Source organism: Phaethon aethereus, assembly GCF_964289735.1.
Source record: "Phaethon aethereus genome assembly, chromosome: 6".
In the NCBI taxonomy this organism is placed as follows: Eukaryota; Metazoa; Chordata; class Aves; order Phaethontiformes; family Phaethontidae; genus Phaethon; species Phaethon aethereus.
The window spans coordinates 29862907-29934995 of record NC_138580.1 but is presented as its reverse complement, the minus strand read 5'-3'; the positions used below and the strand labels follow the sequence as shown (position 1 = coordinate 29934995).

General features: G+C 45.2%; 2 protein-coding genes across 3 annotated transcripts; one reads left to right on the top strand and one right to left on the bottom strand.

Moving 5' to 3' along the window:
- Positions 1 to 17510: 17510 nt before the first annotated feature.
- On the top strand, positions 17511 to 19241 carry FZD5 (frizzled class receptor 5; the record flags this gene model as incomplete). The annotated part of the gene is made up of 1 exon (XM_082001818.1): positions 17511 to 19241. One exon carries the CDS (start codon positions 17511 to 17513, stop codon positions 19239 to 19241), a length of 1731 nt encoding a protein of 576 aa, XP_081857944.1.
- A 7913-nt stretch (positions 19242 to 27154) lies between these two features.
- Positions 27155 to 59983, bottom strand: CCNYL1 (cyclin Y like 1; the record flags this gene model as incomplete). 2 transcript variants are annotated; one of them, XM_082001297.1, is made up of 10 exons in its annotated part: positions 27155 to 27271; positions 30136 to 30298; positions 34823 to 34989; positions 36983 to 37102; positions 39710 to 39761; positions 40456 to 40491; positions 41998 to 42098; positions 43617 to 43651; positions 47035 to 47109; positions 59755 to 59983. In XM_082001297.1, the coding sequence occupies 10 exons, from the start codon at positions 59981 to 59983 to the stop codon at positions 27155 to 27157; spliced, it is 1095 nt and encodes a 364-aa protein (XP_081857423.1). The 2 variants fall into 2 exon arrangements, with proteins under 2 accessions (XP_081857423.1, XP_081857424.1); XM_082001298.1 differs by lacking the exons at positions 39710 to 39761; positions 41998 to 42098.
- Positions 59984 to 72089: the final 12106 nt, after the last annotated feature.

The window sequence follows — 72089 nt, the reverse complement described above, 5'->3', positions numbered from 1 at the left end:
AGAATGCCAATTTCATCCAAATTCCTTAGGGTGACCATTAATTCAAATCACAAAGAGGCCACTTGTGGGCAGCATCAGTGAAAAGTAGAAAGCTATCAGCTGTTTAGGACCAAAGTGTATTAGGCCTCATCTGTGTGCACAAGTGTCAGTGTCTCAGTTATTCATTCACGTCTAATCCATGCATTAAACCAATATCAATCCTTGAATACAGAATGTTGTTTTGGGGGAAAAAGGATTTATTTTAGTTTTGCTTATGCACTTGTCTACAAAGTTGGTCTTGCCTAAACTAACGTGTGCTTTCAGACTGATTTTTAATGCCATTGATACCTGTGATACCAGGTTAGCTTATACCAGTCCCTTCTATACTTGAGCTAAGCAAAAGTAAGAATTCATGAGCAAAATGTGTGTTTGAAGGGTTTCAAGTGATAAAGGCATCTTCCAAATCAACTTTAGTTCCATCAAGGCAGTTAGAGGCTGGGGGAGGCTGGGTGTGAGCAGCAGAGTGTGGTGGCTGGTGCTGTCCCTGGCAGCCTGGGCTTTCCTTCCCACTGGAGCATCAGCTCACCTGCAGCACTTGCAATGGATTTTAGCACCACTGGCAGTGCACCCTGAGTTTTTGGAAAATCATTACATGTTGTGTGCTACTCTGTTAATTTACTGGCAACTTCATTCTGTGTATGTTTTGTTGTTCTTGTGTTTGTTTTGGGTTTTTTTACTTTTGACAAGGATTTTTTTAAAATATCTGCAACTACTAGGCAATAGCCTTAATTTATTATTGATGTGTAATAATGTTATAATTTAAATTCAGTGAGTTGAATTGCTTGTTGACACTTGAGCAGGGTTTATTTGGGTTTACTTGTGACAGCATCAGAGCACCAGTCCCTCGTGTATAAAGGCAATTCTCAATAAACACTAAAAAAAAGTTACTCGTGCTTTTTAATTTGCCTTTTGGTGGGTACTGCACCATGGATAGGACAAGTTTTGAAAGAGTGCTAGTTTCCTTAAAAATGCTATTCTGCTGGTGAAAATCTTCCAAATCTAAGCAAATTACAATATTTACTGTTCCTGGGTCTGAGCCAGATCTCTGAAAATACTGTCAATGACTGCATCAGGCTTTGTGGGTTTGTATTCCCAGTGAAATCTCTTGTATTTTTTGAAAGGCACAAACGCCTGGATTTTTTGATGGCACTGACACCCAACAGCTCCCAGGGCAGCTTATTGGGAGTTGTTGTTGTTGGGCACCTTTGGATACAGAGCTCCTGGGGCACACAGGAGGCACAGGGAGGCAGCTCCCCACTGCGTGGCTGTCACATGGAACTCTGCCAGAAGGGTCCAGGATAAGGGCCTTGAATCATAAGTAAGGGAGGCATCTCCCAGCTGGACTGAAGGGACTACCGAAGGGCTGGGAGGGCAGGATTTTGCCCATGTTGTAAGGGCTCTCCAGCTGATGGATGTAGGAGCAGGCATGATTCCTGCTTTTGTGGGCTACTTCTTCCAGCACACCAGCTGAGGAGCTTCAGCAGCTCCTTGGAGCTGTGGATTTGGTGACTGTAGGGATTGCAGCGCTGAGCCATGGCGGAGCTCATGGGCCTAAACCCACTGCCTGAGGGTCTCTAGAGAAATCCACACCTAGCCTCGTGCTCTTGTGGCCTTCAAGGAGAAGGATACATCCCTTCACTCACTTCCCTCCTGTCCGTCCTCAGAAAGACCAGAAGTCCACCAGGAATGTCAATCCTTTCTCCTGCAGGAACCTTTGGACTTCGTCCCTGTGATGAAACCGGCTACAAGCAAGGAGTTAATGTTTGACTGGGACCACACAGGCTGCACGAGAAAACCATGTGCAAGACCTTCTCTTCCTCCTTATTTGCTTTACAAGGTGAGCAAATTCTGTTATGACGTTTCCTTCCCCTTTCACTGCCACCTGCCCTCCTTATTTCACCCTGTAAGAGATGGTGGGGAAAAAGCATCAACACATAGCAGAGACCATGGGATCTAGGGAGCCCTGGGAAGAGCAATATGGCTGGGTTTTTTTGCTCCTCCTGTGGCTGTTTTTACACATCTGCTTCTCTCCTCTTTGCCCCTTCCCAGCCTCTCTGTTGTGCTCTGTTACAGTGTATGAACTGTCACTGAAACGAGCTGCTGAAGGGACATATTCCAATAGCTGTCATGGGCAACCTGGGGCTGGAGTTTCAAGCAACATTTCTTTTGGTTTCAGTCAGGAGCTGAAGTGGTGGGATTTTTCTTCCTGTTGTACATTGTACATGAAAGCTGTGCCCTTGAGTGAAGTGTAATTCTGTCAGTAAAACCTTTACATCGGCAGCCCTGTTCTTAACTCCTGCACACACGCCCCCAAAAAACATGCTTTTTGGGTTGTTCTGTTAATGATTTTTGTTAATTTATCAGCTAGCCTTTAATGCAGCAGGCCACAGAAAATACCAGTCAGACTGTGAATTGCAGTGTCCCCTCCAGGACCCTTGGGAAACAGTAGCAAAGTGGCATTTGTTTTTGATGCTGAGCAAGGAGGGCAGACTGGCACCCACAGAGTGTCCACCCACCTTGTTCTTTTCATGATTGATACTCCTCATGCTGGTGGGACAAGTCAGTGTTTTATAACCATGTAAGCCTATGTGTTTGGGAATATTAGGTCACGGGCAAATCTTATAACCCCTTAGGGCCAACAGCCAGTCCTTTGGATTTTGTTCTCTCGTGTTCTTGTTGCATGTTAAACGCTTTACAATAGGTTTAGCCAGGAGAGTTGATCATCTCCTATGGCCAAGTCCCATGAGTGGTTTTATGGTTCATATCACCTGAGCATGCCAAGCCAAGCTCCAGCTCTTCTCTTAAAAGTTAGGACAGTTCATTTTTAAAAAGTTACTCTTCTAGGTTTTACACCAAAATTAACAGTATTTGGTTTAATACAGGAAGTTGACTGGTTTTCTAAAAGGTGGCAGAACTGGAATGCAGTTCTTCAGTTCTTCTTCTGGGAATAAGTGACAGTGTCCTCAAGTTTATTAAGTCCTGAGGACAGTGTCTAAAATAAATGAAATGGTATGAGCTCCTTGTCCAGAACTGTGCTCCAGGCTCAAGGAAACTTTTTTGTTCTTTCAACTTTTCCATAACGTGTATGATACAATCCTGATTACAGTACAGTAATAGTTTAACCCAAATGGAGCTAGCTTCCTCCTTCTTTCCTTAGGGACAGAGAGGGACCTTCCACGTCTGAGGCTTACTGTACCTTTTCAGTGAAAGGCACACTGAAGACAAACAAAAATATTCTGGGAGTGTGTGTACATAGCTCTGGACTGTCTTTTTAAAATAGTTCTTGTTTAACTAAATACTGTCCAAAATAGTGATCCCATCCAGAGGCCTGAGTATTACCACTATGAGAAGGTGGTGAAAAGCAGCTCAGATAATCAGGTGTCACAAGGAAAACCAGACAAAGTCTGCAGGGCAAGCAGGAGTAAATTCCAACAATTTTAAGCATAGACAAATATAAAACCTGGCATTAGGCTGTAAATATGCTAAAAAGTCAGTCTGCTTTTTATAGTAAATGTCTTTTGATTTTCTATAATTGAGTTCAAGGCATTAGCCTCAGATATCAAAAATGAAGTTGTGAGGCTCATCTGGAAAGCAAGAGACGTCAGATAAGAGCTTATGTTAAAGGCTGTGTTAAGGGCTGAACTTTCATTGACTTGAAAGTTCCCAGGTGTTTATCATGTAGGTACAATATGATGTATCTACAGGTGAATAAGAAGGAATTGTTAGGAAAGTTAAGTCTTGTTTAAAAATAAGAAAGTGCCAGTTACTGAATCGTTGTAAGAAAGTAATAGATATAATTGGTGTGCATGGAGCGGTTCAGTCCAAAGTGCTTTCATAGCACTAAAGAGTATAAATTAATCTCATTTGTGAGTGACACTGCAGGCAGGTACCTAAAGTGCTGTGACTAAGTCATGAAACATGATGAGTGTCTCTCCACTGAATTATGCCTTGCCCTGCAAGTAATCCCACTGATTTCTGAGAGCAGGAGGTACAGACTCCCACGGGAGCAAGGTTAGGGTGGAAAAACTGAGACCCCAGCACCATTCTGTCATCAGACATCAGCATGCAATTGTTTGTGACACTGGTGGATGTTGTTTGTTGTGTACGTATTGCAAAATGTCCTGTTCTGGCTTGGACTCCACACTTCTGAAGAGCACTCGTCTCTGATTTAACAGGCAGCATGATTGATCCTTTAAGCAGATACAAGCTCTACTGACTCCAATGAAAGCTACAGCTTGTGAAAGAACCAGAGCTGGACTCTTGGTGTTCAGAGACGTGAGCTGTAGCAGTATCTGTACAAAATTGGCAGATTCCTTATAAAATGAATGGGCACCTAGCACAGAGTTAGTCCTGGGCAATGTTAGGTAAAAGAGGGCGAAAGTATAATAAAATATGGGTCTCTACTGTAGGTATTTACACAGTATTGACATTGTTAGCTGTTCTTAGAGATTTATGTCAAGTGTTACTGTGCTGTCATAAAACAATAAAGTACTTCTGTGAAGGGCTTAGGGCAAAGGGGAGGCAGAGAAGTCTCACTATATAAGGCCCTCCTCCAGCACCCGTGGTAATCCATGGGAATGTTTCCATAGCTGTCAGCAGGAGCTGTGTGGAGGCCTGCTAGGGGAAGGCGAGCAGAAGGGGCACGTTTACTATGTTCAGAGCAAGTAACTAGGGATTTTGTCTCAGGGAGGGTGTTGCCACCACCAAATTTTAGGAGCCTAATGCAGCTGACAAGTCTACCTTGCAATCAGTGGAGAGAGATGAGGGTTCCTCCAGGGAGCAGGGATGTATCTGAACTGAATTGTCCTCTGGTGTTTCATAGAAACGCTGACAAGGACCCATAAAAGCTGAGAGATGACATTAAGAAAAATCCTGTGATCAGTGTGGCTGTGAGGTGAAAAGGGCAAGAGTCCAGTGTCCCAGGGTTTCTACACAGCGTACCCTGGACTCTGCACACTTTCAGTTCTAGGCTGTTGTAGCTCCACATCTCACGTTGGGCTCACAGTAGGCTTCCCCTCGACATTTTGGCTGCAGGACCAGACTTTTCAGCTGAACTCAGTGTTTATATATAGTGGACCAAACTGAAATGCCAGTCCCAATCAGTCAGAGCACCAGGGAGTTTAGATCCAGGCACAGCGCCTGCCTGTCCATGGGTCTGCAGCTCCAGTTTGTCTTCCCTGCTCATTGTCTCTGCTCTTCATGAGGTTATGGCAAGATTTCTTCTCCAAGCCATGTCAATACATGGGAAGGTGTTAGTCTTCCTGCAGAAAAGTATTGCTCTTCCACTAGAGGTGGTTTCTATGTAGTTGTTCCCTGGTTAGATGCTACTGCATGGGAAGGTGTTTTCCTGCATCTTTCCAGATGCAGAAGGTAATTCTTTTCCATCAAAGCATTTAGCAGAATTGTTCCCCACTATAGCAGTCCCACAGCTGTCCTGCAGGGCATGGGAGAGTTACCTGCTTCCTGACACTGCTCTAGACAATGCTTCTCCAAAATCAGCCAGCTTCAAAAAAGAGAAGCATCTCTGCTCTATGTTTCAGAGCCCTTCATAAACCCAACTGTTGCTGCCAGCCTGGCTTGCCTTGCTTCCCCTGTCAGGAATGAGAGTGCTCCACATGTGCTGATTTTCACTATTCTCTGAGGGAGCTGATATGGGCTGTTTGGAAAACAGATGGGTAGGTGTTGAGCACTTCAGCATCCGACCCCACGTCTCTCAACTGTCTGAATTAATTTGAGCCTAGGCAACCGGATGAGTCTTCTATACTCCTTTCTCAGAAGCATTGCCCATGCTGTTTCCTGTGCCAGATTTTGTCTTAAAAGCTAATGAGTAGAGCTGAAATCTGTCCCTCACTCATCGGATACATCAGCCTCCAAACTCCAGGGCTGACTTCCCACTGGGGCAGCTCTCAGAGTCCACAGGCTCACTCCAGCCAAATCTCAGGGTGAGACCATGTTGGTCCCTTTGTCTGAGTCCTGGGAGGTGTCACAGTGGCAATAAACAGCCTCAGTCCCATAGCACCTGATGTCCCTTTCATTCCTCCAGTCCTCAGCTCAGATGGTGTTGAAGGTGTGGCCCAGGTGCATTCCCCTACTCCCAGGCTAGCACCACAGGCTCCACAGGACCACCACCTACCCCAGCAGAGAACCACAGGACACCCTGTCCTTGCATCCCACTGTCCTGGTGCAAAAAAAAGAGGATTTTAATCTCAGTTCAGTAAGAGGTGAGCACTCTCACTCACATGTGTACCCAGAGCAGAGTGCTGCAGCACCAGCATCCCCTTGGCTTTGTGTATGATTTTTTCCCATGAATATCTCAGTGGTGTCCTCATCACATGAGCTCTTTAGCTTCTGGGTTGGTGAGACAGCCTGGGAGACTGAGATGACCCTTTTAGTTTGCACATCTCTTCCTCTGCATAGCTACCCGTTAAAATGATTCGCTTTACCCTTCTCTGTAGGAATCTGGGGGGGACCTTGGAGCAAACTGCTTGGGACTGGCAGGGATGTGCACGCGGGAGAGATGCGGAGCAGAGCGTGTTTCTCGTTCCTCACACTCCTTCTCTTCTTTCTATTGACCTGCCTCACTGATTGGAAAAGACCCATGTCCCCGTCCCCCGGCCCCCTCTTCCTCCCCAGCCGCACAATTGTCACCGCCAATTAGTGCATTGTTAGGGCACACAATGGCACTGTGGCCACTGGAATGGGCCGCTTTTGTGCGTCTCCAGTCGGCCGTAGGGGCAGTCAAGATTCATTTAGGGCCTTACACAACATGGACAGAAAATACTATCAGAAAAGCAAAAGGGGGAGAGAAAAAGGGAGAGAGAGAGGTAGCAAGGGGAGGGGGGGCGAAGTCTGCTATTCAGGGGTTAGCCCAGCTGCATGAAAGGCCCAAGAAGCAGTGCCACATTGAAGACGCCCCTTGGAACACAAAGAGGAACCAGGGCTTAATAGTAATTAGTGGGCAAACTGCAAAGAGCGCTGTGGCTCTCCAGTGAATTGTTCCTGCACTTAACTGCCACTGCTTGCCCCTTCCCCCTTCCCTCCGTATCCGGCCGAGAGGGGAGCAGCTCGGGGATGGGAATTGGCAGCCCTCCTTTACCCACCACGCTCTGGGGAGGCCTCATCTAGCTCTTCTTTGTGGCAGGTAAATTGGATTTCATTCTCTAAAGCTAGTAGCCAATTACAGGAGGTACTTTGCAGCCAGAGCAGGCCACAGGGGTATGGTTTTGGGATCAGCACTGTGCCTGTGTCAAGGACCTTTAAAGCAGCCCTGTCCCTTTTTGCAGCCTGGCATGACACACCTTGCAGCTGGGCTGTTTGTCCATGCCTATCCCTCTTCCCCCAGCAGAGCCCTGGATGTCACTGCTGCTGTTCTCTTCTGCTTCCGTTGTTTCCCTCTTTGCTCATAAAATAATCACCTGTACTGGTTTTTACGATTTGTTTAGGAGAAGGCCTGATAGCAGCTCTGTCAGCTTAGCAGTGGTGAGGAATCTGCTCAGGCTGAGGACCAAACCCTGCTCTCCCTTCTCCATGAAAGTCTGTACAGTGCAAGCAGCACTTTGCATCCACCCCTTTCCTCTCGTTTCTGTACCAGCTCTCAGTCACTCTAAGACCTTCATTGATACATGCAGAATTTCTTAAAGCACATTTTAAAAGGCCCAGCCCAGGTTGGGTTTAGTCTTGTGTGCAGCTGAATATATTTAATCTCTACTTCTGTAGGGATCAGCTTGTTGCTGTTATCAGTCTCAGCTCACCCCCTGAACTGCTTGTACTAAGTTTCGTCAGGAGCTTATGTGTCCAACAGTTAGCTGTGTCTCAGGAATATGCCAAGTTAAAAGATCCGTAAGCCGGTTTGACCTCACATAAATGTTCTTAAGTACTGAAGAGAAATTCAGAGTATCCTAGCTCAAATGGAAAGTACACAGAGACAAAAAGTTATGAATCATTCCTTTTATATTGTTAGGGAATCTAAATAAAATCTAGGGAAGAAAGCTGCAGGGCCTTGTGATTTGTCTGTTGGCCCTTCTCAGCTAATGGATGTGTGTTTCTGCTATCCTTGGATACAGGGGTGCTGGAATCTCAAACACAACCCCACAAACTTAAACTGGGTTCAGCTCAGTATAAATTAGACCAGACACCAACTGACCGAATGTAGTAGTCTCTGCTGGAAATGTTTCCAAACTGCAGCAAGTGAAAGTGATACACACATGTACAGTTCTGACCCACTGTCTTTCTTCTTTTTTCTGGTAGAGACTGAAAATACCTTCTCATTTCCTCTGTTAGCTACAGGTACAACACGCTCCTCTCTCTAAGATACACGAGCAAGCTTAGGAAATGCAGTTGCTGCTCCAGTACCAGTCTTGTTTCCATGACCTGGAGGCCACAGACACTCTGTATGTCTATACAAAATAGGTTTGATTGTATTAGAACAGCGAAAATAAGATTCACAACCAAGACTTTTGGTATGTCCAAATCCCATCACGGTTTCACACAAGGTTCAGGGTAGCACAGCGGGCATCAAGGACTCAGCTGGCATTGCTGGGATGGCTCCCACAATGCAAACATGATCAGGGAGCTCACAGTGTACGTGTCTCACAGATAGAGCTGGTTGAAGGCACTGTCTCGTAACACAGAACGTGTCTGTCTCTCACCAGCCACAACACGTCCTCTCTCTGCTAATTAGCAACATCCCTGGCAGAGTCTCAGCTGAAAGGATTACACTGTCTTCTCACCTTGCCCTCTCCCTTCCTCCCCCAAAGAGGGATGTTTAGTCCTGCTGGGATGCAGCCTGGCTGGTCCAGGTAAAGAATCGGCCTTGTTCCCCTCCAGACTGCCCCTCTACCAGAAAGGGATTTTTGTCTCCAGGACAATCAGTCTGGCTCTGACTGAGCGGACGCGCAGCCTTGCATCCCTGCAGCGTAGCGCCGGAGGTTGTCAGCCTAATGTGCTCTAGTGGAACGGAAACAGAGCGCAGTGTCTGCAGCAGGAGCCAGAATGGTCTTTTTCCAGCTCAGGACTGAAGGGTTTATTTCCCAGCTCTGTGTGGCCGTAAGGGCAAATCACAGAACTTTTCTATCTGCAAAAGCAGGCAGAATTAGCTGTCCTTTCTCCCATTTTTTGTGTTCCTTGGCTGCTCAGCCTGAGCGCTGTTTGTACTGCAGGAACATTCAGCACCTAGCACAGTGAGGGGCAAGTAATGAAGCTGCGTGGTGGAAGCTTGCACAGTCATTTCTCCCAGTGCACCCAGTGGGGTCCTGTCTGCTTCATGACAGTGTTACTGTTGGGGGTCTGGCAGTGCCAGCCTGTGGGAGGCACGGAGAAGGGCTCACCTGCTCCCTTGTCCCACATAGAGGAACAGTGAATTTCACCAGCCTAAGGGAAATACATACAGAGAGTGAATTCAACTACAGGTGGACAGACTTTTCTGAGCAAAAAGCTGAACCAAGCTACTCTACCATTTTCATGCCGTAAGGAAGATGCTGGCCTGCGTGAACCCCATCTTTGCAGCTGTTGTGCTACAGTTTTTGTCAGCTTGTTGCTTACATAAAATCAGTTTTATTGTATGAGTTTGGTAAAAAGAGCCTGTAAGAGGAATACACAACCTGGTCATCGAAGATTTTTGGCACCCTGTGCTAACACTTATGGAAGGATTGAAAATATTTTGGAGAACTTTCTTGCATCACCAGGACGTATCCCAAGCAGGGTAACATTGTTGTGTGCTTGATGGTGCTGCACATGGCAGTGAGGTACAGGATTTAGAGAATGGATTCCTTCTTTTGCCCAGCAAATCTCTTTATGTGCTCCAATTCTGTAACGCTAGAATACTAAATGCTAACGCTGTTGCTGTTTAGGACTGAGTTCTGTGGATCACTTGCATGTGTTAATTCTTCACATCTAACTAAGGGCTGAATGTGAAGGTTGCTAGCAACATCCTTTCTGAAATCACTTCGACCTGTGTATTACATTATCCCAAGAATGACTTGCAGAAGGAAGTAATCAAAATATGTATAGCTCCAGATAGTGCTAATGGCCTTTTCATCTGTTTCTCTCTCGTTTTACTTGTGTGTCCAATAAACGTTGATTATGCAGGGATTTCAATCTGTATTTCAACATAATTTGGTTCATTCAATGTGAATGACATGACTCACTAAACCTTAGCTCCAAATATTCCTCCAGCCCCCTGTCAAGCACTTCAAGGATGTCAAAAGCAGATATGGAGAATCTGAAGTGCCTGGTCTTAGCAAGAATGCCTAAAAGGTCAGGGAAAGGACATTGTTTCAGGAGGTCTCTGGCCTTGATACTTACTGGTACATGAGTGTGTCTCACATATGAACTTTGTCTGTCTAGGGTACTATAAATGAGTATGCACACAGCATAAAGCTTTCAGTGTTGTGTGATTTTTGATTGCCTCTGATCTTGAGTGGGCAATGTGGCATGTCATAAAGGAGTCAAATTTCCAGAGGACAGGTCTGTAACAATTTCTGGAAATAATGATCCCTTAAGGTTGCCTCAAAAGGGTCCAGAATCACTGCATCTGGAAAATCTTGATCACAGCGCCTTGAGACATTAGTGAAGAAATACAGTCAAAATGGCTTATGTGTTTGAAACCTATTTTGATTGTACGAAACTTCATATTTTCAGGAAAGGCCGGACTGAACTCGAACTATTCTGAACACAGACTGAAGTTGCTCCTAACAGCAACAGTTGTTATCATATGTTTTTCACCAATTCATAGAATTTAAGGCCAGGAGAGACCACCCATAACAGCAGATGTTCATACCGATAGCAGTTTCTTTGAAAAGTGACAGTTCAGCATAGACAGAAAGTTTCTTGGAAACATTTCTGTTTTGACTGACCAACCTTCTCTGAAAGCCAGGCAGGACGTAAGGGACAAGTGCTCACGGGGCCGATTCCTGGCTGAATTCTGCCCGGTTTCCCAGCAAGCTCCTGGCATCCCAGGATTTCCATGTCCCCCACTCCAGGATCTCTCCTGTCCTGTGCTTCCAAGGCCTCCCCAGCCAAGGAGCTTCTAGGATTTCTCCACGTTGTGACAGGAAACCTCCTAGCTTTTCCTGATGCTGCGGGATTTCTCAGAAACATGGGCAGCTTGCCCTGTTTGGCACAAACTGGTGTGTTTTACATTGTTTTTTAATGTTGGAATTTTCCACAAAACAGAAATTTCGAGTTTCAGCCAGCTTCAGTCCAGGCTGCTTGAGTGTTTTCTCCAGAGGATTTTGCACACTGGCCATTCCAAACTTGCATCCTAACTCTGGAGTATTTGCCACAACATTTTCAGCCAGAGGTTCCTCTAATCTGTCTCCCTCTTCGCTGGATTAGAAAACTGCTTAGTACTTTTGTCCTTGGAAATAAAGTATTGCAACTGTAACAGATATTATTTTAATTTTGGTGTAAAACAAGAAAATAGAAACAAGTTTCCAAAGGTTGTGACCTGAGGCAGATCAGGGGTAGCATTGTGCCGAAGCTGAACTGCTTTGAGCAGTTTCACCGTGAAGGTCTCTCACAGCAAAGGGGAGGGCAGAAGAAGGAAATGCCTATTTAGAGATGGCATTGATCAAAACAACATTGGTCTGAAGATGAAGCAAGCAGTAATTAGGCTGTATCATTTTTATTTCATAGAGGCATTGATAACTCCCATGTATGAGTTGGGGTTTTGTTTTACTCATGTGGTCAGAGTCAAAGCTGGTGTAAGCCAGCACTGATCTTTGCTGGGCAGTGAAACTGTGCTCCTTCATGCCTGACGAGGAGCCTGGCCAGGGGTTAGGCTTCTCAAATCTGCAAATCTGCACCAGTGTTCAGAAGCCAACACTTGTATTTTCCCATGCTGGCTCCCAGTAGGTTACAGGGAAGTGGTGATGGTCCTACCTCACATGCACATAGAGTGTTAGATATGCCATGGTGGAAACCACAGCGTCATGGCTGTTAAGGTCACCTTTGCTGGACATTCAGATCAGAGAGGGCAAAACTCGGATGGTTCGTGGAAAATGCCCTGCTCTTTCAGCTGGGAAATGGCCTGAGCTGCTCAGACCATTAGAGCGGCGAGCACTGGCCCCTTGGTCACGAAAAAAATCTCAGATTTCATGCTTCAAGGTTGCTCATTTGGCAGCTTTCCTGAGAGCTCAATTCACTTACAGCTATAAGCGTACAAATGTATGTGGTGCAATCACCCTGCTTGGAACTCCCAGCGGAGCAAGGTATTTAACTCTGAAAAATACTTGGAGTAACTTCTTTGCAATGTATAGAGCAGCAAGCATTTCAGAAACAATCTGTGTATTTAAACAGTCATTACTGCCTTCTGGGTAAATAACACATGTTTTTAAAATGGTCTCTATATACAATAGACACTAACACAATAAATCCTAATTGCTCTGAAGGACCCATTAGGCTCTATCAGGTCAATACATGGTGAAGGTTTTTTGAAAGTCACTCACCCTGTTGTTACATAAGCCACAATTTGAAAGTCCATAAATAAGTATTTGCCCAATGAAGAGTGAAGGCTTTGCCAGGGCCATACTAATTTATCATGTCAACTTCACTATGGGAACTGTTTTCTTTTCAAGGGCCCATGTAAAACAAAAAAAAAAAGAAAAAAGAAAAAAGCACAATGTGATGTGTTTCAAAAACTACACATCTGAAAATTTTCAGGCTGCAATATGCCCCCCAAGAAAATAAAACGTAAAGTTCGCTGCCGCCTTCTTATTTCAGCATTGTGTGAATCACAGCAAGGAAATTTAAAGATCAGCCATCGCTGTGGCACCGGTGGCCGGGCTGTGGCATGGCAGGGACCCTTCCTCATCCCCACCAACCTTCCTGCACCTTTGGGCCAGGGCCTTGATCCTGCCTCTGCCTTCTGCTTGGTGTGGTGGTGGCACCTCAGGACAGGAATACCCCTTCGGTGTACCAACCGTGCCTTGTAGAAGGGGTCCCTGTCCCCGGGGAGACCAACAGAAACTAATTATGTATGTTTTATGTCCACTTATGTGTACAAATATTGTTAAGTAATAATTGATGAGTCTGGCAAGATGCGTTTCAAATGCAGCCACTGTCCTGATTTTACTTTAGTCTTACTTATCTGAACTTCTGGTAGCATTTTACAAACTGCAGCACTTGTATCAGGTGTTGCTAAAGTCTGTGTCGCTGTTAGAAATCAAATTTTGCATTAATTCACTCAGAAGTTGTCTAGTTCCGTGTAGCTTTTTGAATATGACTACAGTTTGGCATGGTTTTGTTTTCCTGCAATATGTTAAGGGGTATATATATGTACATATATATATATACACATATACATGTATATATAAAAACTAACAGTATTGATGTAGGTGAGGATTTTCAAGGGAATTTCAACAAGGCACCCATGGTGAAAAGCATTCAAGTAATTTAAATCTGAATTCCTGTTCCCAGCCCACAGCTTTTAAATCATTCGGGCACGTGAGAAAATGTTTGCCCCCGCTGCTGTTGCACTTCGGTAGGATTCGGATGCCAGGGTCCCTCTGCAAATGCCAGCTGCGATTCTCATTCTGCTCTGCCTGGTCACGAAGGGCTAAGAGCTGCCCTGTCTCCCTACCTGCCAAGTCCCTCCTGCCTGCGGGGCAGCAAGGACCTCAGTCTCTTATTTTGGAGCCCCCCTCCAGGCCCAGTTAGGCGAGGTCAGTCTTGGTTCTGGGGTTTGCAGTGCTGGCAGCCCACAGCCTTGTGCCTCTCCGGTGGGAACGCAAACGCTTGCCACAGGTGGAAGCAGAAGCATGCCTGTCTTGGTGCAGCGTGCAACTGTGTCCTGTGCACAGGGGAAACATCGATCTCCTTTTGTACCAGTACACGGTACTGCTGTGCTGGAGCTGGCTGGAGGCTGCATCATGATGCCAAACATGATGGCTGTCCGTCCCTGCACTCGTGGCAGGCAGTGAGGCACAGCCTTGCCAGTCCTGTGCTGCTGCAAACCACGCTGTGATCCCCAGCAACCCCTCGCTCAAGCAATTTGTTATCAGGGGTCACTGCTGATTTGAGCAGTGCCTTGAGCTAGCACAGCCTCCAGCTGGGGTGACTGGCAGGCTGCCTGCCAGCACCAGGAGCCCATAGTCACCTGTGCTGTGCCCCCACCGCTCCCTTCCTGGGCGCTGGAGACTTGTCAGCAGTGCAGACAAAACCGGGATTTGCTGCTCCAAGCAAGAAGGGTCGAGGGCCAGGGCCAGTGTGCTGGTCCTACAACAAGAGGGGCAGGAGGTTCCTGCCCTGCTTTGGTACAGGCAAAGCCAAGAGTGAGATCAGTGCTCCCTGGCTTTGTCCCTGCCCAGAGCCTGGGCTGAAAAGCTCTTTGCAAATGTCTGCGGAGTTCTCTAACAAGGGCAAGGGCAATAGCTAGTCTTTACAAAGGAAGCTCACTTAGTCCTTTCTAAAGTCTTTTAAAAGTCACAGTATCCTTCACAAAGGCAGTTTGTCCAGGTAAACAGTGTAGGCTGACAATACAGCAGTGAAAGAGCCAAATACAGAAATATTTACCACCTTTTTTACTTTCTGCTTCTACCAGGAACTGCTGCATCCCAGCTGAAAATGCCTCAAGGGATAGAAGGTACGTCCGTTGAGGACACATATATTGTCAGCCCATGCCTGTATCCTCTGGGCTGGAGCCATCAGCAGGGACTAGCTGGACTCCCAAGCAGACCTGTCTAGCATGGTGGAGCTTCATGAACACCTCTGCACACGGATTAAAGGTAAAATGATTTCCTATCATTTGTAGAGTTTTTTTAACAGCAGCAACAAATTCTTAGGGGCGGGAAACACTTTCTTTTCTGTCTCCAGGGTTTGGCATGGTAGGTTTTGTGCAGGCACAGCTTCTGTCACTAATAGGACTGGATGCACATAAAGCACTGTACTCTCATACTGTACTGTAGAGATGAATAACAAGCCTAACAACTGTACTTGCACTTACACCGTATTTAATCCTGTTCTGGTTACTCTGCTATGTATTCATAAAAAACAAAAAGGAAACAGAAGCACAGAGCAAGCCAACAGATGTCTACCTGGCTCTTAATTGTATTTTATGTGTCCCCAGTGTAGCAAATACAGCATTATTTACAGCCAGACTCTAAGAATTAGATACATCTGGAGGAGTGGCAAAACCTGAACCAGGCTACAAGAGTTGATAGATTAATTGAAATGAAGAGCTGCCCCATTTTCCCCTTCTTATCTTCTCTCTTCCCTTCCCACCTATGTACCTGTTCCCCATTGTGTGTCGAATCAAATCAAGATAGCGCCCAAGGGAACACTTATAAAAATGAAAAATACCAGCAAAAAAGAAAATTTCTGCTCTTGTGGAGCTTCATCAGCATTTTCTAATTGTACAGCAGTGATGATTGATAATAAAAAGGCTGCCCTCTGCTCTCAGCTATAATTTGGGTAATCAACTGAAAGCCATAATGAAACTGTCTGTGATTGCTTTCTGCTGGGCTGCTAGTTCACAGAAACTCATTGTTGGGGAGAATTGAAAGTTATGACTCCTCCAACAGGGATATGCCACTGTGTTCCAAAGGGACGCGTGACTTGCAATTCTTGTCCGTATAGCTTTATTACAGGCAAAACTTACAGTGTAAAGCAAAGCAGTATAGGGACTTGAGCTTTTTTTTGCCTTTTTTTGAAAATAGTTGTTAAGCATCAAGGTTGACGGTGCCAAATGATATGCACGCCTAGGCTGGGTGGACTTGTAGACACAGAGGATTTCAGAGGTGATAATGAGGTCTCTGGCCTTAAAATCCCTGAGGACTTTGGTGTGTGATAGCAGCAGTCGGTGCTCTGCCCATAGGCACAAGAGCCCCTGGCCACAGAGTGATAGGCAAGCCAGATTTTACCTCTGGGAGGAAGGCAGGAGCTGAGTCATGCTTTGAGTCTTTGCTTTCTGGGTCTGGATGCAGCTGGGGGAATTTTAGGTGCATGAGATTTTGGGTGCTGGTGTTGCACAGCACCAGGCCTGAATGTGAGCTGTCCCTGTCTGTGACGTGCTGTGGGTATGTCTTGACTAGCAGATCTCGTGCTTGATGCAAGTATTTCGGTCCAAATTGCCCTTCCATCCACATCCACTGAGGACAAGTGAGGAGCTCCTGTGCAAGGGCCTGGGAGCAGCCTTCCTCCCTGGCCAGCATAAGGGTGCTGCCACAGTGGGTGCCACTTGTGACTCCCAAATCTGGCTTCTGAAGCAGGTCTGTTCCCCTTTGTGCCCTGGACCTGCTGTGGGCTTCAGGAGTGGTGGAAGCCGCTGAAAACCGGGCTGGTATTTTAGGTGTTTGCTAGTGCACACATTCCAATTCCTTATGTCAGGCAGCTGAGCGTGATCCCCGCGTTGTCTCCGGCAGGAGCTTGCATCTCCCGGAGCGGTGGGAAGGGAGCTCTGCCCCGGGCAGAGCCTCCCGAAAGCGCTGGCTTCGTTCGCTCGCACGGCGCTCCGAGGCCTGCCGCCTGCCCGGGGGGAGAGTGGATCGCGGAACGCCTCCAGGTGCAGCGGGAGCCCAGGCCGGGAGTGTGGCAGCGCCTGCACGCTGCCAGCGCGGCGGGCGCAGGCAGGGCCGGTTTCCCCTCCCGCGGAGGCTCAGCTTTCGGGGAGGCGGGAGCGCTGCTGGGCGAGGCAGCCGGGGAGCGGGCAGCGGCAGATGCTGCCGGGACCCGTGTACGCGGGCTGATGTACGACCCCCGGGCCCCCCCACGCCTTTCCCCGTTACGGCGGGGTGAGGTCCCGGCCGCTTCCCGCGGGGAGGGGCTGAAGGGTCCGAAGAGGAGGGGGCGAAGCGGCCCCCGGCCTGCGTTGCTCTTCGCGCCGGCGGGCGAAGCCGGGCCGGGTCGGGCCGGCGCAGCGCTGGGGCTGGCGGCGTCGCCGGTTCCCGCGGGGGTGGGCGGGGGGGTCCCGGGCCTCGGGAGGGGCCCAGTGGGCAAGAGGGGAAGGAGTTAGGATCCCTGCAGCGGGCAAGGAGCCGGGGGGCGGATGCGGAGCGGTCAGTGGTTGGGCGGCACCGTCACCCTCTTGCTTCGCCACCGACCCCCGGGACGCTGCCGCCGGCCGGGCCGGGGCCGCCGCGGGCCTCCGAGCGCCGGCGGGCGGGGGTCCGCCAAGGACGCCTGCAACAGCCGGAGCCAGGCGGGGGGCCGGGGCAGAGCGGTCTCCCGGCGGGGCGCCTCGCTTCGCCGCCACGGGACTCGGTGCCCCGGGCGGAGGCTGACCGTGGGAGCCCCGAGGGGGCGGGGCCAGAGACGGGGGCTGGACTATGGGCGTTCCCGAGGCGGGGCTAGGGGCGGGGGGCGTGCCGCGGGGCGGGGCGCGGGCGCGGCGCGGCGCGGGGGTGCCCGCCCGCCCCAGAGCGCAGGTGGCGGCGGCGGCGGCGGTGGTGCTGGCGGTCCCGGCGGGGCCCCGCTCCCGGCGCGGCGGCGGCGGCAGGTGCCCGGGGAATGCGGCGGCGGTAGGACGCGCGGCGGCGATGGGCGGCCGGGGGCTGCCGGTGCCGCTGCTGCTGGGGCTGCCGCTGCTGCTGGGGCTGCCGGCGGCGGGGCGCGCCGCCTCCAAGGCGCTGGTGTGCCAGGAGATCACGGTGCCGATGTGCAAGGGCATCGGCTACAACCTCACCTACATGCCCAACCAGTTCAACCACGACACGCAGGACGAGGCCGGGCTGGAGGTGCACCAGTTCTGGCCGCTGGTGGAGATCCAGTGCTCCCCGGACCTGCGCTTCTTCCTCTGCAGCATGTACACCCCCATCTGCCTGCCTGACTACACCAAGCCGCTGCCCCCGTGCCGCTCCGTCTGCGAGCGGGCCAAGGCCGGCTGCTCGCCTATCATGCAGCAGTACGGCTTTGCCTGGCCTGAGAGGATGAGCTGCGACAGCCTGCCAGTGCTGGGGGACACTGAGGTGCTCTGCATGGGATACAACCGCTCGGAAGCCACCACCCTGCCGCCTTTCTTCGGGAAGCCCACACGCCCCGCCAAGGATGTGGCCAAAAACCTGACGCCGCTTGGCGGGCAGCGCCCCTCAGGGCTGGACTGCGGCCGGACTTGCAAGTGCAAAGCGCCTCTGATCCCCATCTCCAAGGAGTCCCATCCGCTGTACAACCGCATCAGGACTGGGCAGGTACCCAACTGCGCCATCCCCTGCTACCAGCCCTACTTTACCCAGGATGAGAAGACCTTTGCCACTTTCTGGATTGGCCTCTGGTCCATCCTCTGCTTCCTCTCCACCTCCACCACTGTGGCCACCTTCCTCATCGACATGGAGCGCTTCAAGTACCCTGAGCGCCCCATCATCTTCCTCTCTGCTTGCTACCTCTTCGTCTCCGTGGGCTACATCGTGCGGCTGGTGGCAGGGCACGCTAACGTGGCTTGCAATCTGGAGCACCACCACATCCACTATGAGACCACAGGCCCTGCCCTGTGCACTGTGGTTTTCCTTCTCCTCTACTTCTTTGGCATGGCCAGTTCCATCTGGTGGGTCATCCTGTCCCTCACCTGGTTCCTGGCAGCTGGCATGAAGTGGGGCAACGAGGCCATTGCTAGCTATGCACAGTACTTCCACCTGGCCGCCTGGCTCATCCCCAGCGCCAAATCCATTGCTGTGCTGGCACTCAGCTCTGTGGACGGTGACCCAGTGGCTGGGGTTTGCTACGTGGGCAACCAGAGCCTAGAGAACCTGCGGGGCTTCGTGCTGGCGCCACTGGTGGTTTATCTCTTCACTGGCAGCCTCTTCTTGCTGGCTGGCTTCATCTCACTCTTTCGCATCCGCAGTGTGATCAAGCAGGGTGGCACCAAGACCGACAAGCTGGAGAAGCTGATGATCCGTATTGGCATCTTCACTGTGCTCTACACTGTGCCCGCCACCATCGTCATTGCCTGCTACATATATGAGCAGCATAACCGGGAGGCGTGGGAGCAGGCGCAGAACTGCTCCTGCCCGGGGGACCCCCACCGCCCCAAACCCGACTATGCCATCTTCATGCTCAAGTACTTCATGTGCCTTGTGGTGGGCATCACTTCTGGTGTCTGGATCTGGTCCGGCAAGACGCTCGAGTCCTGGAGGCGATTCACAGCCCGCTGCTGCCGGGCCAGGAAGCCCACGGGCGCCTCTGTGTACAGCGAGGCCAGCCCAGCGCTGGCGGGCAGGACGGTGCTGCCCAGCATGGCTTCCTACCACAAGCAGGTCCCGCTGTCCCACGTGTGACCAGAGGGAGCCTCGGTGACCCCAGCCGCAGGGAGGAGAGGGTTGCAAAGACCCTGGGCCACAGAAGAGAGGGGGTGGCAGCTGGGCCACCCCCGGCGTCCTCAGCCCCACCGTGGTGGAGCTGCCTGGGACTGAGTGTGTGCGCCAGCAGGGCACGGAGCAGCCATGGCCCAGGGCAGGGCAGGTAGAGGTGCTGCCAGCGATGTGGGGGCAGAGGGACAGGGAGGCCTGGAGCCTGGCGACACCATGTATGCCCCATTTGGGGTCCCACGCCTTGTTTGGTGTCCTGGAGTGCTGCTGCTTGTGGGTCGGTCAGGTGGTAGGTAGCCCTTGAGCACTGATGTGTCCCATGACGAGCCTCTGGGCAGGTCTTGCCGGTGCTGCGGTGAAGGGGGGAGCTGCAGCAGGCGGGGTGGGTGGTGGCCCCCGACCTGGGGTGGTGTGCTGGCACTGGCACCGAGCCGCTCACCAGAGCCCGGGTGGACGTGAGGGGGCCGGGGAGAGCTGGCAGAGGGGGCTGCCTCCCTGCCGTGCTGCACCCGGGCCCCCCAGGCAGAGGGGCACGGTGCCTTTAGGGCCCCTACAGCCCCTGGACATAGCTACATGTTGCAGAGGAGAGAGCTGGGGGCCCTGGTGCGATGCTGCCATGGGCCCCGCTCGGGCAGCAGCACGCTGAGCGGGAGAGGGAGGGAGCTGTGCAGGCTGGGGGGCTTCGCGGGTGGTGGCGGTGCAGGCGGAATGGGCTGTGGAAAGGAACTGCCACCTGGCCCTCGAGGCTGGCAGGGACAGGGTCCCAACTGTCTGCAGTGCAGGCGGGGTCCAGGCAACCCCCCAGGTCCCTCCTCCCCGAGGCGAGCGTGTGCCAGCTCTTCCTGGGCAGGGGCCTCTGGGCCAGGCAGGGGCTGGTGCCGGTGGGGCTCAGCTCTGCGGCACCGACCGCCAGCTTTGACCTGTTGCTCTGCAATGGGCAGCCAGCTCCACCGCCCCTGGAGCAACTCGCCCCAGAGAGCCGAGGAGCTGCGTGGGTGACGAGGCTGCCGTCCCAGCACAGGGTTCACATCACTGGCTCGAGCACTGAGAGCAGCCTCCTCCTGAGCTGCCATGTGCTCTGGGAAGGGGTTGGTGCTGCTCCATGCCTCTTGCCTCTGCAACAGGGTGAGCTTCTCGCGTCTCCCTCATGCTGTGAGGTTACCTGGGGTGAGGTAGGCAGCCCCGGCACCCTGCCCACCAGCCTGCCGGCTGTGGCACACAGCACAGCAGCTGAGCATGGCACAACCCACCCTAAAAGGGTGGTTGTGCTTCTGCTGCAGGTAGTGTGTGCGGGGGGGGGTTGGTTTCTGAGCCAGGCACCAGTCTGTCTCTTCTGGGGAGCAGCTGGGTTTTCCAGCCAGCCAGCTGCAACACTTCTTGCTGCTTTTTTCAAAGCTGTGCTTCTGTTGGTCACAGTACCGGATTCGAGACTGAGCAGTTGATTTAGGAAACTCAGCAGAGTGCTCATACTCCCTTTCCTCCTGCTTCCCAAGCCTTTTTCACTTCCCCAGGTCAGGCAGCAGCAGAGCACTGACGGAACCGGTGCCTGGCATTAGGTGATGGTGACAGCTGGGTTTCGAAAAGTAGAATGATGGCGGGGGGGCCCTATTGTCAACTTCACCGAACACAGCAAAGGCGAGGGGCTCTGGCTGCAGCATGGAATGGGGCACAGCTGGCCACAGGTGGCTGCCTCTGACTTCAGCCTGCTTGTGAAAGCACCCAATTTTTAATTTTTTTTTTCCCTGCCTTAAGTGGTGATCACATATGTAACTGCCCAGACATTACTCAAGTCCTTTTTGCCCCCTTCAAGCATGGCACCATGACCCAGCTGCTCAAGCACTGGAGAATAACTGCTGGCTTTGCTCCTGCAGGACTGCAAGGATCTGAGGTTGTTCTCAACACCCTTGGACCACTTCAGTCAAGAAGGTTTCCACCTCATTTTAAAACCAAAGCCTGGGAAGTGAGGGGACGCTTGAGTGGCACATCTACTGATAGAGGTACTGCCAAAGTATCACGAGTGTCTCTGGGGCATTCTGGCCAGAGGAGCCAGTGGTGCAGGGACTGAGGGCTCGGCAGGAACTGCTCAGCCACACATATCTGCACTCTTGTGACAGAGGGCTCGCTCCCTCCAGCGTGTTGCAGTACTTCATCGTGGACAAAATTGCACCATGTTGTGTTACAAACTGTAAATAGTTGTATTATAGCCTGGTTTGTACATACAGGAGCCGCGGTGACCTTTGATACGGGTTTGGGACAGGTGTGTTCTTGGCAGTGAGGCAGGTCAGGCGCAGAGACGCTGTGGGTAGTCTCGTGTTGTAATCCAAGGCATTAAATGACTCCAACCTGCTCCAATCTGCGCCTTGCTGGACTCTTCTCTCTCTCTAGTGCCTTTTGTAGATACAGCTAAACACACATCATGCAATACAATGAACAAAACCATGTCAAAGGTGGTGTTTCGTTGTTTTTGTTTTTTTCAAAGTGCAACTGACTGTAAAGATAAAAAAAAAAATCCAAGATTAGCTACAAACCGTTGCCTATTGAAAAATGCAAGAGCATTTTCAGCTTTGATCTAACGGTAGGTTAATACAATCAACTTGCATTTGAGCCTGGCTTCTCAGCAGCAAGTGGCAGGAGGGGGAGAGGAGCCGTTGCCATGTGCCCTGTATGCTGTAGCCAATTTACATGTTGGTTTTTGCCTCTTCCATTACTGATGCTGTTCAGTGTTGTTTAAATAACTAACTGTACTATATTTTGTGAAAAGCTGAAGAAATTTTATTCAAAGAGAAGTATTGAGATCAGTTGTTTATAAGCACAAAAAAAAAGTGTGTCTTGTTTTCTTTGCTTCTGCTAGAGTATTAATAGCCATAACAACTTAACTGTGGGGGGGACGAGGAGGCATGTGCTGGAGGCCTGTGCAGGGCTCTTGTCACTAGGGATCATGGGGGACTGGTGAGGCAACTACACTTGCGTGGTGCAGGAATAGCATGTTCTGTGTGCGCGAACCCCATGCAGCGCTGCCCTCGTCACGGGGATGTCATGCATCCCTGCCGTCACTGCTAGCATGCGGTGGTGGCCCACCACGGTGCTGTCTGTCCCAGCCTGGATGCAGAAGCCTGGCTCTGCACTGAAACGGGTTTAATCCTTGGGCTGCCGTGCTGGCTGGCTGTGCTGCTGGCTGGTGCCCGTGACCTCTCTGACAGCGTATTTCCTTCACAGGCCAAGGTCACACCTCGCTGGTAGAAGAGGGTTAACTATCAACTTTTATTGGCATTCTGCTGTTTGCACTGTATCAGTCCCTCACCCTGCGCTGAGATCAGGCCCTGAAGAGGTGCCCTTTGATACTCTTCAGGCCAAGCAGATGACAGCTCTTAGTCAAGCGGGATGCTGCATGCTGATGTGAGCGTCCATGTTGCCATGTTGCCATCTGCTGTGCACGCATCTTGGGAGGAGCTCTTTAGGAAGGGCAGCAAGGGGTTAAAGCTGGCTCCGTGGTGACTAATGGTGCAGGACTCTGCTATCTAGTTAGGTGTGTAGGCACACACCAAGTCCCACTAGATAGGATCTCTTACCTGGAAGCAGCATTCCAGCACCCAGCGATAAACCTGACAGCCGCACAGACTGACTCACCCGATTCCTCAGTGCCGAGTGATCTGCTCCCCCCCCCAGCTCAAGTACAGGCAAAACACTCTGTCAGGGGCTGATCCTATCGTGCGCAGGGCAGCTGTTTTGGGGTGTGGAGGGGACGTGCCCCATCTCAGCACAAGGTTCTTTCTGAGGAGCTGTGGACACTCGCTGCCTGCCTTCGGAAGTAACTCCAGCACCTTGCTGACAGCCTTGTTGTCATCCTCACCTCCCAGGAAGCTGCCGTGTCCTCAGCTCCTCAGTAAATAGGAGTTTGGCAGAGCTGTCATCCACTGCCTACCTCGAGCCTGTTTCGGAGCAAGGGAAAGGCCGTTACTGCAGGCAGCCTATTTGCAAATTGCCTGCAGGACTCTTCCTGTGAGCACACATGTGGTCATGCACAGCCTATCTTAATGCTTGTGCTGCTGCATCACTCCCATGCTTTCCATGTCCCATTTAGTCAACTTACTTAGGCCATCCTCAAGGCAGCCACCACTGGCTTCCACTGGCAATCACTGTGCTGCAAATGCAGCACAATTTCAGGCTGGGTGGCATAGGGAATGACAGTGTCTGACAGCACAGGGACCATGGGGCTTTTCAAATAGGTTTTAATATCCCAGAGCAGAAAGCCAAAATGGTTGTTTCACCTAAAAAAAAAATGCCTTGTCCATAAAGGCAGCTTGAGCCTTTTCTAATCGTAGGACAAACAAGCCCACGTTCAGCCAGTTAAATGCTCTTTCCCTAGCTAGTCAGCTGAGGGGGTGGTGCCCTACGGTCACATTGGCAGCACCCTGTAATTCACTGTATATTGTCAAAACAACATATTTGGTGCAAGTGTAGTTTTCCCAGGTAACATTATGGAAAGTCAGTCCCACATAATGGTACCGCACCATTGTGCTGTGGGAAATACCAGTGCAGGACACGGGCAGCAGCTGGCCCCATGCTGAACTCCAAACACACCAGCTCAACCCTCTATGCAAGCTCTTGCCTCAATTGCTCTTCTGTCCTCTTTCGCTTGCTCAGGTTGTACTTGACGCCTATACTCTTATCCAGAAGCAATGGTCTTGACATTTATTCCAGCCCTGAAGTGCCTGTCCTCTTAACTGCCAAACCCACACTGAAGTAGTTCTTATAAAATTCCCTTAGAAACAAAATACACAGTCCCTGTACACAGCGGGAAAGGGCTGCTGAAGCCCAAGGGCATCAACACACCCCAACTTCCTGCCCCTGCAGACCGCTAACACACAGTGCTTGTGCCATTCGTGGTGCTCACATTATTCTTGCTAAGCCGTAACACAGCTATTGTCTCTGCAAACAGCATTTACTGCCAGAGGGGCAGTGCTGCGCTGGAACTGAATGCAGGCAGAGGTCACCTCCATAGAGATTAAATAGTATTCAACTGTTGGGTTAACAGAAACAAGGTACATTGATCCTGTCGCTGGCTGCTGTTCCCTAGGAGCAGCAGTAGGTAACAATCTCTGCAACTCCAGTATTCTAACTACAATTGTAGTTTTTCTTCTGCCCGAGTGCTGCCAACCTATGAAGAACAGTGAAAGTTACAGGATATCTTATCTCCCCTCCCCCAGTTCATCTTCCAGCAGAACCACTCAAATGGAATCCCTTCAAAAGGGAGCTGTATGGCTTGCTTTTTATTGTTTACCTAAGAAATCCACTAGCCATGTTTTCCAGAAGCTAACTCATTACGGGAACCAGAACATGAAGGTGAATTGCTTATTTTTTCCTCCCTTAAGGAGGGATCTTGCTGATCAAAATCCTATTGACAATATGCTCTGGGCTATGCTACAGTAAAACTAAAGCCAGTTGAGGTTCCAGGCAAAATTAAGTTTGGAGCAGCAGTCTCCTGCAGGATATATTGCAGAGGCAGCCACCAGCTCAAGTTGTCATTCACAGGCCACCCAGATCAGCAGGAAGAGCCGCCACCTCATTCCGCAAAAGAGGGTACACGGCTGTGCTGGGTTTCTGCTGAGCACTCACAGCGAATAGCTGCATTTGCAGAACCCATGTGCTAGCCCACAGCAAAGCACATCCAGACAGATCCCACAAAGCTGAAGGCACCTGGCCATGCTAAAGAAAGAAAAGCTCCTTAGCAATTAGGTCACAAGTCAATCCAGGACTTCCAATTGTAGCTTCCAATTTAGTGCTCCTCCAGGGAGGACTTAAAAAACATCGCATCACCTCAAGAGACTGGCCCCACTTAGAGGCCATTTAAGTGCAAAGGAACTGTTGGTGCGTAGTTATGTGAGCAGCTGGAGTCAACCTCTAAATCCAAACGACTTGTAGCAATAGCCAGGCAGCAACACAAGACTCCACCATGCCTTCAGCTGAAGCAGGCTGCAGGGGCCCTGCCCACACTGCTGGCCAAGCCACTCACGGTTGCCCAATGACCTCTGCTGCCAGCTCCCCAGACATTCACAAAAATGAAAGCAAGGGGCTGGTACAGGCAATGGAGGGTCCTTAATGCACACCACTGGGCTTTTTCTTTTTTCATAGTTGAGAGAAGCCGCACAGCACCAAGTACTTTTGAGGGGGAATGAAATCAGGCAGCTGTACAGAACACACAATTCACCTTTAATTAAAATAGAGTTTATTAGCTTTTCTTTTAATACAAACATGAGAAAGGAAAACCACCTGAAGATGTAGCGTTATTTTCAAAATTGAATCGTGATCAATACCTGAAGTGCCAAGTTCCATGGATTTGGGAGCCAGGGGCTGGCATATTTGCATACCGTAAAAGGCTGTATGCGTCACTTCAACAGTCGCAAGCAGCCAGACTGATGATTACACTCAGACAGCCCCACTCGCAAAGGCATATGGACTTGCTGTTCAGCATAAGTTTCTGGGCCTTGGCTGGAAGAGGAAGTGCACAAAACCCGTGCCATTCGGAGGGAGATCTGCTCCTAGGACAAAGCGCCTAGAATCTATTTGGATCCAAGAAGGGAAGATACTACAAAGACTTGCAACAGGAAGAGTCTAATAATACTTATCCTGTTTAGAGTTCAGTTTCAGAGCCTGAAAGTAAGCTCCATTCCAAAGTCTCAGAAAGAGCAAAACCCAAGCCTCTAGAGCAGTTGCACAAGATAAAATTCACTTTGCAAGGAAAAAAAATTAAAATTAAAATGGGATTTATAGAAAGTATTTTGATAATTCCCAATTGAACACATATTTTTCAGTCTACCTCATTAGGTAGTCCAGGATTCTCAAACTCATTGCTGTTTCATTATGAATGTAAATCCCTCCCAGGAAACAAAAACCCAAGGAGAGCCAGATGGATGCACAATATCAGCTTTAGGAACTCCACTGTATATAGCACAAGAGACCTGCAGTAGAACTCAGAGAAGCAGTGCTGCACACACGCCATTTACCACTGGATTGCTACACTGTTTGGGATGGTGATGATGTTTCCAGACCAACTTTCTCATTCAATGCCTCAGAAAAATATACAGATTGCGTCTCTTCCAGAGCAATGTAAATATTAGAAAATGACAGAAGCACCATAATTCACAAGAAATGCAGCATGGACCCTATACATTTTAACAATACATAAAGCCGTATCTCTGCCCCCAGTCAAAACATTCCAAGTTTTTTAACAATTGCTACTGGAGTCAAGTTGTGGGTGCAGAGTTGGAATTCCTTCCTGCTGGGCAGCTTCTTGGTTATGAACAGATCACCAATAATAGCAGCTTTTAGTAGCCAAACCAGGGAAAAGCCGTCAACATGTGTCTATGCTACTGTTTTCAGCTCCAGAGTGGCTTTATACTTTAAGAGTCCCATGTTTTGTTTTGTTTTTTGTTAACACTGCATCAACCTGAAATACAAATGCAGCAAGACTATGGATATAGGGAGACTTATGACTCCCTGTCATAGGGGAGGGGAGGGAAGAACATTGTAACTATCATCATGTGGTTAGTGTTTAAATTCTAAAACTTAAAACTACTTCTTATTAAAAACCTCAAGAGTTCACAGCTATAGGCCTACATAGTAAGCAAACATCTGTGGGGGAGAGGAGAGAAGTTTGTTTTTGCACCTCTGGATACATTAGAAGGAGGAGAGAGTTGATTTGGCTGGGTCTTGTCTTTTTGCACCAGGTATGCTCCTCAAGCTCTGGGCTCCCTTGGCTAGTTTACCCTCCTCTTCCTCCTCTTGCTGGAAGACACCATCACCGCTGGCTTGTGTGCATGGAGTGGTGGTATTCCTCCGATTCATATGGATGCTGGTTCATGGTGCTGCACCTTTCTCTCTCCTCAGGAGAGGATGGCATTAGAACGGCGGATACCAACTAAGTTATCAGCACTGAAAGATCGTCTCATAGCAGCTTTTGACAAGTCTTTGTATTTGTCTTCACACAGCCGGGAGATAGCCTGGACACCATGTTCAGATACAAAACAAAAAGTACACATTAGGAAAGTTTGAACATTTCAAGGAAGCTTTTACAAAGGTAATACCAACAGAGCAGGCACTCTGTAGCAGTGACGCTGCTAACTTTTCTACCTAGAATGAGAGTAGATAAGAACTACTTTAGAGGGAAAATATTAAAGGGGTCTGTCCCCATGCTAACAAGAACACTATCCATCAGAAAGTTAAGACATAAAGAAGGTGAGTGGTTTCCATATCCAAGTATCTTCATTCTTTTATCAGTCTCACTGTCTAAGGGAAAACTTGGATCTATTTTAGACTTAAAAGTTTGTGGAAGTTACATTCAAAATTGCACCTAGTAGCTAGGTCTGGTGCACACAGCAGGACAAAACATTTATTTTAATAGTACAAAACCGCACACGGCCATTTCTATGGGAGAAAAGGTTCAAAGTGAAAAGGTTTCTGCACTCCATCAGGCACCTTGCTCTTGGCCACTCAGTGCAAGTGAGCCTAGGGAATGAAGTTCTACTAGGACGTCCGTTTTGCCTTTACTTTCTCTACACCCTCTCCCCCAACATGCTCTTCCTGGGATCACTCACAGGTTCCTGAAGAAGTCCAAGAAGGGAGGGCAGCCCCTTGCTCAATGGCATGGAAGTAGCCATGGCACTTTAATACACCTATTAAGTATCAGCACATGTGGGCAACTTAGTATTTAACTGCTTTTTCAGCCATTTATTGGCTTACCTCTGCTCTGCTTATCTAGCTAGTCAAGCAGCCTTTATTCTTGTACAGCTATTTTAGTAACAAGCCTAATTATTTAAATCCTAATAACACATGATTGTCCAGAAAACAGTGTCCTCCCCTGCAAGGCCTGTTTCTGATTGGAGCCTTCAGGCATTATCAATACAAATAAATGAGGATACCTGTAATAAAAGACTGAACTGAATTTCAGTCCTGAACATTTACTCCCATTAATAATTTACCACCTATCACCAGATGAACTTTTGCAGTCCTGCAATCAGCTACAGACCTACACCTTCCCTTTAAGGCAGCACCAATTCACCACAGCCCAGTGTTCTGGAAGTTCAAAAGGTGAAAAGCACTCTGAACATGAATAAACTTCTAAGTGTATTCTAAAATAATTATTTACATTTATTTCTGCCGACCTTCTGGAGGTATGCATTTGGCTTAGGAGTGGCATTCTTTGAGACACTGGCTGCATGAGCTCCCGGTGCAAGACCAGACAGACTCTCCATCCTGTTTTAATGCTAGCACATCAATCATAAAGCAACCTGCGTTGACATATTTAGCCTCAGTCGCCCATATGGTGTAAATCAGTTTTCAATCCCTGGAATACTAATTCACTGCTTCATACAGGCTCCTATCAACCACTCCTGTGCTTTGAACTGAAAGGTAGAATTAAAAATTTTAGCAAATGGTTTAAATATTTATCACATTTTAGAATTAAAACCCAAAATGTCCTATATACATGCATCAGTAAGCGGATTATGGCAAATCACATACTATACTGAAAATTACTTTTGTTTTAAACACCAAGCCCCCAAACACTAGCAAAGAAGAAACAAAACAGCCTCAGAATCATCCACTTATGTCTGGGCACTGAGCAGTTCAGTAAACAATTTCCTGTGGAATATGAACTGCCCTACAATCACATTTACAATTAGTGACAGTGTTAGCTTAAAGTGCAAGTAATGAGGGTGAGACAAAGCAGAAGAGCTGCATTGTTTAACTTTAAATAGAGAAATTTGTAGGCATATCATACCTATCATTCCAAAGGACCAGGAGGGATCACACGTATTCCTAAAGTTCAGCCACTTCTGGGACGAAATAAAAAAACCTGGCACTTGGCAGAATTATTGGGGGTGGACAACAGAACAATATAAGCCAAGAATACCGTAGCACACCCCTCTTTGGAAGGGGCTATGGTATCAGTGTACACAGGGCCTGCAATAATGCCTTTGTTGAAGGGTCAACAAAACAACACACGGAGTCATCAATTAAACCTGGACAGATGAAAGGCTGCATTGATCCAACAAGAAATTTTGCCTGGGAACCCAGGTAATTTAGATATTTTCAAAATGTCTTACATATCTCCAACAACTAGGAAGACTGACTCTGCAAAAGTTCAATTTTTTTTAAAGTAAGCCTTCATACCAAAGAAGGCTGCGAGGACTCACAGAAGGGCAGCCTTTCCCGTCGAGTGGAAAGGGCCAGCAATCTGTATTTACACTCCTCTGGACATTCTGAAGGACTCCTAAGCAGCGGCTATTCCAAAAGTTTATCTTAGAGCAACATTTCTTTGGAAAGGTGAGGTTTTAAAAGTTGTGAAAAGAAACTTATTATTATTTCTGCAGCTGTCCCCAGACAAATGGTTTATTAAACCATGAGAGCAGTAAGAGTGCTCCCTCTAAATCTAAAAGCAGCTGTGCAGTGGGATGCAGTGGGAAACCTTCAGCTGGTAGTATTTAGAAAGGTCTGAATGTGACAGTCTCTAGGTGCTTGGAATACAGACTGTGACCAGGGAAGGACAGACAATCCATTACATATGACACTAATCCTTTCAATCTTAAGTAGCCTAGCTGAGCTATGGTTCCCAAAATAACATCCATTTTATTTTGTGATCTGCTAGACTTCCATAATCTCTGTCCCTTCCTTTCCTCAGAATACTAGCTTAGCCTAGACATGGTTTTAGAAGTGCTAACTGTAGTTATAAAGGGGTTAAATTAACCTGTAATACACTAATCTAAAAGCTGTTTAGTTTTTCTAACCACCACTTAACATGATTAGCAACAGATGCTCTTACTACACATACAGACAGTCCCTTGCTTAGCCAATCTCAGACCATTACCTCCAGCTTCTGTGCTCTCTCTTTACTGAGAGGCTCCAGCAGAAAGCTCAGGTTGTTGTCATCTGCTAGGGAGCGAAGATCGAAGTAGTATTTGGCGTAAACACTGGCAGGAACATTGATATTAAACTGCAGTAGCTCCAAGAAGTGTCTTTCCATCTCGTTCCTAGGAGGCATAAGGGACAGAAGACAAAGGCAAAAAAGACTGTTTTAGCTGTCTGAAAACACTGAAGAGACCTCAACCTTGTTTTTAAAACAAGCAACTTTGAAATAGTTGTTGAGAGCTCTGCATTGTGAGTTTTGAGAGACAGGTCATTCACTAGTGCTCAAAACAAGGTGCAGCTTTTGAGTCCTGGCACCTCCGGCATGGAGAGAAAGGTAATGCCCTGTCGTGCACTCGCTCGGCTGACCAGGGAGGTTCATTCTTCGGAGTTCCATTAGTGCAGCTGTACAATTCATGCGCCATTCTCACTCTCATACGGCCCCACACTATAGTGATCAGATGAAAGGAATGATGTATGCTGTTTATTAGCTCTGAAGAACTTGCAGACATTTTCACCAGGCTGATAACAGGAAGGGGGTTTATTGAAGTAGAGGCGGACTAACAAAAGGAGTAGGCAGATCACCACGGCAACAAATGGATCTATGAAGAGCTGCTGCTATTATCTCACAGAAAAAAAGCCTCTTGAAGCAACATGGATTCATCTCCAGTAAATAAATAAATAAGCAGCATTGGGTGGGAGAAGGAATTTTCCCCTCAATAGCATTAGGCAGGATAACAAAGTACTGTGTCAAAGGGCACTGTCCAGTTTTTACTCTCTTGTCTATTTTCATCGGGCAAAATATTTGAGGGAAAGTGGGGAGAGCACCATGACATGAAAAAGGCTGCTTCAGCTGCTGTACCGTGGTCAGCTAAATCAGAGATGTTCTACAGAGGAAAAGCAATGTTTTACAAATTAACCTAAAATAAACTGGTAGTACCCAAACCAAGCAATTCAGTTCAACACTAACTTAACGACTGTTCCTACTAGTAGCAGACCTGTCTCAACAGAATTTAGCAGCTGTATAGGCCAACTGTGAATACACCAGAAGATAAGCTGCACAAATTCAGTGCCAAGGCTGTTCCTGCTTTTTGGGAGCTTTTGAAATGGATGTTTTACCTATCAGAGGTGGAGGGAATAAATCAAGGAAACATGGAGGTTGTGTCCTGTATTGGATGGCAGGTCTCAATATGAATAGCAGCTTTGTCCTTGTTTCTAGCATAGTGGACTTGAGTATCATTGAACCTAGTGCCAAAATTAATTTCCTGTTCATATGGTCATAAGCCTATAGAAATGTAAATCAGATAATGTTTTGATGATCAGCTGATCAGAGCTTGATTTACCCTGTGAATAAATGCTCTTCACTGCCCCTTTTGTACTTGCTACGCTAATACATTTTAATTGTGTAAAAATACAATTCTTCATTGGATTAACAAGTCTATTAACAGTGGTTTAAAACCTGGGAAAGGATAATGCCCATGTGTTTTCTGTGCCTTATTTACAAATATATGTAGCCAAAAGAATGAACAGCATGTGTCCCCTTACAAGCAATCACAGCAAGATGAGCAGCTGCACAGTTAATTTTTCCGTGATTATGGATTCACTCCCATCAAAGCAAGCAAGTTTTGACAAAGGATGACTTCCAAATATCAATTTCCTTTGATTTTTTTCTCCATTAGAAATAAGTAAAACAAAACAAAAACCCCATCCCCCCAAACCAAAAAGAAAACACTCTTTCAGTAAAAATCCCACCTTTGCTTTGGTCAAAGAAGAAAGAGCTTGTGATAGGAAAAATTATATGAACACTTCACCTATGCTGAGTAGGAAGAGGCTAAAGCCAATGAACTCATCTGCCAGTTGCAAGGGCTGGATCACGTATCCTTTAACAAACTTCAGCCTGCTAGCAGTTTCTGCGGGAGCCACGCACCTCACACTGCTAACAGAGTTGGGAGGTGGGGCTGCCAAACAGGGCTCTCTAAGCAGTCAGGAGAGTGTATGGTGGGGATGAGATGCACCTATGCGGCCTTCAGAAGAGGTGCCTGGCTCATACACGTACACACATGCGCACACACACAGATTTGCAAACTGGGTGAACTAAACCAGATATAAACCCTTTTGCCAGTTCCAGAGTGGTAAAACTCCCATGCTTGGCTTGTAGTGGCTCAACAAGAGTATGCATCAGGTCAGTGAGATTGTTCCAGATGTGAATTTTCCTCTTGGCTCTACACAGGAAGTTGACAAACAAAACTTGCCACCAGTCCTTGTAGATAGGCCTTTACTGCACAGGAACGGCTCCCCTAAGGAGCGATACCTGGTACAGTCCTGCCAAGCGGCCTTTAGCTGGGGAGCTGCTGGGGTTTTGGCAGCATCACCGGCCACCTCCAACATTAGAATGCATCCATGCCTGAAATCCTTTGCCAGGTGCTTTCTCTCAGTAATGCTTGTATTCAGAATACCCAATACTCACCATCAAGTGACTAGTTTAAAAAATATTGTAACTACTAAAAGCTGACAATTAACTGTAATATCAACTATTAGTGAAAGTAGACTTACAAACTTAAAACTCAATTTTGCTGAGTATTTCAAGCGGTTTATATATTTAAGCAGTCCTGATTATGGTGATGTTATCCAACCTAGGAGCAGTGAAGTCTGCCAAGTTGCAGCAGTGTGGGGCCTGGGACGGACACCCCTGGGCCACTGTCAGAAAGGGGTTGTACAGTTTCTGCCCATACCTAAATTCAAAGGTATAATAAGTAATTTCAAATGAGATGGGATTACAAAAATCTCATCTTCAAATTGGAGGAAAAAATAAGCCTAAATTCAGCCTATTTTCCTTACCACCATCACTGCTTTGAAAATATAAGTAGTGACAATTTCAGGAGACGCAGCATCAACAATAGAGAATAAATATCCTGCTTGTTACAGATATTTTCAGTGCTATCAATTTGATTTGTCCCAAATAGGGCTAGAAGACGACATCAAAAAGAGGAAGACGTATACTCCAGCACTCCTAGCATCACTGACCCCACTTCAGCCATCTCAGAGTTATTTGCAGCAACGCTTCAAGTATGTTCCTCAGATAGATGAGCACTCTGAGCCAGGTTGAGTGAAGATGTACATTGTATAAAATCACTAATGATGCTTTCCTGAAAGCATCTTTTGGAGACAAAGAACTCCCAGGCAAGGGGTATGTATAAAACAAGGTACTATGTTTGCTGTTGCTGTTTGTGATCTGAAATAACTTGAATAAGAAAAACTGTTCTGGTGCAGATAACTCTCCCATTTTTAGAAATGCTGCCCCCCATCTAAAAGGAAGAAAACTGGATATTCCTCCTCCTAAAGAGTCCCAGATAAATAATTACCTACTGTATTTTAAACATTAGCTTTAGGCTGCATCCAGAGACAAGAGCTTGAGGCAAGAACAGACTCTCTCGCACAGGCAGCCTTCCAGTGCTGTGTGCAAACCTCTGCCACCTCAGTCTGCTCCTCTACTAGAACTGCCTGTCAGTCAGTACTAACTGACTGTTACATAGGCCTTGACACACGCTCAACTCCAGCACAGCAGTGCTGTGTCACCCAAACACACATAAAACATGTCACAAAGTTTATGAAGTCCACGAAGCCCGATCCTAAGCTAGCCTTCTAGCATTTCTACCACTGTGATAATAAGGGACATACGGAAACAAACTGGCAAATAGAATTAAAACAACAATGTTGACATATCAAAGCTCTCAGAGATAGAACTTTGCGAGAAGGAGTTTAACAGAAAATCTGATAGGCCAAATCCACTCCACATAAACACACTTCCAGCCCGCAGTATGAGCCTGGAGCCACAAAGACAAACATCTCTGAAAAGGCAGAAATTGAAGGGCTTAAAGCTGAGTGCACCAAGAAAAGACAGGAGATTCAAAATTTCTGAAAAACTGAAATCTCCATCTGAGACAAGAATGTATACAAGGAACAGCCTTACATAAACAAGCAGTAGTAAGAATGAGGATTTTGTTCTCAGTACTGTAGGCAAGTCTAAGAACTCACCCAAAGAGGATGAGCTGTAGCAGTAGCTGGGTGTAACACATGCAACCACAGGTACCAACACAAATGACACCTGTCTGCCAGCAGCAGCGGCTAGGAATTCAGACCTTGAGATATTTAGGCCTTAGCTGGATACAAGAGCGGAGACAGAAGTCACAAGTTATGGCTTACTTTGCAATTTTTCAAATTCTAAAACAGAAAAGGCAGGGAACAAATTTAGCTCTCTTTTTTCTTCCCCAAAAGACTTTTGATAAGACTATAAATTAGGCACTTTAGAGTTACACCAATGCAAAAAATTAGCAGAAACAAGCAGCCAGTCCCATGGTTCATCACTGGGGGAAAGGCGGCAAAGAAAACTAACTTCGAACTGACTCGCTCAAGTCATTAGAAATATTAAGACAGGTTTGTCTCAAAGTAGGGTTATTCAAAATTTCCTAGGCTCAAAAAACAATGAGGCCAGGCAGCAGATACACATCATGTACATGTATCATAGCACCAGACACAGGCAATTTTTCAGTATGATCACAAAAACTGCCATTCCAAAAAAAAAAAACAAACCCAAACCCAAAACCCCAAAAAACCCCACCACTGCAGAGTAGCCAAACCTTGCTACTTACATGTCCTCAACAGTAATGTCCTTCAATATTTGGCAATAATCCACATTCCACACAGCCTGATCATCCCAGACTTTGGAAGCCAGCAGAATAGCTCCTAGAACTATCCTCTTCCAGTTACTAGGGCATATGTCAATCTCTGCATAGGTTAAAAGCCTTTCCAAATAAACCTATAAAAAGAAACAAAACAAAACAGTTTTATGTGTGGAACTAAGATCTGGAGCTGAGTTCTGAGCAGCAAGCATGCCAGTCCAATATGACTATTTATCCCATTACTGTTGTGTATCAAAATAAGTATTAGTGATTACTACTTACACTTTAGTACCCAAACTTTCAGGAGTTACAGGTTTTGTTTATTATAAACACAAGAACTGGACCATCAAGGTATACAATAAAGATACTGAAGAATCATTTCTGAGCAATGAGTACTGCTGTTTCAGGGAGACACTGCTACAGTTCTTTCCATCACTGAGTCACGCAGTCACTGACAGGTTCTCATTAGGGCCTATGTGGGATAGTAAATCACTCAGCATCACACTAGCCTTTCATCACAGTTAAGGTTCAGCACTTGTAGCTTAAGAGGAAGTGCTAAAACCTGCACTGTGATCTCTAGTCATGGGATGAAGATGCACTAATTGCTATCTTTCCACAATGAAAGGCTTTATAGTGCTATTTCTACTTCACCTTGTAAAGAACAGACTTCAATCCTTCACCTACAACAACATCATCCTCTGCCTTCATCTACATCACCAACTGCTTAGATAGTGAAAGATACCCAAGTCCAAAGACCTGTCTTGGTCTTTTACTCACTCCTCCCATGTAATCTCAAATCAGCCTGAAGATGCTGAATCAGTCCCTTCCGTAAAAGTTTTTTGCTATTTCACACTCCCATAATGATCCACATACTAAGTAATTTGCACTTTCAAATTCGAATATAGGTTGTTTTTAATGTTCTATTCCCTAAACTAAGTTCAAGGTCCTAATGAAACCTCAGATCAACTAGTGGGTGCAGGAAGTTGTTGTGCAAGGGCAGGGTCAATCTTTCTTACTAGGGTCTCCCCCCACTTTCTTCCCATCCTTTGCAGCCATCAAGTGGACTAAAGGTGTTCCTATAATAACAGAGCCATCTAGTGGTAAAATCCACTTTCAAAACTAAGTCTATTTCTATTTTTTGTAAGTACTTCAGCCGGCTAGATTGCCCAGGGTTAGCTATCATCTTGTTCTGTCACAATTGCTTGCATGTCTTTGGAAAAGCAAAAACCTCAAACTGCTTTCAGAGTTTCAAAAGCTCAAACTATCCAGCCTTTTTAATTACTAATTTCCTTATTAAAGGGAGCCCTTCAAGCTGAGCTTGCTTAATTGCCACATTGTCTTTTGGTGACAGTTCTCTTCTGTTCTCCTTTCAGGCTGTTTTTCAGAAAGAAGTCACAATGAAGACTGAAGTCTAGTATGCAACACAGTGCAGTTTAAGAGTTTGTCTAATGCAGCAATTATATAGGCTATGGTTCTTTCCCTTCATATACATAAATGTGTGTGCATGCATATATATGTGTGTGTATAAATAATCAGTATCAACATCAATTTTTTATATCCATCTTGCTTTCTGAAATCGAACAAGAAACTGTAATGAGATTATTGTCTTACTATTGTTCTTAAGTTCCGAGTACCTCCATGTCACCTGGGGGAAAAAAGCTGTAGCATCTTCGGTTTAATAAAAAAAGAAGTTTGATAGAAAGGTGGCAACGATCGAAGGACATAATAGTGAGAAAGTTCATCTCCTAGAGTTCCTACAGTATTGATCCCCAGCCTCTTAGGTGGTGTTACTTGTACTGTTCTGGTTAACATGAAATCAAAACTCCCGCTTTCCCTTCTCTTCTACACAACTGAAATAAAAGATGTCTTTGTGTCTGATCTTATTATACCCCACTGTTTACGGTGTCCCACTCTTCTGCCTTTCTCAAGCTTCTTCAGCGAGTTAGATATTATGAAACAATGTTTGAGTGGACAGGTAATTAAGCATGACATATTCACACATAGAAAAGGTAAGTTCCTTTCCAGTTAACCACTTCTGTGACTACTTAGAAATCTTCCCTAATGAACTCACTTGTACAGTGTCAAAAAGTCTTCCAAAAGCTCAAGTTTCAGTAATCAGGCATCTCTTACCAGTGTCACTATTGCACATTCAGCTGTCAGCTGTGCAGCACTGAAAAGCGTCCGAACAAACCGGTAGATGTGCTTGTGATCAGGGTCATGCTTATAGTAGTCATCTGGAACTTCTTCCCGCTGAAAGAAAGTTCTCTGAATTACTGAAAATCTGTCTGACTTAACATGGACTTTAAAGAACAGCCATACATGGTTGTTCCTTCTCACCGAGAAGTAGCATATACAACCCTTCCTTGTCACAGAGACAAAAGAAAATTATATACTGGAAGAAGCAAGCAGTCTTGCAATATTACAAATAGTCCAAACAAAACATAATAGCTTTAGCTGATTGTTTTGAACACTTTTTTCATCTCTAAGGCTAATAGGAAATACCATGAACTACCATCATTACTGCAGATGCTAACGATTGTCCATGGGACATTTTACAGACTAAAAGAGATTTATAAAAAAAAGGTTTCTCCCTGCAAGAAAAATCACTGATATACACACACCAGGGAAGCACTGACTCTTGAAAAGGCAAAATTAAAAGACTTGACAAGATTCCCCTTCCAGCTGAGGATCAGCTGAAGAACACATGGCAATAATTCTGTCACAGGTAGAGCTGAAAGGTAACTTATGCTGTCTTCTTGAGAGATTCCAGAAAGACAGCAAAGCTAATGAACAGCTAGCTTTAACTTTGATATGATGCTAAACTGTTTCTAAATACAGGGGAGAAGAAAAGCTTAGAAACAAACAGTCCATTAAGCAATCCTAAAATGAGTGTTTGAGAATTCTGAGCCTGTCCCCCCAGACATTCTGACATTCAGCACTTGAACTTCGAGAGCTCCAGCTTTACACACTGGTTCTGCAAGACTGATAGCGAATAGGTTTCTATCTACAGTCCAAGTTAGACCTATAGTGTGGTAGAGATACCAGATGAGAACAGCATGGCTGCTCAACATTAAACAAGCAGTCATAAGGTAAGCAAAGCAGCGCACATTTTCATGTGGTTTTGTGGTTTAAAATAGCCAGGTAACGGCGTCAAGTAAAATGAAGAGGTAAGTTAACTTTGTACTCTCCACACAGCCTTCTGATACACCACTACCCAATGGAGGTTACCTCTTCAAGGTAGGCATGCAACATTAGGAATAATGTGAGCAGGATCCCCTTGCACAATTCCTGCGCTATGAGCAGTACAGAAGCATATCTGGAAGCACATTTTTGACAACTGGAACTGAGGAGGAAGGGACTAAGACTGGTACTTGTGATGAAGCCCTGTGATGCTGGTAACTTGAAGTTTGTTACTTCTGCCATTAGGGTCAATAGAGCCTGGATTTGGACTCCTTGTGACTGAATCTTTAGAGGACAAGGTATTTGGAGATTTCTTCTGGCTAATTAACCTTTTTAAAGGAACTGTATGTACCCAGCCAAAACCCTACTGCTACAGAAACTAAGAAGTCATCTGTATCTTTCCCCGCAGAAGCATGATGTACAGCCATTATGGTATTTCTGTCTCTATAATGCAGTAGGATAGAGGAGACCTTTACATGTTCTCTAAAGGACACAATGATTCTCCTCTATTCATACTTGTTAAATAGGAGGTAGGCTGTATGAAAGGATCAAAAGATGTCAGGTTGCTAAATGCAAGAAATTGTCTGATAAAGTTAAGTTTGTCTTGCATCACTAATTTTCAATGTGAAACAACCGATTCAGGCAGTTAGAACAGTTTTGGACCCGACTTTTCTCTTGAAGTGCCACAGTCCATACAAGAAGCCTTCTATATAGCTCTTCAGGACTCCTGAAGTTCATTATTTTTATTGAGTAAAGAGTCATATTTATTCAAGTGTACAATTCCTAGTACAATGGCTCTTGTTTAGGGATGAAACTAACAAACTTAAAATATTTTAATTGTTTATTAAAAACTGTTTATTATCAAGACAAATCTGCAAGACAGATTAAGCTGCATTCACTCTTAGGTATTTCCCACAGGAAACTGAATTCTGAAAGCCAGTAGAGCTTTGCTAAATTCATTTCAAATGAAAAAACAAAGGAAGTGGTTCTGTAGGACAGTCATTAAGCTAGTGCTCAAACTGGACAGAAAAAACACATGTTCCACTCTTGAGCTTGCCTGTACTATGAGGTTTTGCATCTTAAAGATTGTCTAAAAAGGTGTACCAGGACCAGTCGCATTAAAATCACACGCTGAATGCTCCTAGCTGTTACTGCAAGCAGCATTAAGCTTATCTGCTTTAAAATTTTGCCTTTCAGGTTTTTTAAAGAAGGAACTCACTGCCTCCTACTTTATGTGATGCTTCATGCATTATGTTCACCTATTTGCAGCCATTTAAAAGGTTAGGCACATATCTAATAACCACGTCCTCCTAAATAAATAGAAGACTTTCAATTAAAAGAAGTGTTAAAGAGGAGAAGAAAGGAGTCAGCCAAGAAAGTTTGGATATGAAATCTGCAAGAATCAGCACGTGCTTGCTTTCTACTTATATTCAAAGCATAGAAAACCAAACATACTTTGCAACATTTAGAAAGACTGGGTTCTGTTCATTATCTAGCTGATAACAAAAGTCCAGAGGACACTGTTTGCACTGTATTTTATATATAAAGATACAATTTAAGATCAATTTGCTTGTGACCTGGTGCTAAGACATTTTTATGACTTCTACAGTACAAATAAAGACGTTAAAAAAATATGTATCTTGATACATATTCAGAGGATCAAAAAGTTACACTTACTGTGAGAGGATGAGATTTTTCATCAAAAATATCCAGTGATCTGTCGGAATCTCTACAAAGTAAAAATCTCTGTTTTAGCAACACAAGTTAATTGATAATACTATGGTCCATTAAAAAGTATTATTCATTAAAGAGGCTACAGATACATATTTCATAATTCAGCTTTTCCTAGAACATAGTGTGAAGTTATACTGTATTTTTGCACAGCATTTAATGATGAGATCTTACAGGTGAATATTTAAGAAGTTAAACAATGAATAGTTTATCCATGTTCTATCCATGTTCTCCTATTATGCTTAGTACAGTTCTTCCTTAAGATGTGAAACTGTCTCATTAATAGCATTTATTTCAAAAAGGCAGCTGTAATTCTGAAGCATATGCTGTAACTAGCTGTAATGGCAGGGGTTATTTGTACATGGGACAGAGTGTTCCTTCACCCATCAAAACTAATCTGTACCTCTGAATTCAGGAAAAGCTAAAAAAGTCCAAAAGATGATTAGTGGCGAGTTAAGTATATCTTCCTCACTCTCTGTTTTGACTTTCTATGCTTTGTTCTTGATGAAGCCACTGGATGGGTGTATTACTGACCCTTCCATATCAGCTCAAGACGGGGTACAAAGAGGAAGCAGATACAGCATGAAGTGCCAGATTTTTCAACTCCTTTAAGCTATACTAGGTGACCAAGACCATATCCCTGGCTCAAAAAGAAAATTGTTGTATTTCAGGAAAAAAAAAAGTTCACTCACCTGTTCTTTATATGGTAGAATATTGCTAATGTTACACTAAAAAAAGAAAAAAAAAAAAGACTTAAAATATTCTGTGCGCACTATTCCACTGCAAAAGCTGTTGTTCAGGGCAAAATGTTCAGAATCCGTTATGTATTGGCATCCCATCACATTCTCGAGTACTTTCTGTCTCATTTCTGATGTTTACTTGCCTGAACAGACACTGGCCAAATCAAATTTGCTAGCCAAGCTACTTTTACACTCATTGTACAGATATTAGTGCCATGAAATAAATGTTATGTCACATTTTAAACACATACCTTCGTTGCCTGATTAGGTGACACTTAACAAAAATGTGGACTATTCACAACTAAAATATAACAAAAGTTCTACCTGATGTTACGTGTACTATTGCAGAGATTCTGCTGAAGCTTTAACTCTGTATCTCTGGCTGTCTAATTTAGGACCTGTCTAGGAAAACAGAACAATAAAGATAATACTATGCCAGAATAGTCCAAGAAACGGACAAGAACAGATCTCAGTCTCTGCTGAGTCAAGTAAGACAACAGATTTCACATTGACACTCATCTACTGTGGCCAAATTTCAGATACTTTACTGGCAGTGACAACAGGAACACTGCCATCACAGGAATCCATCACGGGCAAGCTCTGATCTCTTGCTGGCTGTACACCACTTCAAAATGGCACAAGCACCACCTTTTAGGATTGTTATTCTCTAGGAAAGGAGGAGTGACATGCTAGATACCTTTGTTTGAAAACAAATTTATAGCGACAAATCAACTTAGACATTTCCAAATTCTACTAACCTGTTAAAACAGTAAAGCCTTCTGGGCCTGAAGCTACTTTGCCCTCCTTTCCCTCCAAGCACAGTAAAACTCAATTCTCAGCTGCTATTGTCTATGCACAAAAAGCTGTCTCTGTGGTACCCAGAACAATAGGTCAAGCAGCCAGTTCCACTGGAAAACCAAGATGACTAAATAGTTATCAAACTCACCTACCTAAAATAACAAATATATGAAGAAAAATAGAAAGTCTAGAACTAAAACCAAATCCAGCAACATACTGCTATTCACAGCTAGAGGGCAGACTAATACCACTGGCAAGCAGCACACACAGTCCTGCTCACTTTTCCTGCAACTCCATACAAAATCCCTTTCAAGTTTCCCCAGATCAAGAGTTTTCAGATTTGGCTTTCAGTGTGAAACCTTTGAGCTCCCCACCCCAACACACCACACTTTTAAAGCCAAAATGTTGACACACTTCTGCACTGCCTCAGATTCTCAAGTGCACAACAATAACTACTTTAAAATACGACAGTACATTAGCTCTGTAACTAAAAGAAGAAAAAAAAAAAAAAATCTGTCTTCAGCAGTCATAGTTAACCAGACCTCTACACGCTTCCCATGAGTAACCCGAATAAGCAGTGCTGTGCTCCGCTCATTCAAGTGTGCGGCTGGCTTTAGAACAGACAAGACCACCACAAAATCCCAAATAAACATTGCAATGCTACTCAGCCCCTAGTTGATGACAAATGGTTCTTACCACTTTATTGTGCTTCTAAGGTTAGGTTGACTGACGGTGCTGTCATCTATAAATATTGTTGAGCATGAGCTGTATTTTTTCGTAAGCTGCCCAGGCGAAACCTTAGGCGGGGAAAAAAAAACAAAAATGAACAGAAATACATTAAAGAAGAGGGATTCTGTAAGCTTTGGTTTATGACACTAAATACTGGCTTCACACCTCAAGTAGTTACTGCAGAGGAGGTCTTTGTAGATGATTGCTCCTGCTACATAAGCTACCCTATAGCCATCAAGTTCCTGAGGACACCCTCTGTGTAAGACAGACTTATAAATCGTCCCTTGTAATAGACAGCGTGATGTTTTTAGATAAGTAATTACCAGCAGAAATAGCTGCAGCTAAAGCAGCAAGTCCTCCAATTTTCTCGGTTCTCCTCCATTCCATTCTTGCCAGTTTGGGTCTCAGCCTTCCCTTTCTATGATGCACTTTATTAGATTTCCCTGTGACTCCATAATCATCATCTTCCTTCTTTTATATCCTACACCTTTACATTTTCTGGTTATTTAGTATTGCTCCTTGTAAAGATAGTTTTTCTTTTTGGGTTTTGTCGTGTTATATTTCAGAAAAAAAGAAACCTCTTCCTGACATTGCTCACTTCACTTGTGTCTTGTTTAGCATCTGGAATCTGGCAATAAAGTACTACTATTATCCTTACTATTTAGGGCTAGCAATATGTTCCATCACCTATCCTGTAGATTTTATACTGATAGGACTTCCTATATAACACTAAGTCAGGTTTCCCTAAGCATTTTTTGAGAATGACTTACACTAGAGCTAGGACATCATAACTGATGAGGGAAGAATTTTAATCAAGCATTCAAGATTCATTAGTTTTTGCCAGAATCTTTTTAAATGCCTTGTGTAAAAACTTGAAAGTCTTCCATATGAAAATGTTAGCACCCTTCACAACTCAATGGCTACCTGGGAATATCTCCCATTCCAGCTGAAGTTTGCTAGCAAAAACAATCCAATCACACTTCACCTTGGTGCTGGCAGACTAAAGGTGGAATTGTGAGGGGAAGGAAAGTGGGGGAAAAAGAAAGACCCACCCTATAATTGTACTAAATACAATAGACTTGAAATATCATTATCTTACTGGTAACTTACCAGTAGACACTTCTGCTAGACAGTAATTTTTAAGCTTTGTGTTAACGACTTCCATTCTTAGCTTTACTAGTCAATAATTTTTTATCCACTTATTAATGACATTGCACCTTTTTTATATATTGGTTTTGGTAAGTGAAGTGTCAAAACTAATATTTGTGGAAGCAGCTTAGAGCATTTTAAAGCCACTAGAGCTTTGCTAAATTAATTTCAAAGTGAGATTTTAAAACTAATGGATTATCATTTGTGGATCATGCTGATGATAATGTGATACTTATGTAATACATAAGTCTCTGTGATACTGCACCTGTTTATTTTTTAAAGATAGGCAAAGATAATTTAGTTTTATCTTGCTAAGGAGGATTTGGAACATGTGTATGACTATATACCTAGAACTACTACAGTTGTTTCTTGAATTTGTCTTTGTCCCAATGTACTAATATTATCTATATAGCACACTAAGAATTTATTTTACTTACATGATTGATGTGGTTACTTTTCCTCTTCTCTCGCACTAGAAAGAGGGAGAAAGAATGTGAACTGAAAGGTTTCTAAAATACAATCCCAATTTACATTCAATAAAGTCATTCTATTAACCTCGTCTTCTGAAGCACATGAGTATTAAACATTTCAAATTTGACTTTAGGTGTCTGGCGAAGTAGTTTGAGGAAAAATACTGAGTTTTATCAAGCTACTAAACTATATACTGCTTCCAACTACTCACAAGTACATTTAGGAAATACTTCTACCCATCGCAGTAAGGGAAAAATGTCTCAGCTTTGAAAAGATGCTGTGCATCGTGAAAGACTGGATGATTTCAGATAGTTCAAATAGACAATGTCCAACATCCAACAGCAACCACTTAGCAACTGGAAGTAAAAACATCATACACTGAACCTGCCAAAGACACACATAGAGGAAGTGAGGGGCCCAGCATTATATACATGTTCTCTCTCTTCCTATTACGTAGCTGAAGGTAAAAAGGTATTTCACTACACAGAAGATGCCGGCACAAGCTATGCCTATTTATTGTATAACTGAAACCGTATTATTGGACCATTTTAAACCATGTCAGCCTTTCAAATAAGATTGTAAGGTTTAACTTCCAGCTATAACAACAGCAGTAAAACAGTACTGTTAAAGGAGAGCTGAGAGTTGCACACAGGCAGAAAGCTATACAAACCTGACCAGCCTGGACCTTCTCTGAAGTTTAGACCTCACACCATTACCACTTGTTAGCAAGACACATTCTCTTACATATTTAGAAGAGAGTATCAAAATTTTTTTGGGGTCTTTTTGCATAAATCAAAACTCGTAATCCTGATAACATCTCAGTAAGAGAGAACTTACGGATATTAATTCCAGTAGTTCTATGGAAGGTTAGCTAAAGAAGATCCAGTGAAACTAGAAAATAAATTCTTCTGCCTAACTTGTCCATAAAAATACCCTGGAAAAATAAATTAATCCAACTAATACATATTTCAGATAATAACTATTAAACTATTATCTCACCTAGCAGACCATTTTTCTACATGAACACAAGTGGATACATTTCAATACACTACATTTGAAGAATACCAAATTATGTTTAAAAGCAATACTAAAAATAAAGCAATAAAAAACTCACCCAACACAGGTGTTCATGCAGTTTGAACTTTATTTGCAGCAAGGCTGAAAAGGCTGCACAGTGAAGCTGCACTTCAGTGTTCAAGAGCTATGTCAACTTGCTAAATGCAACTTAAGCAGCACACATAGAATTACAAAATCACAAAATTATTAACGTTGGAAAAGATCTTTAAGATCATCAAGTCCAACCATCAATCCAACACCACCATGTCCACTAAACTATGTCCTGAAGTGCCACGTCCACACGTTTTTTGAATACTTCCAGTGAGGGTGATTCCACCACCTCCCTGGGCAGCCTGTTCCAATGTTTGACCACTCTCTCAGTAAAGACATTTTTCCTAATATCTAGTCTAAACCTCCCCTGGCTCAACTTGAGGCCATTTCCTCTTGTCCTATCGCTAGTTAACTGGGAGAAGAGACCAACACTCACCTCACTACAAACCCCTTTCAGGTAGTTGTAGAGAGCGATAAGGTCTCCCTTCAGCCTCCTCTTCTCCAGACTGAACAACCCCAGTTCCCTCAGCCGCTCCTCAGAAGACTTGTTCTCCAGACCCCTCACCAGCTTCGTTGCCCTTCTTTGGACATGCTCCAGCACCTCAATGTCCTTCTTGGAGGGAGGGGCCCAAAACTGAACACAGGGTTCGAGGTACGGCCTCACCAGTGCCGAGTACAGGGGCACAATCACTTCCCTACTCCTGCTGGCCACACCATTTCTGATACAGGCCAGGATGCTGTTGTCCTCCTTGGCCACCTGGGCACACTGATGACTCATGTTCAGCCGGCTGTCAACCAGCACCCCCGGGTCTTTTTCCCCAGGGCAGCTCTCCAGCCATTCTTCCCCAAGCTTGTAGCGTTGCATGGGGTTGTTGTGACCCAAGTGCAGGACCCAGCACTTGGTCTTATTAAACCTCATACAACTGACCTCAGCCCATCGATCCAGCCTGTCCAGATCCCCCTGCAGAGCCTTCCTGCCCTCAAGCAGATGAACACTCCCGCCCAATTTGGTGTCATCCGCAAACTTACTGAGGGAGCACTCGATCCCCTCATCCAGATCATCAATAAAGATACTGAACAAGACCGGCCCCAGAACCGAGCCCTGGGGAACAGCGCTTGTGACCGGCCACCAACTGGATTTAACTCAGTTCAGCGTGACTCTCTGAGCTTGGCCATCCAGCCAGTTCTTTACCCAGCGAAGAGGTGGCGTTTACGCATCTAAAAGGTGTTTGAAATGTGCAGGTCAGATCTTTGTTTGAAGACTGACCTTAAAGGCCTTGAGGAAGAGAGGCCTGCATTTCCTTGGTATCATCTCTTTTGTATAATCATGCTAGTGCTTGTTTCTACTGCTCACAGATTATCTGAGCATTGCAAAGATGGTATAACTGACAATTTTACTACTTGCCACAAGACTCTGAATAGCAGGACTGCAACTGACAGACCTGTCAAAATAATTCCACTTTTCTGTAGCAAAGCCATGCCAAGGTAGAAGACACACGGCAGCTTTCCATCAACACATCCAATCTCAAGTGCAACACTGTCTTAGAAAAAAACAGCGCTTCAAACACGAACCAACTATAAAAGGAACAGAAGCATTTTAAAAGAGTATCTTATATTCCTTTTTAGTTGCATCTTCAAAATTTACTGTTGTCAGAATTCTTTTTTATTTGTGCAATATCAAAATGCCTCCACTTTTTAACAGCATTTTGGAAAGCACAAGCTACAGTAATAGTTCAAAATTGACTTTATTAAGTAAACAAAGTATCTACAAAGAAACTGAAAAATCGAAACACATCCATGTAATTAAAACCAGGATTCAAGAATAATTATGCTACTGAAACTATTCAGACAGTTTAAAACAACATATTCAAAAGTAACTGATACAGACTGATGGTTTAAGCTTATTATTCCTTACAAAAAACTGTCCTTTTTTTTTTTTAATTTAAAGCAATTTTTAAAACAGTCTTTGGTCATAAAAAAACCCCACCACTGCTTGAAGCTTGAATTACACTAGTGAAGAAAGCCTTGCTCCTTCAGACGACTAGGATCCAGACTCTGAAATCTCCTGACGTGCAAGCCTTTAGAAGAACAAGTGATTTTAAGTGTTAAGTAAAACAGCCTACAAACATATTTCTGTGTAAAAATGCAAATTATTAATCTCTATGCTTTGAAAGAATTAAAGCAATTTAAGTATTCTCGAGCTGCATAATTAAAATAGGCAGTTATTTTTCCAGTTTTTCTCCCACCTTTTTTTAATTTGGAAAAAACTTAGCTTACCATCTGTTTGAGACTTGCTCAGGAAAATTGTGCTTGCTCTGGGATGATCAGATGGATTAGATTCCAAGGCTAAATCTGAAACAGAAAGGACCAAAAAAAAAGGAGAGACCTTTAACAGAATATGGCGATTACTCCAACAATTCCCACCCAGCCTTAAAATGCTCAAGCACAGTGATGGAGACAAGATCAGAAACACACAGAATGGGATGTTTCTCTAAAGCAAAACCTTACTTTTGCCAAGATAAATAAAAATCTGACATTTTCCCCTCTGAAAAAAAAGCCTGTGGACTTATTCCTACTGCCATTAAGCTCTGAAGTAGCCTATGGTTTCCATCAAAACAAAATCTGGAAAGGGAGATCTCAGAAAACAACATACATCCTCCAGAGTCAGTATGCACCCCTGCATGTCAGGATGGTTGGATGAGGAGCTTCTGCTCAGCAGAGGGCAGAAAGGCAGAACTTTATCAAGAGCATAATCTAAAAAACCAAAACACCCACCTCAACACCAATCAAACAACAAAACAAAAAAAACAAAGGACACTGCTCATCTTTCACTCTATGCTTTAAGTACCAAATACAGCAGGAAATGATCTCTGTGGTCTTATAAAAGAACCTAATGAGTAACTTTTACAGTGCTGATAAATATAAAAACATGGATCTCGCACTATTCTGTTATTTTGGAATTTCAAGTAAACCCCTGTACAGCTAATATATAATTATTGAAGAACAAAATGAACAAAACATTGTGGCTTTGATCCTTTGCCACAATGAACCAGTGGTGACATTAGATGAGGATATATTACTCCCTTAGATTAAGATGGGAGTGATCACTAAAACGTTTGTTGATGAAACTGTAAACTTCATGATGAAATTTTGAGCTGCATTAGCTTTGACAGAAGAAACAGCTGTTCTGAGGAAGACACGCTACAGACACACTGACTTATGTGAACGTATGAACAGAATAATCCAGTACTGCGATCCTGTACATCCTGGAAAGAGCCAATTCACATCCATTTACATTGTCATTCTGATCTTCCTGTGTGGTACTTATGCCATGCTAAACCTAAAAGCATGCAAGCTCACAAACTTGCACGTTTGTGTTTCAAGGTGGTACACTAATGCAGTTGCCACACCCTTAAAAAAACTGAAGTAATCTAAGAATCAATCACCATCAACTTCTAATGAAAAAAAATAATCTTATGAGCTTTTTATGCACTCAACCAACAGAACCCTTGTTAAATAGTAGCCAAAGTATGCACAAACTGTCTTGGTGCTGGAAGTCCTAACTGCGTGAATGTTTTGTGCTGCTGCACCTAACCCATAGCACAGCCACAGGCCTCATGTGTCAGCGAGTGAACGTAACTGCAAAAGTACGTGTGTCCCCAGACTTCTCATTCCAGATTCCCACTGGTACGCAACATTGGTATCCAGACCTGGAAGTTTTCCAAGTACTTGGCTTACAACACCATTGATCTTAGTCCAACAGAATTGCTCTGACACTGGTCCAGGATGCAGACCACTGTAATTTTGAATCTCTACTGTCTAAGTAAGGTAGCGAACATCTATTTAGGAACACAAAGATTGTTCAATCAGGAATTTCACCACCTCTCAAAAAAGGACAGAGTCAGTTATGAAAGCAGACCATCTTAAGCATTTTTTAAAAGCTAACTTACAAAAACAGTATTTCTATCTTCACCTTATTGTGCTCGTTCATGGCACACAGCAAACAGATACCTGAATTTAATAATGTAGTTAAAATGTAAGAAGTCCTGGTTTAGAAGCCGTAGAATGGAATTTGCCTTACAGCTTGTACCTGAAGTACCACTAATACACATTTGATTCTCTGAAAAAAAAAAATCCAGCACACAATAGTATGCCCTACTGGCACATTTTAACTACCATTTGTAACATCTCAACAAAATAGCGTTAACTATTGTTTAAAGTTTGACCACAAGTTTCTAACACCGATTTAGCAAAATCACTTTTAAGAGACAGCATAGTTTCTATTCGAACTGTTCGAACTCTAGTTTCGAATGCTAGCACTCTATTACAACAAACTTTGACACAGACCATGGAATTAGCTAATAATGGCAAATATTAAACAACTTTTTAGATTTGAGAAAGGAGTGATTCAGAAACTGAAGTATTTTTCTAGTCTACCAAATAATGTAAGTATCATCAACAGGCAGAACAAGACAGCAGTATACAGATTTAAAATACAGATTATTATTAGCAAGTTACAATGCAAACAAAGCAAACAACTCAGAATTAATTTATTTACAGTTCATCAGCCACTTTTAGAAAAACCGGGTAAGTCAGGTTAGAAAAGTCCTCAGGAGTCCCCTAGTTCAACTGCTGGCTGAAAACAGGGTCAGCTATGAGGCAGAACTAGGCTGCTCAAGGCTTTATCCAGTTGAGTCTTGAACACCTCCACAGAGCCCAGATCACCTTTGCCACAGAGGTAGACTAATGCCTACAGGACCTTGGGACTCACTATGGAATAGTAGGGAAGAGCATGTAGGACTGTGCAAGACTTGCATGGTATTTAGAGGAAAGCATCACGGAAGACTGGGGAGGAACAAGGATGGGAAAAGGGCTACCGACTTCAACGAGGAGAAACACAAAGTCCTGTGTGAGGACTTACTGAATTTCATAGGGTTCCTGTTGGCCCAATCCTCCAGCCTACCTAAGTCCCTCTGACTTAGCAGCCTCCAGCATACTGACTGTTACCCAACTAGGTGTCATCTGCAATTTGTGCACACTCCATTGCCTCCTCCAGGTCATTGATAAATGTTGAACAGGACAGGTGTCTTTTTTCCAGGGAAGACATAGTACAGGATAACGCCCATCCTCCCCAACCCCATAAAAAAAAAGTACACTAACATCTTAACTTCTCTGAGGTTTTGATTTACTTTGAAGTTATGTGACTTGTTAAAGCTTACTTCTAATACTGTTTTTGCTTTTTATTGTGCTCTGCCAGTCCTTATATCCGTACTTCTTAGATGTTAGAAATCAGGTGTAGGACTAAAAGCACTACAAGAATTAAACACATGCAAATATAACCAACTTTCATCCCAGACAAGAAGGATCTAAGACCCACAGCACTGCAGGATGCACCAAGGGACACAATGTTGACATGGCCACACAAGTCAAACTTGCCTCCCTGAACACAAGCAGACTCACACATCTGAGAAGAGGAACAACAGTAAAAGGAAAATAGACGCTCCAGTTCCACAATGGCTCTGGCAGACACAAGATGCCTTCTGTTGGACAAAGTCAGGTGTATCAGCACCCACAGCACGTTAAATCCACAACACAATTATACAACCAGACTAATGAAGTCCAAGACACATGGTACAGCCCCCTCTATAAAACCACACAAGAAGTGACCCAGACAAACTGCAACTAGGCTTCTTAACCCAGAATAATGTCACATTACCAGAAACAGCACATCTGCTTTTGTTTTGCAAGAGACTGTGAAGCAAGAAAGATGCATTTAGTAGACTGCCTTCCTATAGCTTTCCCGTTCTAGGCAGCCAGAAAATTTCAACCATCCTTTCTGTGCTGTTCTCCCTGGACAAGGATTTTTTCCAAGCAATGTAAAAATTAGTCATATGATTTGCTCTTCCTAAACTGCCAGTGTTACTCATGAAATGCCAAAAAGCAACAGTAATACAGCTGATGAAGGAAGCATAAGACAAGAGGCAGATAAGGACATAAGAAGAGGCAAAAATGTAATGGCAAACACAGCAAAAGAAAAGCCTGAGGAAGAAATTAATCTGTCTGCAAACAGTTTGACTCACAATCAAGCGTAACTCCTCATACTTCATCCTGGTAGCACCTACAAGTCCAAAATCAAGATATCTAGCCCTGAAAATAAGGGTAAGTCTTGATTAGTAGCTACATTAGAAGATGTATGACAAAGCTCAAGCTTCACGAAAAGTTAACAGAAAAAGGAAGCATCATGATATGCCATGGGATGAACAGAAATAATGGGAATTACAACACACAGAAACAGGAATGACAGAAATGAGAGAAGCAACAGGATGATATAAAAAGCAACAAAACAACTCCAAAACACTTTTGTTCTAGAGGCTGTCAACTCAATAGAAGTCAACACATATTTTCTGTGGGACCGTCACACTTAGTAATAATGAGGTGAGAACGGAAGATTCCCACCAGAAGTTAAGTCTGTGGGAGCAGCACAGTAACGCTGCTGTGCTCTACAACCGCTCTCCACCCCTGAGAACTCTGTATTAAAAACAGCCTTCCCCCTTATTTCTCTGCATTTCAGTGCTATTTACCCACATGGTACTACCAAGCTTGTCAGATCAACCCTGTCTCCAACTGGAGCACAGAGAAGCCTGAACTTGCTTCCCTCTCTCATCATTCTCATTTTAAAGAATGCCTTGCAGCTTGCTTGCTCTTCGGACAATCTCAGCTACCTCTGCTGCTGCTGCTGTGCACTCCATGGGCTGGTAAGAGCATAGAGTCCCCCAGAGGGCAGATCATATTACTTTTAAAAGCAAACCTCTGCCCCTAGCTCAAGATCTTATGTCCTTTCCTCAACACAAAATCCGCATGAAGACTTTACTTTTACTCATCTATGCCATACACAAATGTGCATGGGCTTTAGGAATTTATAACGCTAGCTACTTACCTACTGTTTTACACACCTCCACAGGTGATTTCTAACTATTAAGAACACATTTTACAGACAGCATTGTGCTACATATCTCATGAATAAAGCCGACAGTCAAAGTTGTCACTGTTACTAAGTAGCAGCCCTTTGACGATTTCACTACTTTAGAACACCAAAATATTGCATTTCCTTTAACAGTTTTAGCCGCATCCTCTGCTTTACTAGACAGCAGTAACATTTTTATACAACACGTATTTAAAGCATTAAATCATAAAATCATCTCTTTGCTGCAAACCAAGTTTCTTCCCTTGCTCAGTGGGTTACTAGCTTTGATTAATGTTTGTGCTTTCCTTATATTTCATTACCTTACAGTGTGAAAGGTAAGAGTTACTTAACACTCCCAATAAAGATTTAAAAATTAAAATAAATTAGACTAACAAGTTGCCAATACATTTCAGAAAGTCTGTTATTCCTAACAATTAACTTCATATAAAGTTATTTGTCCTTTAAATTATCTTATTCTATTTCTACACCAAAAAAATTTCCTAGAAGTTACAATTCTGGTTTCTAAATTCAACCCGCTTTGTTTGCTCCTCACCAGCTACACCGAATGCACCACAGAACCCAGCACACATAGGTTGTTTTCCATTTGCCTTCTCCTGTTACGTCCTCATTACACACAGGCTAGTGAGTGTATAAATAAATGCTCCATGGGTGGCTTTTTTCCCAGATTTGGACAGAATGAAAGCACTGTGATCTCCTGATCATTCACCTTCAACAGAATACATCTCTCTTCCATAATGGGATGGACTCAAGAGATACAAAACTTGCTCTATTTTCATAACTAATACAAGCAAATTTGAATACATAAAGGAATGGATCTGTTGTGTAATGAAGTGCTTTTAAATACAACCAGTTCTCAGAAAGGAACTCCACTTTGAGGGAGAACCTTGGTGAAAACAATCTTAACCAACACTTGCATATGCATAGGCACCTTAAAACCACTCCTAACTCCCCAGAGGAAATAAACTCTATTTAAAAAGGAAAACAACTAAAACCAACCCACACAGTTGGCTTTTGTTCACAGAAAGACAGAATGCATCGTTGAGATTGGAAGACACCTCTTGAGATTCCCTCAAGTCCAGGTCCCTGTTCAAGCAGGGTCAGCTAGAGAAGGCAGTCCAGGACTGTATCAGTCATCTTTTGAGTATCTCCACAGACAGAGACCTCACAACCTCTCTGGGCAACCTGTACCAAAGTTTGACCACCCTCAATACCACTTAAAGGGGAAGAAAACTAGATGTTCCTAGGATTTTATGTTGGAACTAGAAGGAAAACAGTAGTTCACAAGCTAGATCTTAAAACTAATTAACATTCTGTTAGAGATGTGTTTCTGTACTGCACCTAACATAGGACCATTTAAAAAGACAAGCAGAAAGAACTGGTTCATGCTGTCCACTTTTTATTCCTCACACAGACCTTCACATGTAACACAATTCACTACCATGAGATGCTAAAGCAGAACTCCACAGCTTTAACTTTTTAATTGATAAGCCAAAATAAAAATTTCTGACTGTACACATTAAAAATCAACCAAGTTTTACACTCCTAGATCCATGCTGATAACTACAAGGGTAAGGAAAGCTTTCCCCATAACAACTCCTCACATGCTCTCTGCCTTACCACTCACAAGACATGCTTCACAAAGAAAAACAGGTGAGTACCAGAAATCCCAGTGTCATCTAGTGTCTGCAGGTAACCAAAATAAGGTGCGCTGTACTGTGTGCTAGGTGTCATATGCCACTTGATGGACTGGCATACGTTAAGTTTTTTCTTCTCTTCCAATTGCTTACATTAATGCAACTTCAAATGAAGTTTGGGCTTTTATGAAAGTTAACAGTTTCATCAAGTTTTGTGCCATTTTAGGCACAAGGTCAAACACAGTCACTCTATAGTGGCTTTGTGGACTCTCGGCTTACCTGCAGTTTGTTCTGTAAAAGTAAAACAACTATCTGCATAACAAAACATGTCCAAGAGTTTTACAGAAAAGCTTTTTTTTTGTCTTTGAAAGAAACTGGCATTCAACAGCTTATTATCCGAGTCTGACTGACATGTTTGATGACAAGCCAGTGTTACTTTTCACACTGGAAAAAACCCAGCAACTATGTTTAATTACTGCAATGACTCAAGACCCTTTCAGAACTCCAAACAGAAGCAAAGCTGTGCTATAAACAAACAGCTCATCAAACACTGCAGAACGCTACCTGGTTGACAGTGGGATTTTTGTGTAAGCTGTTGAGGTAACTCCGGTATTTGCATCACCTGCAACTATGATCTTGAGTTTTATTCATCTTGCTTTACTACACACTTAAATAAAGAGCACTGCGCTTTTTAAGCCAGTTGCACCTTTCTTTGTCCCTTCAAGTGGAAACATTCAGAGTTTTCTTCTGAAAACATTATTTTTCTAGTGAGTGAAGTAAAAGTGTGCAAAGTCAGCTGTAATAAAGAATAAACAAACAGATTTAGAAATCAAGATTAGTTTGTTGGCAAGGATCTACAGATCCAAGGTCTAAGCAATGCTTGGTACCATTTTCCTCCTGCCTCCTACAGTACCTTCTTCCTTCTTCCTATATGTGGAAGAAATATTGTTAGAAACCTTAATTTAATGCGTAATGCTAACTTGGGAGGAGTGGGTTTTTGCATTTTGTTGGCTCGTGCAAGAGTTCATTCCCCTGTTAGTCAGCTTTTCAGTATGACCTCACCACACTGATTGCACTCAGGAGAACAGATACTGCTAGCCACAAAACTTCTGTTGCTTTGCATCTACTCTGACAGGAGGGAAAAGAGCACGTCTCCTAAAGAAAGCCAGAAGAGGAAAGGATCCTAGAGATAAGTTACATGGATACCATAGTTTAAAAAAAAAAAAAAAAAAAAAAATCAGATGAAAATTAATTCAGTTTCCTTAATTCCGTAAGTTTCACCAAAATCCTCAGGTTAGCCATGTATTTCATAGAATAGAATCATAGAATCATTTAGATTGGAAAAGACCTTTAAGATGATCCAATCTTTAACCTAACACTGCCAAGTCCACCACCAAACCATGTCCCTAAGTGCCACATCTACATGTCTTTTAAATACCTCCAGGGATGGTGACTCAACCACTTCCCTGGGCAGCCTGTTCCAATGCTTGACAATTTCCTTCCAGTATTTCCCATTTTATGAAAGTCTCTGTTATAATAGCTGTTATACCGGAAGCCTAAAGAAACACTCAAACCAAACCAATCAGCTTCCCTCCATATAGGTTTCATGTATATATGTTCCATATCAACTATTCTTAAAAACCTAAGGCTCACATAAACTCACTCACTGCAGAAGTCTCTAAAATTTACCAGAGACAGAAAAGCATAGAGGATTTCTTAGCTGTCAGCAGTACCCAAGCATAAAAGCAGAAATACACATACTATACTACACTATGGTGATGATTTCCAATTCCCTAATTTGTAGATCAATTTCACCGTTGTTTCTGATCAACTTATCAATTCAGTCATTTCCACTACTTGGCACTTTACAGATCATTTCGTAAAGGCAATGACATTAGGCATCCTAAGCCAACAACACGGAAGGTGTTTCAGACTTGCAGAGAGTCAATTCTTTCACATTTGTCAAGATCACATACTATTTGTAACTGCTGCAAATGCCTTTGTAATTAATTCCTAGTCAATTATAGAAAAGAGATAGTGAGAGTTCTTGGGAAAGAAAAGCGTGTGTAAGTTAGGTGAAAAACTCAGCAAATACAAGGAAAAAAGGAGACAGAACACCAGAACAGGGACCAGAACATCAGTTGGTTTTCACACCCAGATTCATACTTGTCTAACTAGACAATGGTACTTGTCAGCCTATGCAGCTACAGATCTTCAAATAGAGAGGCACAAAAACCAACATGAAATGGTTAAGCCTTTCCTGTGCTGAAAACTGCTGGCATCAAAAAGCTGACTCCCTGCATCAGTGTTCTTTAATTTTTTTTAATTATTTAACTTACTAACATTTTAACCAGGATTTGAAAAAAAACAGAAAAAAAACCCCTCCACCCACATGCTTGAAGTAAGCTGACATTATATAAGAGAGGAAAAAATGAACAGTATTTAGACCTTCTGCAAGGAGGTTTATAGACAAGCTGTTGGCAAAATCAGATAAGGGACAATCAATATATTCAAGCATCTGTTCATCTTCAACACTGTTTAATAACTGCGGCATGCAGACAACTTGAAGCTTGCCCCTTTCAGCATGGCACAGCCTCTAGAGAGCCAGGGGGCTGTTATAAAAAAGAAAAGTAGGCTCAGAGGTGCTTGAAGAGTTATTCTAGGCACTAGTCTGTCAAAGCCCGTTCAGGTAAGTCTCACTTCATTCTCTATTAACTCTCCTCTTCAAAGTCCCCTTCCATTTGTCTTCCCATCTAACCTCTGTGTGATAACTGCATCCCACTCAGCACCTCTCCTGATCCCATTTGCTGTTCCCTCTCATACCTGATTGTCCTTTCCCTTGTCACTTGCCACCCCTCACCCACTTCCCAGTTCTTCAGGTGAAGGTACCAGGTCATTTTGTCCCACCAGTTCAGTCAACAATCTTCCCCTTGGTTCACGTGAATCAGGCAAACCTCTGCTCAAAACTGCTGAGCTCAGTAAACAGCAGTGGTGGAGGAAGATAGTATTTTCAAGTACAAATGAGAATAGTCTCCCAAGTGAGGCCTTGTTCTAGTTTTATCCAAGGATCAAAGTATTTAAGAAAAACTAGATCTATGGAAGCCCAAAATAAAGATTAGCAGATACTCATTTGGTGCAGGGAGGAACACACCAACCAAAAACGCCACACAAAAAAACCCCAGTAATCAGCACAGCCCAAATGGCACATTAAGATCAAAGAGCTACCATTTCTAAAACTAGATAGGAAAGCCTTTTCGGTCAGTTCAAACTGCTTTAGATTGTTGCTTGCACACTGAAAGAAGGAACACTTAATGCTTAGCTGAACAGTCAACTAGCAGCTTCAGGTTCATTTTAGCTTTCGATACTTAATGTTAACAGTAGGCATGAACCTATTTTGAGGAAACTATCATTTTCAAAGTTATGTTTACTGCCATTTACTTAATACAATTTGGCTTAGCATACCAAACACAAACGCAAGCTTATTTCTCATTCTGAGAAAGTGTGCACTGTACAGGTAATGGCTCAGGATCTTGAGAACCATAAAATACAAAGTCATCCTCTAAATACTCTCTTAGCAGTGGATCTGACAATCCCTTCCCATTTGAATTAACTTATTGCAATCCCGATACAACCAAAACATTCAATTTTAGCAAAATCAGTGCAAAAGTATTAAGACAGACTTAAGAACAACAAACAACTTAAAGACAGAAATTTAAGGAATGAAGGATCTCCACCACATTTGGATGCTAGCTTTCTGATATATTTAGCTGTGTTCTTAGAAACTCCTAGAACTGAGCAGCGTGGAACAAAAATAGCCAAGATGATCTTGACTTTTTTCCCCTGCAGCTTTCTCTTTTCCGCCTGCCAAAACATTCAAGAAAAGGCCATTCAGTAGGTTCCCAGACTTTTATTACTGACAAAATTGTCATTATAGAAGTAATATTTATTTCTTAAACGAAATTGCTGGACTACTTACCACTATAGCAACAAACTAATGCTCTCTAGTAGTCAACAGCACAGAAACATGCAGGCTGCTTGCATGGTTTGGGTATGCTGACAGCTTTTGTATCGTAGAGTTAAGAGGGATAAGCATCACTATCTGGTATATGCAAGTGCTGCATTTACACATTTATTATTTTCATAGAAGGTCTTAAGTTAAACAGATAGCACTATCACTTAAAATTTCATTCTAATGTCTGTTTCGTAAGACTCTATTTCAGACTTCACAAATAATACTTTAGATTTTTAAGTTAACTGCTTCAATCCTACCCAGGTAGCACTTTGTAACATTCAAAAATGAACACAAGAAGTTTTACTTCTAATATTGACCATCCAGAATTGTATTTTCATAAAGACATCAAACTGCGATGCTTTATGCAGCCCTAAACAGTTACATCAATCAAAAAAACTGTAGACAAATAGCATCTATCATTTGTAGCAGATCTGCTTCTGAGGCCATGCAATAGTGAACCACACACCACCGTAAAAGTGATTTTTTAAAATCATCTAAACTGTATACTACTTATACAGTTTAATTTTAGGATTACCTCCTGTCTCAAGACTAAAGGTTCCATAGCCACAAAAGTGAAATTTGTGATAGACAGCTATTATCTTATTCTTGGACTATACACTTTTATTCATGTCTGCAAATTCAAAAAATTAAATACTCCCCTCCTTCAAGGCCAGTTCTGACATCTGGATGAATTCACAATTAAGCCTAGTTACTTAGCGCTGCTGACATGATCACACAGTAAAGATTCAAACAAATACAACCCTTATTTCTGAGCAGATTTATTTAGCTTAGGCATTCTTGCTTGGCTTATTAGAATCTTTGGAGAGTTTAGCTCCTCCTCCCTTCACGAGTATGGGAGAGTTGAGAGACTTCTGTAATATCTTCTCGCAAAAATAAAGTTTTATTTCTCCTAGACAGCAAATATAATTTATCCTACTGCTGTATTGCACAGCTGTCTCAAAGGAGATCCAAGGCGCTGACTGTTCCATCTCGTTTCTCTAACAGCTGCACCATATGGTGCTGTGCAGAACCATGCAAGTTTAATAATTCCATTTCTGAAGGTTTCCTCACACTCTTCCACAGCCAGTTTCTCTCTGATAGCCAAAAATTTTTTTCTTAAGTTCAAGATGAGTATGCCTGCACAGTGATAATTGTTATTGTACGCATCATACATTAAAGATGTCAGACAAGCTATCTTTTTTGAACTGAATATATTTCATATAGGTGTGGTTAAATTATGAAAAGGAATAGCAAAACGCTTGTTAATTAAACTAAGTTTTGAATATCATACGCTGTTACACTGTGCTGTACGCTCACAGTATCACGTGAACATGCAGACACAGACAGGAGCACCCCTAACCTGTTACATGTTGTCTCTCGCTGCAGCACAAGCCTGCCAGCTCTTCCTGGGCATGTCTGGGAAGGAGAGGCATCACAGAGCAAGGCTGTGTGACAGCAGTGCTCCAGGTATACCTGGAAGGAATCTGAACAGCAGACGTACTTTCCCATGAGCTCAAGGAAAGCAAATTTGGAGCACTGAGCGCTACACGATAAGGAACCTCGGTGTAATGAGTCCACAGCTATAAACGAGCACCCCGCATAGCTAGATTATAAATTACCCACGTCCAGCCACAATGATGTCATATGCATACAATCTTTGTAATTCTCGATTCCCTTATTCCCCACACACCCTCTTCCTTCCTCCTGCTCAACAGAGACTGGAAATGCAGCAGCCGTTGCAAACTGGCTGTACATTACGACCGAATCACGACTCCATAGTTAAGGAGAAACCAGACTTCCACTTCAAATAGGAGCATCCGGGTGCTCTGTCATGATTCTTTCGGGTTCCCCGACCCCTCTCTCCAGCGGGCCGGGCGCGAGCAGCGGGGCAGCCTGGGACCCGGCACGGCACTCCCCGGGCACGAGAAGAACCAGCCGCTCCTCCGCCCTTGGCCGGGTTTCTGCTTAAGCGGCGGCCGCGGTGGCCCCGCGGCTCGTACTTCGGGAGGAGGTCCCGGATCCGCAGCCAATTCCCCCGCCCGCCGGCGGCGTGCCCGCGGGAAAGCCCGGAGCGCGAACGGCCGCGAGGAACTTTGCTTGGGGCGCGGCGCGGGGCCGGGCAGCGGCGGGCCGGGCAGCGGCAGGCCGGGCCCGCTCCCCGAGGGGCTAGCCGGACCGCACGCTCCCCCTGCCGCCGTGACAAAGGGGCCGCGCCGCGCCCCGGACTGCCAGTCCCGCCGGGCACGCATCCGTAGCGGGGCCGGGCGGGGACACCACGGGGACAGCCGCCGGTGAGGCGGGGATGCGGTGCCCAGCGCTCCCTGCCGCCCGCCCCGCCCCGTCGCTCGCCTCTCGCCGCCGCTCACCATCCGGGAACTCCCGGTCGCTGATGTGCTGGAGGTGGGGGCCGCCGCCGCCGGGATCCGAGTCCCCCGACTCGGCCTCCGCCGATCCCGAGCCTCCGCCGCCGCCCGCCGCCGCCTGGTACGCGTCCGCCCAGCGGTCGGGCCCCGGCGCTGCCCCGCCGCCGCCACGGGCCCGGCTGAGCTTGGGGCTGGCGTCCGGGGATACGCAGCAGGTGACGGTGTTGCCCATGGAGCTCGGAGCTCCTCGCCGGGCCCCGGCTACGCGGCTGCCGGGCTGGGGCGGAGGAGGGGGCGGAGGGGGAGCCGAGCCGCCGGGCTGAGGGAGGGAGGGCCAGAGGGAGGGGAGGGCCGGGCCTCAGCGCCGCATCACCGTCGCCTCCGCCCCGGCCAGGCGCGGCCCCCGCCCGCCCCAACGGCCGCGCAAACCCCCCCCCGCCGCCTCGTGCGCGCGGCGAGCAACGGACCTCGCGCGAGCGGCCACCTTCCCCCGGGCCGGGGGAGGGGCGCGCGGAGGCCGGGGGGGGGGGGAGGCCCGGCCCCGCCTCGCTCCCACCCAATCGCCTCCCGCCGGGGCGCCGCGTGACGCCGTTCCGCCAATGGGCGCGGGGTTCGTCACGCAGCCGCCGCCGCGCCCTTCCTGGCCTGCCTCTTTCCTTCCCCACGCGCACACGCAGCGCCGGCCGCGGCCCCTCGGCCTCGCCCCTCGGCCCGCCCCCTCGCAGTACCACGCCCTTGGCCCCGCCCCCTGGTGCCCCCCTCGCGGAGCCTGGCTGCGCGCGTGCCGCAGCTGCTGCAGCAGCAGCGTAAAAATACTGGTGCTACTATAACAATAAAATAATAAGCCAGTAATCTAGTATAGTAATAAAATAATACCTGAATGTATTAATAAATATTAATATCAGTACTATCCCACCTGTGTGCTGCATCCGTGGTGGTTGCATACAGCAGTCCAGAGAGGCTTAGTAAGGGGCGCAGGCGGCCTCGGCTCTGCTCTCGCAAGTTTAAAAGGTTGTTTGCGAGCCTCGCCTGCTCTCTTCCCCAGTTATTAAAGGTTTTAAGGGGCTCTGGGGTGTTTTGCCCGCCTATCCCCACGCGTGCTAGGTGGGCGCTGGGAGCTCTGCGGTCGGTTCTGATGACTTTACGGCGAAGTCCCTCAAGTAGTTGAGCGTAAGCCATGCTGCGTCCCGCCGCTCGCTTATGGCTTATCGTGTGCTGCTCTGCGCTTCACCTGCGTGCAGTCTGGGGAGGAAACATTACCTGCAGCCATTGGGATTTGCCGGGGACTTTTGTTTTGCTGCACCGAAAGTCTCCAGCAGCTGCGGGTTTTGCTTGGCGGGCCTCAGCTACCTGAGAGCTTCTCAGAGGACTGGAATGCTCAAATACACTCCAGGGAAGACGGATTAGAGGCAAGATACCCACAGCGGTCAGAGGCCCTGATAAACACAAACATACGCTGTTCTGCAATGGGTCACCTCACTATCGCTACAAAAATCTGACTCTGGCCTCTGATAAGAATGGCTCTGTAGCAGACTTAAGAATACACAAAGTATTACAAAACGCCACTATCAGGCTGGCTCAGGGCTTTACTCCATTTTGTAGGATAAATCCTGATGTTGGCTATCCCATGTGAGCGCAGAGGCTGAGTTTTCTGACAAAACCATGCCCAGTTTCTTGGAAGAGAGGAGGTCATAGATGCTGCATTTCTAGAACGCGTGCAACTTAATCCCAGGCACAATAAAGGGAGGAACTAAATGATTTATAGTCTTATACGAAGATTATTCCCTCAGACTGATAAATCATACTTTTTCACTTGCTGGCGAGTTCTCTAAGCTGTGTTAGCTAAGCCCCCCGACACACTACTGAGAGTTTGTAAAGCCTCGTTACTCCAGAGAAGTCTGACCTCGCTGCGGGTTACACGAGGGCCTCGGGGAAGATTTGCTTTCAGCGCGTTTTCAACCACTTCAGCCCAAGGTCCCTCCGCAGCCTCTGTTACTCTGCCTGGAAAGATGTAGGACAGCGGGTCCCGCTCCAGGTCTGGGAAGGACCAGGACTTAACCATCGTGTGGGACAGGAGACTCGCCCGAGCCAGAGAGGGAAAAAAGGGGCTTCACACAAAACAGCCATTCAGAAGTTGGTGTTTTCTTCCCTCTGGCATTGCATCCACTAATTTTTGGTGAGGATGGTGGGGGAAGAGAAGAAAGCTGGAGGGTTGGTGTGGTTTAGTGAAGTAATTAATTCTCAAGCAAGAATAAGAGCTGGCTTGCATCTGTGATATTTAATATTAAAACTGGTGTAATTTACCCTTTTACCCCAGATTACTTGTTTGCACCTGGCTGGCTATTTTAGAAAGCGGCAGCAGCTGAGCAAGCTGCACTCCTGTTCTGCCGCCAGGCCCCCTCCAGCAGCCCAACGCCGACGGAGGCGAGCCCGCTCCGTCTGGAGCGGCGGTAGGAATCACAGGCAAATCGGCACATCTCAGCCGGGCAGCCATGACATCGAGTCATGTCCCTTTCGCAAAGTGTCCCTTTCGCAAACCGTGTCCGTCCCGTTCCTTGCAGCCGTGCCAGCGTGTGCGATGGGGCTGCCTGGCTTCAGTGGAGGGAGGTACGGCTGCAGCAAGCTGGGCCCTCTGCTAAGTCTGGGATTCACAGCAGCCTCAGGGAGCCCTTTGCCAAAGCTGCGGTTTTGGGCAGTGGAAAATCCTTGTTCAAGGGCAAAGAAGAAGTGAGCAAGAGTGGCTCCCCGGGCGGCCGAGCGCCAGGACCCAGCCATCGAGGGCAACAGCCAAAACCACACGTACTTGTCCCAATACACGAAAAAACGCCAGGAACTCGGAGTGGCTGGAGTACGTGACGTGTCTCACTGCTATTTGGGCATGAGGTTTTGGTTCCTCTGCCTCCCGGAGGCTGAAGTTTCCCATGGGTCTCATACTTGTTCTCGGTGTGTAATGCTGCAGAGGGGAAGAGAGGAGGGCTTGCTCTTCCTCCGCGCTACCACTGTTGTAGAGTGGCAGGATATATGCAGACGAGCAGGGAGAGGAAAGAAATCAGTAGTCCGTTTCCCTGTGTAGCCTTGTTCATGTAGGCCTTAAGCAAGAGGAAGCTGACTTTAATCCCTGGAAATCACAGAAACAGCAAACTGTCCTGCCTCCCCGTCATTCCAGGAGAATTTAAGCTTCCGCTTCCACATACCTCATTACACTAATAAGGAGTATTTTTCCGTATCTGTGCATGTTTCCCTGTAGCTGCAGTAATGAGGAATATTAATTTCCCCCTCCATTTTGGCAAAGTACTTCTTAAAATCTTAATACAGATCTGATTTATCAGGGTAATATGACAAAACCTGTTGCTGTGTGTATTTTCTGTAGAACCAGGCGATCCTTTTAATAAGTATAGCCTGAGCAACACCCTGCAGAGATGAAACACATTATCTTTTATTTATGCGGCTTAGTACTCTATTGACTTACTGCTATAGCAATAATCTGAATACCATCTATCATGATTTATTACCGGTCCTGGTTCCCTTCCTATTTTCTGTCTTGTTTTTCTACTGTTTTGCTTGATTTACCCCAGTGAATCATCAGACAGTTTCCATTATAAAAAAATCAATTACTTTGATGTACAATGAGCAGCACATACCTAGTTCCACATTTTGCATGATAAGTAGGCATTTTGGATGCTGGATCTTGGCAATAATGAATGCGTAAGCCAAAAATAGCTTACTACAGACCGTTGAAATTCAACTATTCCTATTCCTCCTGCTCTGGGAAGAGAGGTCTGTGCTGCAGGACCCTCAGTTCCTGCCCCTTCTCGCTGAGCAGGGCACCCAGTGGGCAGCAATCCCCCCTCGCTCACAAGCACCAAATACTGTGCTTTTACATAATCCGTCGGACTGAACTGTTTTTTCCGCCCCACCCGAAGCGTTTCCCATTAGCTGCAGCGTTCACCTCCCGCCTGGTTTCAGGGCTGTGGCCAAGGGCAGGTCAAATCCCAGTGTAGATGGTGGTGCAAGGAGGGTGGGTCAGTCTTATTGAGCTCTCTTGATTACAGGGCTGGCCCATAAAGATTAGTAAATCCTATTGCAGAGTAGCAGTAACGATGTCCCAGGTAAGGGGGGAGAATCGCTGCTATTCCCGGGGAGGAGCTGGGGGTAACGCTGGCAAGTGCCAGGCCCACCGGCGGCAGCGCGCCGCTTCTGCGCCTCGCTTGGGAAGGACGCCCCGGCTGCGAGGTGTGCGGGGGGAAAACCGCCGTGAGAGAGACTTGCAAGTGCATGGAAATAGGATTCACGGGCGTATTTGCTTGCTCGCTTCAAGCCAGAGGCAGACACTTGGGAAGAAGCCTGATCACGAGCTACAGCCTATTCTGAATAGGGCTCAAACCTGCATGTTTGCAGACAAAATTCAGACAAATCAGAAAGAACTTGTGCCATCCTCTGCACTGGACAAACACTTCTTAAAATGGTGAAAGCTTTTTCTTATGGGACAAGAGAACAGTTTATTGCTCAGCTTTATATGCATGCAGTACTTGTAGTTTGGATTAGTGCTGAGCATTCATACTCAATTAACCTCTTAGGGATTATGTTTAGTTTCATTTGAGCACAGCCTCGGCGCTGCATTCAACCAGGATAACTCAGGCAAGGAGGACACAGACCACAGCCCTGGATTTTAGGCAGGTGTGATCTTCAAACGAAGGCATTCTGGGTTTTTTCATTCTCTCTCTTCTCCTGTTTCTGTTGTGTTCCTAACTGCTCTCAGTCGTTCGCTATGGGGAAGAAGGACCAGCTCTCAGTGCTGTCCTGAAGGTCAGCACATAAAAGCACCCCCCCGGCGTGCTGGCCGGGCTCTGAGCACAGAGCAGGGCGATGCAGCAGGAGCTGTCGCTGCACCGCAGCCAGCGGCTACGCGCCACGCCTGGCTCGCCTCGGGGAGACCATCACCTCTCCCACCTGGCAGCTGTTCCCCACCGAGGCAGCCATGCCTTAATGTGAAGGCACACGTTTCCTGGTGAGTGGCTTATAGCAGGTTTTCTTGCAAGTGTCTGCCCAGCTGAGCCGTGGCAGGCAGACGGGGGATTTGCAGCACCCAGAGCATGCATGGATGCGGTCGGGGCAGGGACAGGCCCTACAGCTGCCGGGGCAAGATGCACTTCTGGAAACCAAGGGCAGGAGTAACTTCAGTAGGGTCCCTAGGTCTGTTCCTCAAAAGCATACCGCATCTTTCTCCCGGGGAACAGAGAGGAGCAGAGCAGCTTTTGGCTTGTTCTGGCATTGTAGGTTTGCTTCTTTTTTAAAAAAAAACCAACTGGAATCTTGCTTTTATGAAGATAAAAAGTAATTCTCTTGCATTTGTGTTCACAAAGAAAATGTGACCTAAATGTAACCTACAAAGTAATAGCTCAAGGGTGCTGACTGCTGAATGGATTCCGGTGGGTGTTAATGCCAGCACAGATGGGAGTTTATAAATTTGACACTTAATGTCACTATTCCCTAATGAGAGCAAGTTTGTTATACAGGCCTTCATTCCTCCTCCAAGTGATGGCTCATGTTTAACTTTTAATAATGTGTGGTGGGGACAGAGTATGTTTGCTCTAATTTTCACAAAAGGGAAAGCAACTTTCCAAAATGTGGGAAACGAATCCTCATTTAAGCCCTCTGGGGAAGTTGCTGTAATTGCCAGGAAGACTCCACGCGGCATTTAACGAAAGCCAGGCGGGATCCTGAAACGAAATCTAAGTCAGATCGTGATGACAGCCAAAGGAGGAGAAACCTATAATCCTGAGATGCGGAGATGACTTATTCTGAAAATACAAAGGACCAGATTGACTCCTGATGTGAGTCTAATGAGGTCAGAGGATCTATACCAGCGAGGAATGTACCCTGCCAACTACTGAATGCAGCTTCTGAGCTATAAGCTTAACTATATGTATAATTATTTGCAGCGTGCATAATAAATGAAGACTACCAGGCTTGACAGGACTAATATTAGTGCTACCAGCTGTGTTTTGGCTTGTGGGCTCACAGGGGAAAGTAATTCTTTCTCTTTACTTGGCCCGGTTGCCCCGTACATGTGAGCTGCTGTCTGTGTGTTCAAAGGAACTCCACTTCTCAGACAAGTCTTTACATTTCCTACCTCAAGTTTTTGCTGCGATGGTTACTTGTAGGTAGATTTGTGCATGTTTTTATTTAACTCCCTCTGCGAAAGCTTAGCGCTTGCTTTCATAACCACACAACCTTGTAGTCCCTTCCTTCATGACGCAAAACCAGGCTTCCCTTCATCTGTGAGCAGCAGTAGCCCTGAGAGGAGACGTCTGAAACCATAGTTACCAGCTCCTATCTGAATAACGACTCTTGAAAAATTCCCAAATCCAAGGGTGAGTTCTTGCTCACGCCAACTGCAACAAGATGAGAGTCTTTTAAAATGCTTGAAATTAAATAGTAGGATTTTCCATAAACTGTCCAGCTTCACAGTCACCATTAGTCCCAGAAATGTGCTCCTTGAAAATGCTCAGTTGTGCTTCACAGGGACAAGAATTTAAGTCCTGTAAATTTTGCTGTTATCTTCACCTTGACTTAGTACTGCACATGCCTTTCCAAGGCCATGCGCTTTCTTGCTTGTTTGCAGGGTGATAACACCAGCTCTGGGATGTGTTTTGTTCAATTTATCCCTTCTTAGAAAGTGTTCCAGCTGTGGTAGAAGAACTGCTTTCTGATCTCTCAAGCAGTCTATGGATAACTTGGAGAAGAGCCAGGACTTTGTCTTTTCCTGGAAACGTAGCTGCAGGAAGAATGAATCACCAGGTTGAACCTGTATAACCAACTGAAAACAAAAGCTCAGACTTCTGTGTCTCACTGTTGCAAATAATGGGGGGAAAAATAGGCATCCTGTTTTGAAATCCACTACCAGCTGACAGGACAAAAATATTGCACGCGTGATTGTCTTTTGAAGCTGACAAGTAACATAAGATTATGGCCATCTAAGGGAAAAAGCCTGAAGCAAAACAGTAGTTAGGGAAATAGAAATTTCCAATGTTTTCAGGGAAAAAAGTAACCAGCGAGGTTGCTCAGAACACACAGGGTGGTTATTTAGTAGCCCTAAATTTTCACACTTTTAAATCGTCTTCTGTACTACCCTTGGCTAGTGGAAATACATGCAAACCAAGGCTGGGAGCCTGTGTTTTATTGCATCAGGACAGACTGCAGTGCTGGTGTCATTGATTAAATCTGTCCTTTTGCCTCTGCAGCAATCTAAGATGTCATTACAGGCAACACAGAGGCTTCTTGGCTAACTTGCGAGCATCTGGATCACTGCAGGGATACCAACAGCACAAGCATATGGCGGTTAATGTATCTTTACCTTAGCTTCTGTTTTCTGATCCTATCTTCATTTTGTCTTACGGAAAAATAAAACTAGCTTCACAGCTATCGAAAACTAAGGTAGAGTTAATGGAGACTTAATACCTGAGAAGAGAATTTGAGATGTGCTGAAGCCAAGAAAGACAGAGGCCTGCAAAGCTGTGCTGTGTGCATTCTTGGGCAGAGCGCTGGCAGAACTACTATTTTGATGTACCAAGTGTTAGAAATAGCTGTTACTGCAGGTCATGGAGACAAATTTCCTATGAGGAAAAGGAAAATGCTTTCCACTATTTTAACACAAACATTAACATGGATGTGTGACTTCATTCAGAAAAGTCAAATTGCATGCATAAGCCCTGCAGTAAGTTTGTTTAGGGTAAACATCTGAAGGTTTAATTCCAAACCTAGGCCACCAAAGCCTAGAAGGCAGCTCTGAGGAGCCCTTACTGTTAGCTTTAAGGCACCTGACATTGCTTAGACTTGACTCTTCCTTCTTCTCCGTTGTCTGAAGGATTTTCTTTCTAAGGAGTGGAGAAGAGAAACACTGACAACCTCATTACAAATAACACTAAACCCCCCACATTTTTCCTAAACTTGGATTCTTTTTGGTTTTAAAAGGGTAACCTCTGCACTGAGGCGGATGCTTTTGCATCTATATGAATGCTATAGCTGTTGCCTGCCTGTCCATATAATTGTTTTTAAAGTGTTTTAAATTAGTTGTTGTTAACTAGTTTGAAATTAATACAGTGCATTGCTTGCACTGTAATTTCCTCTCCAATTATATAACACTGCACCTATTGAGCACATCAGAAATCTGGCCACCTAACATTAAGCCTCTAGATCCATACTCAGACCCCATAAAAGGGAGGTTTTTTGCAGCATTTTTCCCCGCGCCAGTATCCCACATGCCAGATACACGTGTTACCCTGGCCTACAACCATCAACCGGCTGCAACAAGTACAGAAGCTGCTGGCGGAGGAGGGAAATCACAGCACCACGCTGCCATTTCCCTACCACAATCCCGTGCTCAGAGGAGCACTGCCGGAGCAGCACTTCCCAGTGGGCAACGATGCCTGCTCACGTGTCAGTCATGATCCAGTGGCTCGGGGACTCTCCCATCACAAGACACGACACGTGGCATCTCATGGCCTGGAAGTCCAGCAGCTGGAGACATGGGGTAATGCTGTAGGTCTGTGAGCATCTGAAAAGTGCAGTGATAAGTGGAGGAGGTTTCCACCAAATGAAGCGCAGCTGGAACTGCAGTGGTTGCTTGCGAAGAAAAGCTTACTCATTTTGCTTTTTGTTCCTTAATTAAAACTTCAGAATAATGTCAGCTTTCAGACCTGCAAGGCCTTTGAGAGATCAGTGACATAGTTCCACTAAAAGCTAAGTGATCTTTTTGCAACAAGACATTTTAATATACGTGGTGGTTATGTATGAGACTTTATCAAGATGTGAGGTTGAAGGCGTGAATGTAATGTTACTGACGGGAACTATTCCCTCTTCAGAGGCTCCAGAAATTTTCTGCGTTTCAGCTCAAGCACTTATGAAATTATACATCTTCATATTTTTGATCATTGCTTCCATTGTTTAATGTAATTCTGTGTGTAAAGGAAATGACATGCTAGATCAGACCACACATTTATTTAACATTTTTTGCAAGGATCTTGCTGAAGCAGCAAGTTTTAAGGTCTACTGATAACCCGTCAGTTTCTGCAGAAACTTAGGTTTTTATTTTTAATTCACCCCATTGGTTTCAAAGATGATCCAGATCTGTTGAAGCTGAGGCTGTCTTGATTCTGCAACAGCAAGCTGCCATCGGCCAAATTAATCTCTTGTTTATTCCCTGTGTATTTAACAGCAAGTAATTCATCGCCCCATCTATCTCACTGGTGTGGAGAATTTGGAAGCTACTGGTGAAGATGAAAATGTAAAAAATTGTTAAAACATTTCACTGCTAGTCATTTGAATGTCCACTTAATGGTGATACTTAGGGAGAAAGAACACTTTCTTTTCCAGGTTTTCCTCCAAGCTTTGTGTTAGCTCGTGTTCATTTGGTTGACAAAAGCTCTTTACAAAATAGATACTTGTCCAAACTTTACTTCAAAGACAGTTTTTGTATTTTAGTGGAATGACAACCAGAAGTAGCAGCTATTTATTTAGAGAGGAAAAGATTAAAAGTGTACGACCAGAAGTTTCGACACAAATGTAGAACAGAAGCATTTGGAATAAGGCGTTGCTGTCAGAGGGTTATCAAAAACACAGGTTTCTAGATAGAGTTTAAAAAAAAAATCAGATTGTTTCTATTTATACCTGCCTTTGCCTTGGTAACCAGAGACTGCTTGAGGGATGCAGTATTTTCCCCACATCACGGATGGCTCCAAAATCCATGCGCAGCCATGCAGTACATGCAGTGTCTGCAGAACTATCACAAGAACTGTCATACTCATTTCTAAGAGAGGATTTTAAATATTAAGCAGGAAAGAGAAGATTTCAGAAAGGGAGGTATATTAGTATAGCTTCAAAATAATTTGTACTCATTTCTGTCTCATCTACTCGATTCTTTGATCATTTAAGTATTACAAGGACCATTGCTCTTAAACACTTTTTCTTAATTACTCCAAGCATCATACCTGCATCTGAGGTAGCAGGATTTACTTGTAATCGGACACATTATGCCTGCTCTATCAAGTAGTTGATTGAGGTAAGAATGGACTTGAACCAGTGTTTCGTTATATTTTAACTCATTCTTTCTTACCTTAAAATCAGCTAATTCCTACTTTGCAAGTTTGTCTGCAGCTTAGGTGTCCTTATAACCTTCTGCAGTGTTTAAAAGCTGAACCAGGTTATGTTCTTCCAACTTTATTGTGCTAAGCTTGAGCCCTGCTGGGAGAAAAAGCATTTCAGTCCTGGGCAACGGTTTCAGCCATAATTCTTTGTTGTTGCATTTCATTATCCTTTTATTGTTGGGAAGGGTGGAAGAAACCAAATCTCTTTCTCTGCCACTACAAAACCTGGGTACTGTATCTTCTTAGAAAATGGATATGGAAAGAGGAAAAACAGGTAAATATATGCTCAGAATGAATATGGGGCATCGGGGCCCTTACTGAACTTCTAGTGGGATTTCTTCCCTTTTATAATAGCTTCACTACCCAGTTATGATCTGGAAAGTAATGTCTGATCTCCTGTCTAAGGCTCATGGAAGTCAGTGGCAAAGTACCATTAGCAAGGAAGAAGGGGAAATACTTCTGGGAAGCGGGGCAGGATTGGTAGAGAACCTGTTGGGCTCCGAAGATATTCAGGGATATCTGACTTACAAAAACACGTTCTTGGGATAAAAGCACTTCCTGCACTATCACTTTTGGGAACAAATGTGTACATTTTCACGTACAGCCTTTTTTCACTCTAGCTGCTATTCAGGCAGACCCTTGGTCTTATGGAATACTACAGGGGAAGAAAACTGATCTGGGGGCAGGGAGGAAAGGAGGCAGTTGGGAGCACTGGAGCCCTGCCACACTCCTCCACATCTCAGTTGGAGATCCCAGGACTGGCATATGGTGCGGGAGGAGGAGGAGAAAACTTTGTGCCATTTGGGAGTTTCCCTCCACTTGCCTGATGGTGTAGTTTAGGCACAGTGTAAGTGATTCAAAAACTCATCCAAGCAGAGTTCTCATTTCAAGTGTAATCATTCTCATTGCTTTTCCCACACTGCCTATATAAATAATTAAAAAAATAATTGAGATAATAGCACAAGCAGTTTCAAACTCTCAAAAGCAGGAGTAGTGGCAAGGGAACAGCACTTTAGGACATAAAACCACAATAAGCTGAATCATCGCACCTGCTCTGGCATGTTTATGAGGAGAAGTCTGAGTTGCCATAAGACAAGTATGAACTGGTTTGGGGCAAGTAAAATTCTGGTTTCCATTCTCCTGCAGTAGCAGAACCCTAAAACCAAGCTTTAATTCCTGCTATCCCTGTGCAGCCTGTAACACTCCTCCACAAAGGCTTTCATGCATCTTGAGCTGCTCTGTTGAAATCAACAGCTTTTAGATGGAACCACATTTGCTTTTGTCTGCCAGCCAGATTTGCTGCTCCCTGTGGGAAAGAGTGGGGATGTTTTATGGAGCTGGTTACACTCCCCAACTTTGAGGGCTGCCTTGCCCTGTCGGTGGTGACACTGGGAGCTCCTGAGCCACACAGCCACTGGAGATGGGTGCAGGGAAGGCACACTGCTCCCCTGCCCTGCTTCCCCACGTGTGGCCCTCCACACGTGAGGCCTGGTCCTTCTCAGGGACTGAGGAGCATGGCTGGAAGTCCTGCGCCTTTTGGTGACGTACCTGCAGCAGAGCCTCCAGGCAGCCAGACCACAAGCGCTGCCAGGACACTTCCCTGGCCCTCCCGTGGCCTTTAGCAGTCTTTGGAGCAAGTTCAAGTAACTGGAGACAGAGACTCACAAAGGAGAGGAGCACTGCGTTGTTTTGCCAAACAAGAGATTAAATGGAGCCAAAGGTGAAGAGAAGCCCACGCACAAACAACGCCGCAGGAACGTTCACCACCAGTCGAGAGCAACTTTGGCATTCCTGCCTTGGTCAATGCTCTGACCGAGACGCACAAGAAGTGTTGCATTTCTGCGATGGTTACCCAGTTATTGAGGGACTGCTTCCAGGCTGGTGATGAGCATTTGTGGGGACAATGCTCACTCTGCTGGCAATGGCCTTTGCAGTGACTTCCAAAAACCCCTGAAACAAGAGCCACAAGCCAGAAGCACACAGAGGCTGTGAGGACAGCAATGTCCCACGGGGTGTTTTGCACCTCATACCTTTTCGCGTGGCATATAGGGCTGCAAATGCGAGAGGTCCCCGGGCCCCAGCCTCCAGCAGGAAGCAACGCCATGCTTTTCCCCCCGGGATGCCCCGAGGACCTCCCAGGGACGGGCAGGCACAGCTCTGACCCGGCCAGCCGCTTCCCGGTGCCGTGCCCCG